The 72089-nt window shown below is 41.3% G+C and overlaps 1 protein-coding gene across 3 annotated transcripts; it reads right to left on the bottom strand.

Annotated features, from left to right (window-relative positions):
- Positions 1-16635: 16635 nt before the first annotated feature.
- Positions 16636-66102, bottom strand: RCHY1 (ring finger and CHY zinc finger domain containing 1). 3 transcript variants are annotated; one of them, XM_075860700.1, is made up of 9 exons: positions 65945-66102; positions 64064-64183; positions 54445-54560; positions 48886-48964; positions 37883-37927; positions 27169-27227; positions 18966-18992; positions 18003-18123; positions 16636-17743 (listed from the first exon to the last, which is right to left on the bottom strand). In XM_075860700.1, the coding sequence occupies exons 1-9, from the start codon at positions 66014-66016 to the stop codon at positions 17615-17617; spliced, it is 768 nt and encodes a 255-aa protein (XP_075716815.1). In that variant the 5' UTR covers positions 66017-66102; the 3' UTR covers positions 16636-17614. The 3 variants fall into 3 exon arrangements, with proteins under 3 accessions (XP_075716815.1, XP_075716817.1, XP_075716816.1); XM_075860702.1 differs by lacking the exon at positions 65945-66102 and adding an exon at positions 65809-65935; XM_075860701.1 differs by lacking the exon at positions 18966-18992.
- Between the last annotated feature and the right edge of the window lie 5987 nt (positions 66103-72089).

The raw sequence follows: 72089 nt of genomic DNA, 5'->3' as shown, positions 1-72089 counted from the left end.
GTGCTTGTATATTTGTGCCTTTTATGTATTTGTATATGTCCCTGTCTGTGTATTTATCTGCCGGTGTGTGTGTGTGTGTGTGTGTGTGTGTGTGTGTATATGTGTCTGTACGTCTATATATTTACCTGTATGTATATATTCCAGAATGTGTGTATGTATATTTGCCTGTATGTCTAAATATCTATCTTTATGTATGTACAGTATATATGTTCCAGCGTGTCCATATATGTGGTTAATTTTTGGTTTGTGTAGGGGGTGGCAATAGAGAGTCCCGCACAGGGCGCCATCCAAGCTAAGGCTGTCACCAACCCTAGTCAGAAGGAACTCTGCGCTGCTTGCGCCGAATGACCACCTCGGCTTCTCCGGTAAGTCACACCAGGCAGAGCGGAGAGTGGTAGCGGTAGGCTACCGCTCATCGGTCTGTTCACAGTATGGCGCTAAGTACAAGGGGGGAGTGTGGCGCTATTTACAAGGGGGGCAATGTGGCACTATTTACAAGGGGGGGAGTGTGGCGCTATTTACAAAGGGGCAGCGGGCTGTGTGTGGCACTATCTACAAGAGAGGGGCTGTGTGTGGCACTATCTACAGGGGGCTGTGTGTGGCCTCTTTAATTTATTTTCTTTTAATTTATTTTTAATGTTAATTACATTATAGAACTACATCGCTTGTAAAATGTAGAAATGCTTTTATACTCGAGATACATTAAGAAAAATTGTGAAAAAAAATGACACCTCATTGATTGGTAGGGAAAGAAAACATGGCGAGGGGGAAGGAGATGTTGGGAAATAAATGGGGGGGGGGGGGCAATCTGAATCTTTGCCCCGGGTGCAGGAGAACCTAGCTACGCCTCTGGGATCTGCCAGACACAGCTTCTGTGTCGACGCCCGTAGTTAATCAGTCTGCATCTGCTCCTAAGTCTGATAGAGTGACTGATCATCTACCACTCAGGCTGGGAGGCTGAGAAGTGGGAGAGCCTATCACAGCCTGGCCAGACGGAGCTAACTCCCGCCCTCTGTCTATTTATACCTTCATTTCCTGCTCCTCCTTTGCCTGTGATTCTGCCTGTTTCCTGGCTCTGCTGCTGCTGCTTGTACTATTGTCCTCTGCTTCATATTGAACCTGGCTTTACTGACTACTCTCCTGCTCTGCGTTTGGTACCTCGTACACTCCTGGTTTGACTCGGCTTGTTCACAACTCTTGTTGCTCACGGTGTTGCCGTGGGCAACTGCCCCATTTCCCTTAGCTTCTGTATACCCTTGTCTGTTTGTCTGTCGTGCACATATTGAGCGTAGGGACCGTCGCCCAGTTGTACGCCGTCGCCTAGGACGGGCCGTGCAAGTAGGCAGGGACTGAGTGGCGGGTAGATTAGGGCTCACCTGTCTGTCTTCCTCCCCGTCATTACAATAATTCCACTAAATTCAGCAAAATAATCTGTGGGGTCAAAATGCTCACTATACCACTCAATAAATTCCTTGAGTGCTTTAGTTTCCCAAATTAGGTCACTTTTGGGGGGTCTCCACTGATTTGGTCCTGCAGGGGCTTTGCAAATGTGACATGGAGCCGCAAACTGTTCCAGCAAAATTTGAGATCCAAATGCCAAATGGTGCTCCTTCCCTTCTAAGCCCTGCTGTGGGTCCAAACAGCAGTTTATCACCACATATGGGGTATTGCCCTGCTCAGAAGAGGTTGCGTTACAAATGTTGGAGTGTTTTTTTCTCCTTTATCTATTGTGAAAATGGAAAAATCTAAGCTACAATTACATTTTATTAGAAAATACTTATAATTTTAGTTTCATGGCCTAATTCCACTAAATTTAGCAAAAAAACTGAGGGGTCAAAATGCTCACTATACCCCTCGATAAATTCCTTCAGGGGTGTAGTTTCCCCAATGGGGTCAATTTTGGGTGGTTTCCACTGATTTGGTCCCACAGGGGCTTTGCAAATGTGACACGGCACCCGAAAACCATTCCAGGAAAAATTTAGCTCCAAAAGCCTAATGGTGATCCTTCTCTTCTGAGCCCTGCCGTGGGTCCAAACAGAAGTTTTTTTTTTACCACGTATGGGGTATTGCCGTAATCGGGAGAAATTGCTTTTCAAATGTTGGGGTGCTTTTTCTCCTTTATGCCTTGTAAATATTGAAGATTTCTACATTTTATTGGAAACATTTTATATTTTCAGTTTTACATCCTAATTCCACTAAAATACCTGTGGGGTTAAATGCTCATCCTGGATACATAGAAGCTATATCTTGCGCTGAAACCCGAAACTGTCAGGTCAGTGGGACTGACGGCTTCAGTGACAGTGGGTCCTGCGTGTCTCTGACACACAGGATCCATCTCTTATCTATCACATCTAAGTTCATTACCTAGATGTGATCGATAACAGCTGGATCCTGCATGTGACCCACTGTCACCGAAGCTGTCAGTCCCGCTGATTTGACTGATTCGAGTTTTAGCGCAAGATACAGTTTCTATGTAACCAGGATACATAGGCTCTGTATTTCAAAAAATAAAACATTTTTAATAAAAACAGATTACAAAGTTGTACTAAACACTATAATACATTGTTTTAGTAAAAAAAAAAAAGTCTTCAAAGGTTTCCATTGCCTTTAAATTGTTTGAAGTTCCTGGGCCCCCAACTACCACGTGCCATTTGTAACACTAGTGCCTCTTACCGGCCCCCTTAGGCACCAGGGATCGGGTGTGACTGCTACTTCTGCACCCCCTACAATAAAAAACATGCTCTAAGATAAGAGATGTCCAGACTTTTCTCTAGAATGAGAAAAATTCAATCCGTTAAAAACAGATCTACCAACTAATTGTAAATTTTAACTATTTTCTTGGGGGGAAAAGATAGTATCTGTTGCAATAGTGAGCCATGGACATTCATTCTTTGCTGAAAATCGTTGACAAAAGAATACTTGCTTGGTCAATTAGATAGCTAGGAGATTCTGAGCAAAGCTCCTGCCACGTTTATTGTAGTTAGGTGTAAAATCTTTATTTTTTTATAGTACAATGAAAATGTCCACATTTCTGGTAACAACAATATTATAACTCTGCATCACATAAATGAAATACATGATGGGCTCTGCAGGGGTAATTTTTCATGAGATTAGGGATCACTGTGTAATAACTAGGGGTCAGTGATTCATGACTATTCTCACAAAAGCCTTATCAGAATGTTGCATTGAAACGAAAGAAAAAATAAAAGGGATATTGTATATTTTTCCGTCAGCCCCATAGACATTGAATAGAGCGGCAGGGCGCATGAGTGACCACCGCTCCATTCAAGCTCCACCTCACTGAAGATGAGCAGTGAGGAGGAACAGGGGCTCAGAAACCCTGTTCTAAAGATCGGTGGGGGTCCCAGTGATCATCCATCCGGTAGATAGGTGATAAATGTTTTTCATGAGATAACACCTTTAACTTGGTAAACGTGACAAGTAGATTACAATGTTAAAATGAAGTGCATTGTACAACTTGGCAAATGGTTCAATATTATACAATTCTTATAAATCAAATCATAGTCAAGTGTTGCCGCTTTATATGACTTTTCTTGCAAAATGTATTAAGCCCATGATTTATTCAGCAATGGCTTTAAAAACATGGTCTGTTGGCATGACTCTGAGTCCACCGGTGTTTACTAACTGCAAATTATTTCACCTTTCGTAGGAAATTAAGTAACAGAGGAAAGTCAACACAATGAAAACAGAAAGAAATTCTAGAGTATTAAACAAGAAACATGTAAGTAACTATATAAGATGATACAACATAGGACATATATTTGGGGAAAAGGTAAAGTCATGTTGTAATTGTTGCCAGGGCAAATAGAAAGAATGCACAAGAATGTACCACAATCAATCATAAGCAGCGACCCCTGGCATTCCTTTTTTGTGTTGTTTTTAACACCAGGTTATTTTAAAGTCCAAAATTCTGTGCTGATATCATTATAGTGGTCTGAGCTCATCATTTCTGACAAAGAGCTCCGAATCCCCTACATAGACAAACATAACACACTAGCTGCCTATGGCCACCACAAGGGGGAGTTTACTCAATATTCATTATTGGGTCTATGTATAACAGTCCGAAATAAGCACCACCTAGTGGTAGGAGAATAAAAAGAACTGAACTTTAAACCGATTTATAAAAAAAAAAAAATGGTGTTTAAGGGTAAATGTTACTTTAAGAGCTAATTTCATATTTCAGAATTAAATCTTTAAGAACGCTTCCTTTATTTCTTTCAGGATCTGCAGCATTATGCATATTATATTGTATTACATGGTAAAGGGGCAGTCAGCAGGCGGTCCAGGACAAACTCTTACACCGGTACTGGGTCACTATTTTAATTTCACTACAGGTCCATCTCTCTACAGTGTACACAGCTCTATAATGCTCATCACATTTCTCAATATATATGTTCCAATTTCTACAATACTGGTCTGTCAATTAAAAAAGTTCTATAGACCGGTCTATTTATTATAGACGTACAGCACAAGTTCCTACAATTTTCCCCTGATTCTTAGTCACTGACAAGGTTTGCTGTGTTAGGTCCTAGCGGTGTTGTCTTGGTGAATGTGAGTTGGTCGTTTTACGGCATCCAGGTTTTATAGCAGGAACATGCTTCCATTGCTTTCAACAAAACCAATAAACTGTTAACTTCTCGTAACTCCACTAAATAAAACTCCAACACCATTTTTAAAGACTTCAATTATTACTATACACTAAATGAAGGTCTCTTGACTGCCCTCTAGTGGGTCAGTGATAAAAATGTCGATTAAAAAGAAAAAACTTTTTTTAAATTTTTTTAAAGGAAACTTGTCATCCGCTTTTTGCCGATCAACGTGCCGGCATGACGCGGTAGGACTTTTAAACAATATTCCAAATATGGAAATTGGAGGTATATGAACATACAGTATTGGCCCATAACTTCCTATAGGCTCTATTATGGATCCCTAATATCTCTGTTAACACTGACATCATGTCTTCCATTTCTACAGGATCTATGACGGATATGGCAGATCTGTTTTGATCCATTTTGAAATGGATCGTTATTAATGCAATTACTTCAGAATGGGTCGGTCAGGTTTACATATTTTTATTTTTTACTGGGCAGAATGGAACAGCAAAATATGCTATAAAGCGCCTCAGTTATTGTGCTTAAAATTTTTTTTTTTACAGAGGCCGTTAACCGGGCGAACGAGTGTTCTTACAGATATTTTTTTAGGATAGAACCAATTCTTGACTTCCTCATCTGTTTTGATGTTGGTAAGATAAAACCTTCTTATTTCCTATAATGGAGTTGTATTTTAGATATCTTTCAGATTTGCTTTACACACTACAATCACGGTTGCAATGGTGGTTGGCAGATAAAAAAATTTAACCACATCACATCAGCGTTCTGGAAGATTAGCCAGATTTCAATCAGATCAATTGACCATTTACACATAAGTTTAGATTGACATTGGTCGGATTGGATAGAAATTGAACAGAAATCTGTGCGTATAAAGTTACCCTTAGGCCCCTGTACACAGACAAAAATGCAGCAGAGTTTCCATGGGGTTAATCCCCAGTGGATTACAGTCCCCGGCCATGTAGATGAGATGTAAACAGATCTCACACACATTCTGCAGAACATTTTCTGCTTGGATAGCCTTTAATGACAATCATGTGATTCAAGGATCGTGTGATGCAAAGAGTCCATGAAAGGGAAAAAAAGGCACTAAATGCTGGAAAAACCACCAAAGCCAATATTGCGGCGATTTTGTAAAAACCCGGTGAACCCCAAAAAAAAAGACAAAAGAAAAGAAACGGGACCTAAAAAAAAAGCTGCTTGCGGGTTGCTTGACATAGACAACGTGAAAGATAGTCGTATACAAAGTGCTCTCCTGGACAGCCACCATACAGCTGATCGAGGGGGGCAGAATCTCAACGCTACACTCAGGCCTCGTTCACATCTGCGTTGGAGGCTCCGTTAGAAGCCTCCACCTCAGATCCGGACGAGATTACCGGGGACAATAGCGCAGCATGCTGCACTATTGTCTCTGGTAAAATCACGGACACCCCAACGGCAAGCTGACAGAACCCATTAAAGTCAATGGATTCCGCCGGCGGTGTCCGTCGTGCAACGGAACGGTTGCTTCCGTTATTCCCTTGTTCTGCTCCTCTAACGGAGCAGAACAACGGAACACACCGACACAGGTGTGAACGAAGACTTTCAAAATACTTTTTATTAATAATTATTTGTACTTTTTGAGATACAGCTGATCTGTATCCTGTATACAGGGCAGCTGTATTGTGCGCTAAGCCCTGAATCCGTCAGGTCAGCGGGACTGACGGGTCCAGTGAAAGCGGGTCCTTCATGTCTCTGACACGCAAGACCCACCTGTTATCGATCACATGTAAGTTTATAACTAGATGTGATCAATAATAGCTTGATCCTGCGTGTCAGAGACATGAAGGACCCGCTGACACAAAACCCATCAGTCAGGTCTTAGCGCACGATACAGCTGCCCTGTATACAGGATACAGATCAGCTGTATCTCAAAAAGTAAAAACAATTTTTAATAAAAAGTATTTTGAAAGTTGCACCAATCACACTGATACACATTTTTATTTATATTTAAAAGAAATAAAAAAAATATTTCAAATGTGTACATAGCCTTTAATCTGTAGAATGCACATGCTGGCTGTAGACTCAAGAATGATGGAGGTCACAAAGCTATAATATAATGGTTTCCGTATTTATAAATACAGACAGTAGTGTGCAAAAAATGGTTTAGCAAATAGTAGTGTGGTAAAGATGGGGACGCAGTTTTATATCAGACATCTCATAAGATGATCCACTGTTGTGCGGCCACGAACAATGCTCAGCAAACATGGATTAAATGTCAAAGTGCCCTCCCCTTGTTTATTGAGATTCAAAAGCGGATGAAGAGAATGATTTTTTTGTGTCGTTCTGGAATTCTGCTTGACAGTAGATAAAATGAAATGTCAAAAGCCATGGTTAAAGAGGCATTAATGTGTATACAAATCCAATATTTAAAGCAGATCTCCAGGCTCCCCCTTATTGAAGCTCATATACTTCAGGATATGTGTGTCAGTTGTCTGATAAACTTCTTGGTTTAGTTACTTGCGTAATTTAGAACTATTTCAGCCTTATTGTAGCGGCTATTCCTGCACGGACTTTCTGGCAACTTGTATAGATAAATACATGGCAGCAAATCTGAACTAGTCGAGTTGCAGTTTAAAGCATAGTGAAGGGACTGCCCTCCCTCTTCTTGTCCCATTGGCAGATACTTTATTGATCGGGCGCCCCTGGAGTAAGCAGTAACAGAGGTGGAGATAAAATGAAACAGGTTTTCCCACTATAGAAATTGATGCTATAACACAAGGATATGCCATCAGTTCCTGATAAAAAAAAAAGGGCCAACTGCCGGGACCCCCACTGTTCAGAATGAAGAAGGCACAGCACTAGTTAAGCGCTGCGGCTCCTTCACAATGTATCAGTGCACAAGGACATGCTACCCGGCCACCTGCCGTTAAGGCAACGGCCCATTCACTGCTAATCATCATGTTATAGTATATCCTAGCAATATGCCATAACATTACAAGATGGGAACACCCCTTTAACCCCTTTAGGACACAGCCTGTTTTGGCCTTGTGGACACAGATGATTTTTTCAGATCTGACATGTGTCACTTTATGTGGTAATAACTCCGGAACGCTTTTACCTATCCAAGCGATTCTGAGATTGTTTTCTCGTGACATATTGTACTTTAGGTTAGTGAAAAAATTTGGTCGATAAATTCAATATTTATTTGTGAAAAACTTCAAATTTTCAATAAAATTTCAATAGGCCATTTTTTCACGGACCAGTTCAGTTCTGAAGTGGTTTTGAGGGCCTTATATATTAGAAAGTCCCCATAAATCACCCCATTTTGAAAACTGCACCCCTCAAGGTATTCAAAACCACATTCAGAAAGTATTTTAACCCTTTAGACGTTTCACAGGAATTAAGGCAAAGAGGAGGTGAAATTTACAAATTTCATTTTTTTTGCCAAGTACAGTAAAAAATTGTGTAGTACCGTGTTAGCCAGAGACAATATGAAATGTTAAATACTTTTGTGTCAAAAAAGACAAAAGTATAATAGGTATGATACCTTTATTGGCTAACCATAAAAGTTCTATATGCAAGCTTTCAGAGCACAGAGGCCCCTTCTTCAGGCAGTTTACAAATGAATGACTTAGAAAAAAGCACAACATTTAGATGTTACACAAAGACAATTAGTACATGAGGTGATACATCATTAAGATAAGCCGGGGCAATAAAACGGAGGTTATGGGGGTTATGACTTAGGAGTTAAGGCATCTGGAGTCAGTCTGATGGGGGATGTGACGTGTGTCCATGTAGTGGCTCATAAATCCTGGTGTTAGATTGAGGCCTTGTGTCAATGACTGGAATTTTATCATCATCTTGAATTCCCAAATTTTTCTTTCTCTGTTGTTTTTAAAATGACCCTTCAGAATGAGTACCTTTAGATCTGCCAAACTGTGGTCTGGTCCAGAGAAGTGTTTTCCCACGGGTGTATCCACCTCCTGTTTTATTGTATGTCTGTGAAGATTCATCCTGGTTTGTAGTTTTTGTATTGTTTCTCCAATGTAGATTCCTTTATTGATGCACCTTGTACACTGGATCATGTACACTACATTGGAGGATGTACAGGAGAACGTGCCAGTGATTTTATAGTCCTGCTGCGTGTTTGGTATCTGGATGGTGTTTGATGACCAGATGTTGGTACAGGTCTTGCATTTTCTACTGTTGCAAGGAAAAGTGTCAGTCTCTGATGGTGATGAGAGGGCACTTCTGACCAGGAGATTCCTTAGGTTTGGTGGCTGTTTGTATGCAAGGAGTGGTAAATCTGGGAATATTTCCTTCAGTTTATTGTCTTTGTTAAATATAGGTTGGAGATCAGCAGCAATTTTCCTCAAGATGTTCATTTGGGGGTTGTATATGACCACTAGGGGCACCCTGCTGTTGTCTTCCTTCTTTTTGTACTCCAGAAGATTGCTCCTTGGAATTCTTGTTGCTCTGCAGATCTGATCATCTATAATCCTTGGATGGTATCCCTGTTGTAAGAATGTATTCCTCAGTGATAGCAGGTGTTGTTTTGTGTCTTCACAGTCTGAACAGATCCGTATGTATCGCAGAGCCTGGCTGTAGATGATGGATTTCTTTATGTGTCTCGGATGGAAGCTGTTCCATCTCAGATATGCTGGACGGCCTGTAGGTTTATGGTAGATTGTTGTTTGTATGGTATTGTCTCTCATGTATATGGTCATGTCCAGAAAATGTATTTGAGATGTAGAGTAGTTGAGAGTGAGTTTGATGGTAGGATGGAACTTGTTGAAGTTTTTATGGAAAGAAAGCAGTTCCTGTTCAGAGCCTGTCCAGATTATCAACAGGTCATCAATGTACCGGAAATATGCTAGAGGTTTAGTTGCGCAGGTTGATAAAAACTCTTCCTCTAGTTTGGCCATGAACAGGTTAGCATATTGTGGTGACATTTTGCTACCCATAGCGCTTCCCATACATTGCAGATATATGTCTTTGTCAAATAAAAAATAATTGTGATGGAGTACGAACCTGATGAGTTGTAGGGCTGGCTCTGTCGCTAGATTGTTCTTTTGAAGAAAGTGTTGGCATGCGGCTATGCCATCCTCATGGGGGATGTTAGAATATAAAGATTCCACATCCATAGTTGCCAATATTGTTCCCTCTGGTAGTGGACCTAGAGCTGAGAGTTTGCAGAGGACATCTGTGGTGTCCTTGACATAACTGGGTGTGCGCCTCACCAAGGGCTTTAGAAGATTTTCAACCTGCGCAACTAAACCTCTAGCATATTTCCGGTACATTGATGACCTGTTGATAATCTGGACAGGCTCTGAACATGAACTGCTTTCTTTCCATAAAAACTTCAACAAGTTCCATCCTACCATCAAACTCACTCTCAACTACTCTACATCTCAAATACATTTTCTGGACATGACCATATACATGAGAGACAATACCATACAAACAACAATCTACCATAAACCTACAGGCCGTCCAGCATATCTGAGATGGAACAGCTTCCATCCGAGACACATAAAGAAATCCATCATCTACAGCCAGGCTCTGCGATACATACGGATCTGTTCAGACTGTGAAGACACAAAACAACACCTGCTATCACTGAGGAATACATTCTTACAACAGGGATACCATCCAAGGATTATAGATGATCAGATCTACAGAGCAACAAGAATTCCAAGGAGCAATCTTCTGGAGTACAAAAAGAAGGAAGACAACAGCAGGGTTCCCCTAGTGGTCATATACAACCCCCAAATGAACATCTTGAGGAAAATTGCTGCTGATCTCCAACCTATATTTAACAAAGACAATAAACTGAAGGAAATATTCCCAGATTTACCACTCCTTGCATACAAACAGCCACCAAACCTAAGGAATCTCCTGGTCAGAAGTGCCCTCTCACCACCATCAGAGACTGGCACTTTTCCTTGCAACAGTAGAAAATGCAAGACCTGTACCAACATCTGGTCATCAAACACCATCCAGATACCAAACACGCACCAGGACTATAAAATCACTGGCACGTTCTCCTGTACATCCTCCAATGTAGTGTACATGATCCTGTGTACAAGGTGCATCAATAAAGGAATCTACATTGGAGAAACAATACAAAAACTACAAACCAGGATGAATCTTCACTGACATACAATAAAACAGGAGGTGGATACACCCGTGGGAAAACACTTCTCTGGACCAGACCACAGTTTGGCAGATTTAAAGGTACTCATTCTGAAGGGTCATTTTAAAAACAACAGAGAAAGAAAAATTTGGGAATTCAAGATGATGATAAAATTCCAGTCATTGACACAAGGCCTCAATCTAACACCAGGATTTATGAGCCACTACAAGGACACACGTCACGTCCCCCATCAGACTGACTCCAGATGCCTTAACTCCTAAGTCATCACCCCTATAACCTCCGTTTTATTGCCCCGGCTTATCTTAATGATGTATCACCTCATGTACTAATTGTCTTTGTGTAACATCTAAATGTTGTGCTTTTTTCTAAGTCATTCATTTGTAAACTGCCTGAAGAAGGGGCCTCTGTGCTCTGAAAGCTTCATATAGAACTTTTATGGTTAGCCAATAAAGGTATCATACCTATTATACTTTTGTCTTTTTTGACACAAAAGTATTTAACATTTCATTTTTTTTGCCAAAATTCATTTGTAATAAAAAAAAAATCTGTAACACAGAAGGTTTTACCAGAGAAACGCAACTCAATATTTATTGTCCAGATTCTGCAGATTTTAGAAATATCCCACATGTGGCCCTAGTGTCCTAATGGACTGAAACACCAGCCTCAGAAGCAAAGGAGCAGCTAGGGGATTTTGGGTCTCCTTTTTTTAGGAATATATTTTTGCCACCATGTCAGGTTTGAAGAGGTCTTGTGGTGCCTAAACAGTCGAAACCCCCAAAAAGTGACCCCATTTTGGAAACTACACCCCTCAAGGCATTTTTCTAGGGGTATAGTTAGCATTTTGACCACACGAGTTTTTTGCAGAATTTTGTGGAATTAGTCTGTGAAGATGAAAATCACCTTTTTTTTTGTGGAAACATAGAATTTTTTCATTTTTACAAGGAATAAAGGAGAGAAAGCACCCCAACATCTGTAAAGCAATTTCTCCCGATTACGGCAATACCCCATATGTGGTCGCAAACTGATGTTTGGACCCACAGCAGGGCTCAGGAGGGAACTAGGGCCTTTTGGATTTTGGAGCGCAGATTTTGCTGGATTGTTTTTCAGTGCCATGTCGGGTTTGCAACGACCCGGAGGGACCAAAACAGTGGAAACCCCCCAAAAATGACCCTATTTTGGAAACTACACCCCTCAAGGAATTTTTCTAGGGGTATCGTGAGCATTTTGGCCCCTCAGGATCTTTTTTTAGAGCTAAGGTGACCAAAAAACAGCGATTTTGGCGCTTTAAATTCTTTATTTCTTACAGCGTTCACCGTGCGCAATAAATTACGTTTTAATTTATTCTGCCGGTCGGTACGATTACGGCGATACCATATGTGTATAGTTTTTTTTACGTTTTGCAGCGTTTGCACAATAAAATTAAGTTTCTATAAAATTATTTATTTTCTGAGACACCCTATTCTGAGCCGTAACTTTTATTTTTTCGTCAAAAAAGCTGTGGGAGGTCTTGTTTTTTGCGGGACGGGTTGTAGTTTTTATTGGTACCATTTTGGGGTAAATGTGACTTTTTGATCACTTTTTATTCTATATCTTGGGAGGGGTGGTGACCAAAAAATAGCGATGCTGACAGTTTTCCGTTTATTTTGTTTGCGGCGTTCACCGTGCGGAAAAATTAACATTATAGTTTCATAGTTTGGGTCGTTACGAACGCGGCGATACCAAATATGTGTACTTTTTTTTAATGTTTTCATTTTTTCCCTATAATAAATGACTTATTATAGGAAAACAAAACCTTTTATCTTTACACTTTTATAAAACATTAACTTTTTTTTACACTTTATATTTTTGTTTATTAACTTTTCTTTTCTTTTTACACTTTCATTTTTTTACCTGCAGCTTTGATCGCTGCTAGAATACATTACACTAGCTAGGTAGTGTAATGTATTCCAACTGTCAGTGTGACGTCACAGTCACTCTGACAGTTGGTCTACGAGGATAAACAGAGACTGATCCTCATAGGCTGACATACATGGCAGACTTGGGGGCCGTTGTCTGGCCCCCGGGTGCCATCACAAGCATCAGAAGCCCCCACGATTGCATGGGGGCTGCTGATACGCTACAAACCCGCTACATGCGGAGATCGCAATCGAGCCCCGCATGTAACGGGTTAATTGCCGAAATCAGCGGCGATGAGCCGCTGATCGGCAACACTGGAGTGTCAGCTGTCGGGGACAGCTGATCTCCAAGTTCCCGATGCACACTGTCGCCGACAGTGTGCCATCGGGTACGATACAGTGACTTCCTGTCACTTTGACAGGAAGCCTATCAGGACCAGCCGAAGGTTGGTCCTGATGGGCTTCCGTCCATGGCAGACCCGGAAGCCATTGTTTGGCTTCCGTTTGCCATAGTAACTATCGGCAAACCCTGCGATTTCGGACCGGGGTCTGCCGATATGTTAGAAACCCCCAAAATTCGGCGATTCAGCGGCAAAGGACCGCTGGCCGGCAAGAGGGGAGTGTCAGCTGTCGGTGACAGCTGACCTCCCGGTTCCCGGTGCACACTGTCGCCGACAGTGTGCACCGGGAAAAACTCAGTAACTATACGTCCTCGTGCGGGAAGTAACCTCCCGCAACGACGGCCAGTTACGTCCTGGTGCGGGTAGGGGTTAATGCCACCTGAAATATACACAAGTTGACTATGTTTTTTACTTTATTACTCTTTGGATTGCAACTTGAATCAGAACAGGATGAATAAAAAGGAGGATATCATGGTTTGTATCTCCAGTTGTTTTTTTTGTCTTTATTTTTTGTAATGCTCCTTTAACTCCTTCAGGACACAGCCTGTTTTGGCCTTGTGGACGCAGGCGATTTTTTCAAATCGGACATGTGTTACTTTATGTGGTAATGACTCCGGATTGCTTTTACCTATCCAAGCGATTCTGAGATTGTTTTCTCGTGACATATTGTACTTTACGTCTGTAAAAAAATTTGGTCGATAAATTCAATATTTATTTGTGAAAAACACCAAAATTTATAGAAAATTTGCAAAAAATTGCATTTTTCTAAATTTGAATGTATCTGCTTGCAAAACAGATATTAATACCACACACAATAGTTACTAGTTAACATTTCCCATATGTCTACTTTAGTTTGGCATCGTTTTTTGAACATCCTTTTATTTTTCTAGGACGTTACAAGGCTTAGAACTTTAGCAGCAATTTCTCACATTTTCAAGTAATTTCCAAAACCTATTTTTTCAGGGACCAGTTCACTTCTGAAGTGGTTTTGAGGGCCTTATATATTAGAAACTCCCCATAATTCACCCCATTTTAAAAACTTCACCCCTCAAAGTATTCAAAACAGCATTCAGGAAGTTTCTTAACCCTTTAGACATTTCACAGGAACTAAAGCAAAGTAGAGGTGAAATTTACAAATGTAATTTTTTTTGCAGAAATTCATTTGTAATAGAAAAAATTCTGTAACACAGAAGGTTTTACATGAGAAACACAACTCAATACTTATTGCCCAGATTCTGCAGTTTTTAGAAATGTCCCACATGTGGCTCTAGTGTGTTTATGGACTGAAACACCGGCCTCAGAAGCAAAGTAGCACCTAGAGGATTTTGAGGCCTCCTTTTTATTCCAATATATTTTAGGCTCCATGTCCGGTTTGAAGAGGTCTTGTGGTGCCTAAACAGTGGAAACCCCCAAAAAGTGACCCCATTTTGGAAACTAGGCCCCTCAAGGAATTTATCTAGTTGTATAGTGAGCATTTTAACCCCACAGGTTTTTTGCTGAATTTATTGGCGTTAGTCTGTGAAAATGAAAATCTACATTTCTTCTGAAGAAACATAGACATTTTTTAATTTTTGCAAGGAATAAAGGAGAAAAAGCGCCCCAACATTTGTAAAGAAATTTATCCTGATTACGGCAATACCCCATATGTGGTCATAAACTTATATCTGAACACATTACAGCCCTCAGAAGGGAAGGAGCGCCATTTGGAGCTCAAATTTTGCTATAATGGTTTTCGGTGCCATGTCCCATTTGCAACGCCCTCGAGGGACCAAAACAGCAGAAACCCCCCAAAAGTGACCCCATTCGCTATCAGAATCCAAGAGAGCAAATGCCTCTTAAGTGGTATATAACTTGCGTGCCATTTTTTACGTATTTTTTTTTTTACTTATTTTTTGTAACAGTTTTAATAAAAGTAACAAAGAAAAAGTCCACTAATCCATTGATCAATAAATTTATGAACAACCCTAAGGCCCTGTTCACACAGAGTTTTTTTTACAAGTTTTTCGGCGCGGAAACCGCTCCGCAAAACTCGTCAAATACCGCCCGAATATGTCTCCCATTAAATTCAATGGGAGTTGGATGAGCTTTTTTACCGTGAGCAAAAAAAACGCATCGCGGTAAAAAGAAGCGACATGACCTATCTTGAGGCGGTTTCCGCCTCCAAAACCCCATTTCAATCAGTCAGAAGGGTAATAAAAACACCTCGACGAGTGTTTTGACGAGTTTTTAGCAAACCACTGTGCAAAAAACGTCCGGAGCAGTTTTTGCAGGAGGAATTTTCCTCCTGCAAAAAATTCCGTGTGAACACAGCCTAACAATGAATCAATGTATTTAGAATTTACAGACGTGTAAAATATATGAAGAGATTTATATAAGTATATGTGTGTATACGTATATATTACATGTACGTATATATCTATATGATGATATAGATATAACATCCCTAATTATTAATTTTTAGTATTAACAAATTTCAAATATATGTCTGTATATAATATATATTACGTGTGTGTGTGTGTGTATATATATATATATATATATACACACACACACACATACACACACAGTATATAAATATATATCTATATAATTTTATAGATGTAAATATATAGAGAGAGAGACAGATATATATCTGTCTCTCTCTCTCTCTCTATATATAAAATCATATAGATATATATATATTTATGTATATGTATATGTATATATATATATATATATATATATACACACACACACATTATAAGCCCTAATTGATTATTAACTAATTAATTGTCCTAGTCTGAGTACTATCTACCTAAACTATATCTAGCTGCCTACACTAAACTATGTGGAGGTGTTATTTGTGTATTTCACAGTCGGTGTGTCTTTTATATGAGACACACAGCAGCTGCTCGGCACAGCTTCTTCTCCCCCACTGTCTCAGAACGATCTGACAGGGAGGGAGGAGAAACATTGTAACAAACAGCAGGAAAGTTTGCTGCTGCAACAAACTTTGCTGTGATCATCATGATAGCTTTATCATGGTGATCACGTCATCAGGACCGACACCAATGCGGTCCTGATGTCTTCTCTCAGCACTTAGGCTGCTAGTAGCAGCGTGTGCTGAGAGATTCAGAGCACAGGGAGAGCGCTGTGCACTCTGTTCTGGCACCACGTGAATTAACGGGCTGCAGGAGAAAAGCCCAGCACGGCAGCCCGTTAATCTACGTGGGCTGGTCGTGAAGGGGTTAAATAGAAACTACATTGACAAGAAACCAGACAGCAGAGACATCTGTATGTCAAGAGCAGCAGAGATGATATTTCCTAAATAAATATTTATTAGAAATGAAGCTTTGCAAACAAAATAAAGCTTTACACTAAATGTTGGATTCCCTGCAGTAGGAAACGCCATAAAAGAACAATAAACATGAACATTGTGTTATTTCATCCTCCTAACATGAGTGACTGCATCTGTACTTCATCCCTGCAACAAATCCTGAGCTGCGTTTAAGCCTGGTTCGTAAAGTGAAGTTTTGATGTCACTTTTTTTTTACACAATTATTTTTATTCCTAGGAAAAATCATGACTGGATCTAAATAAAAGAAGACATAAGTCTTTTATTTATACTTGTACACACTTGACGATCCACTCCTGGTTTTGGTTAAACAAAATATAAAAAATGCCCCCAAATGCCGGGTGAACAAGGCCTAAGAGTATGCTCAGAGAGTAGAGGTACAATGCGCTCTAGTACTGGGTAAGAATTGTGCAGTCATTCGTCTCCTCACACTGGGAAGTTAGGCCCTGCTCACACACAGTTTTTTTCCGCGAAAACTGCGTTGGAAAAACGCGCCAAAAATGGCTACCATTTATTTGAATGGGAGGTGGACGCGTTTTTTTTAACCGCGAGCGGTAAAAAACGCTCACGGTAAAAAGCGACATGCCCTATCTTCGGGCGATTACGCCTCTGACCTCCCATTGACATGACAATGGGAGGCAGAGAAAGTTTATTTAGCTGCGTTTTTGCCCGTGGCTATCAATGGGCGCGAGTGAAAAATGCAGCGAAAAAAGCGGCAAACGGCGTGCAAGGCAGATCAAAATTCCAAATGGAATTTTGAGGCTGAATTTTCTGCCTGCAAAAAAACTCTGTGTGAACTCAGCCTTAGTGTGGTCTGGCCAAATTTACTTCTATTGCATCAGCTATAGTGCCTATGGAAAATTTTGGAAAAAGATGTGGCAAGCCCCATAGTATTTATTATTACATCTCCTGACATTCTACTTTATTAATACTTTGCATACTGTATATGAACTTCTGTCAAATTATTGTCACATTACTATTATCCTATCTATAACTGAAAAGAACAAATAAGCATAAGAAAGTAGAATAGTATTGTAGATGTTTCCCATTGTATCGGTCATTAATAAAAACACACGTTTTGCATAATTCTATCTATTTTAGCAATTTTTTACATTATTGTTCCTTCATTAAGTGTTTTCTCGTTGTTTCAAGAGGACCAGTGTTCTAATGCTTTAGCAACTTGTTCATCAAACTCAAACATGCAGGCCGCCTGCGGACTACTCAGTTCCTGTCTGTGATAGAGGTTTCCCTTCTTGCGTGGTATTGTAGGATTTACAACTATCGCATTTCATCCCCAAAATGTGGAAAGGTACAGTTGATCTTGCACTGCAGTCAATGCAGAGTATCTGTGTGAATTGGAAAAAAAAAAAAAAAACAAAGACAGAATTAAACAGAAGTAAAGGGTCCAAAATGACATTAGTTGTCCAATCTAAAAAAAAAATAAGGAATAAAAAAGTAAATCCTGACAAATGTGCCTGGATATACAATGAAAGGGTCTGACCCCCACCGATCAAACATTGATAGCCAGGCTATAAATGTTTTAGTTCTGATTTTTTTTTAAAATTAACACATTTAACTATCATATGCACAATTTGATCCACTCACATCAACATTCATATTCTGATATTCAGGTGGCATCGGCGTCTGGGCAACTTCTTCATCAAGCTGGTTCCAGTATCGGGACATATCCAGGGCAGACCGCATGCATAGAGGACACCGGTACCCTCTGTAATGAAAGGAGATGAAGCTTCATTGTCAAAATCTTCTGACCAAAAAGGTCAATTCATTTAATAGAAATTTGCATTTGAAATTCTTTCACTATTGACGGTAAAATGTTCCATTTATGACTTTCTAGGAATGGCGCAGCTCTTCTCTTTCCATGCAAACATTCTACATGTAAAAGGGGAAATGCAAAATTACCAACCTTATGTACCATCAGTAAAAAATATCTTTCCACATAAAATGTCTAAAGCACTATAGTGCACCAACAACTCCACACAAGCATCAGATTTTCTTGGCAGATATGTGGACTTCTGCAGCACGCACAACAATGAAACGTCCATGGCTGTAGTGGCCACCCATTTCCAGAACAAAATAGATATAGATATAGATATATATATACACACATATATATATATATATATACACATACATACATATAAACTAAATTAATATTCTGCAGTGCGTAACTTCATCTCAATGTAGGACACTGTTCCTGAGCGCACAGTACTCTGCATAATCTATATAAATAAACGCAAAACAGCAATACTACTGCAGCATCCTGATGTATTCTGTTCTTAAAAAATGTAATTCTGCAGACCAGACAGGCCAAATGAAGGTCAGACCCATATCAAAAGTGAGGTCAACAGAAATTAGTATCTTAAATCAGATTAGAAAAACGGTCTCATTGCTTTGGTATGCAGAAAAGGCCAGATTTAAAAGACAGACGTTACTGGCAGGGCAGATGTGCTCGGTTGCTGCGCAGCGTACAATGCCATGATTCAGTGTTAAACATTCTGCCAGGATGCACAAATGACATTTCGGCAATGAGTACTGTAATATACTTACTGTTTTAGCATATCCTCATAACATGTACTGGAGGGACACAACAAAACCACAAATTAGATTTCACATTACATAAATCTCCCAAATACACAGAATCTGATAAGACTACTGTACATTAAGGCCTCATGCACACGACCGTATTTTTTCCCACCCGTAAATACTGGCGTAAATACGGGTCCGTTGTCACACGTATTCGACCCGTTTTGCACCAGTATTTACGGACCCGTGCCCGTAAATATGGGTCCGGTGTCACCCGTATTTACGGGCACGTTTTTGGCGGCAAAATAGCACTGCACTAATCGGCAGCCCCTTCTCTCTATCAGTGCAGGATAGAGAGAAGGGACAGCCCTTTCTGTAATAAAAGTTAAAGAAATTCATACTTATCCGGCCGTTGTCTTGGTGACGCGTGCCTCTCTTCACATCCAGCCCGACATCCCTGGATGACGCGGCAGTCCATGTGACCGCTGCAGCCTGTGATTGACCTGTGATTGGCTGCAGCGGTCACATGGGCTGAAACGTAATCCAGGGACGGCCAGGACGTCGGGCCGGATGTCGAGAGGGACGCGTCACCAAGGCAACGGCCGGGAGACCGGACTGGAGGAAGCAGGAAGTTCTCGGTAAGTATAAACGTCTTTTATTTTTATTTTTTACAGGTTGCTCTTTATTCTGATCGGTAGTCACTGTCCAGGGTGCTGAAAGAGTTACTGCCGATCAGTTAACTCTTTCAGCTCCCTGGACAGTGACTATTTACTGACGTCGCTTAGCAACGCTGCCGTAATGATGGGTGCACACATGTAGCCACCCGTCATTACGGGAGCCCCATAGACTTCTATGGACTGTCCGTGCCGTTATTACGGCCTGAAATAGGACATGTTCTATCTTTTTTAACGGCACGGGCACCTTCCCGTAAGAAAACGGGAAGGTACCCGTGGCCAATAGAAGTCTATGAGCCCGTTATTACGGGTCGTAATTACGACCCGTAATAACGGGAGTTTTTACGGTCGTGTGCATGAGGCCTAAGATGAATCCATTTCTGGGATTGGACACAAATAACCAGTGTTAACCCCTTAAGGACGCAGCCTAGTTTTGGCCTTAAGGCTCAGAGCCCATTTTTCAAATCTGACATATTTCACTTTATGTGGTAATAACGTCGGAATGCTTAAACCTACCCAAGCGATTCTGAGATTGTTTTCTCGTGACACATTGGGCTTCATGTTCGTGGTAAAATTTGGTCGATATATTCAGTGTTTATTGGTGAAAAATTGCAAAATTTAGAGAAAATTTTGAAAAAATTGCATTTTTCAGAATTTAAATGCATCTGCTTGTAAAACAGACGGTTATACCACCCAAAATAGTTACTAGTTCACATTTCCCATATGTCTACTTTAGATTGCCATAGTTCTTTGAACATTCTTTTATTTTTCTTGGACGTTACAAGGCTTAGAACATAAACAGCAATTTCTCATATTTTTAAGAAAATTTCAAAAGCCTTTTTTTAAGGTACCTCTTGAGTTCTGAAGTGGCTTTGTGGGGCCTATGTATTAGAAACCCTGATAAAACACCCCATTTTAAAAACTAGACCCCTCAAAGTATTCAAAACAGCAGTTATAAAGTTTTTTAACCCTTCAGGCATTTCACAGGAATTAAAGCAAAGTGGAGGTGAAATTTGCAAATTTCATTTTTCTTGCTGAATTTCAATTTTATTCATTTTTTTTTCTGTAACACAGAAGGTTTTACCAGAGAAATACTACTAAATATGTATTGTCCAGATTCTGCAGTTTTTAGAAATGTCCCACATGTGGCCCTACTGCGCTCGTGGACTAAAAGACAAGCCCTAGAAGCAAAGAAGCACCTAGTGCATTTTGAGTCCTCTTTCTTATTAGAATATATTTTAGGCAGCATGCCAGGTTTGAAGAGGTGTTGAGGTGTCAAAACAGTAGGAATCCCCCAATAGTGACCCCATTTTGTAAACTACACCCCTCAAGGAATTCATTTAGGGTTGTTGTTACCATTTTGACCGCACATTTTTTTCACAGCACGTATTTGAATTGGGCTCTGAAATGAAAAAAATTTCATTTTTTCCAATAAAATGTCATTTGTGATCAAAATTTCTTATTTTCACAGGGAACAAAATACCCCATTTTGTTGCCCAATTTGTCCTTAGTGTGGCAGTACCCCATTTGTGGTGATAAACTGCCGTTTGGGCCCATGGGAGGGCTCAGAAGGAAAGGAGCGCTATATGTTTGTTGGAGTCCAGATTTTGTTGGATTGGTTTTCGGGTGCCATGTCGCATTTGCAGAGCCTCAGAGGTATCAAAGCAATAGAAACCCACCAAAAGTGACCCCATTTTGGAAACTACACCCCTCAAGGAATTCATTTATGGTTGTTGTTAGCATTTTGACCGCACAGTTTTTTCACAGCACCTATTTCAATTGGGCTGTGACATTAAAAAAATGTCATTTTTTCCAATAAGATGTAATTTTTTACCAAAATTTCTTATTTTCACAGGGAACAAAATACTCTATTTTGTTGCCCAATTTCTCCTGAGTGCATCAATACCCCATTTGTGGCAATAAACTGCCGTTTGGGCCCATGGGAGGCCTCAGAAGGGAAGGAGCGCTGTGTGTTCTTTGGAGTACAGATTTTGCTGGTTTGGTTTTCGTGTGCCATGTCGCATTTGCAGAGCCCCAGAGGTATCAAAGCAATGGAAACCCACCAGAAGTGACCCCATTTTGGAAACTACACCCCACAAGGAATTCATTTATGGGTAATGTGACCATTTAGACCCCATAGTTTCTTCACAGAACTTATTTGAATTGGGCTGGGAATGAAAACAAAATTATTTTTGTCAAATAATATGTAGTTTTGGCTGAAAATTTCTTATTTTCACAAGAAACAAAATACCCCATTCTGTTGCGCAATTTGTTCTGAGTGCCGCAATACCCCATTTGTTGTGATAAACTGCCGTTTGGGCCCATGGGAGGGCTCAGAAGGAAAGGACCACCATTTGGCCTACTCGGGATTTTCTAGTGCGAAGTCATGTATGCAGAAGCCCCTGAGGTACCAGTACAGTTGAAACCCGCAAGAAGTGACCCCGTTTTAAAAACTACACCCTTAAGGCATTCATCTAGAGGTGTAGTGACCATTTTGACCGGAGACCTACACCCCATAAACTGTAATGTGGGTTCTCCCGGGTATGGCAATACCCTACATGTGGCTGTTATCAGCTGCCTGGACACACAGCAGGGCCCAGAGGGGAAAGACGAGGGGGGATAAGCTGTGCGGAGTGCATCAGGGTAAGTAAAATTGGGGTAAATTATAAACCAAGGGATGTATGATAAATTTTAAAACACTTTCATACAGAGCTCTGGTTATTCGGGACACGTGTCACATTGATATATTGTGTCCTCCCTTATCCCCCTCTTATAGCAGACTTTGCACCTCTTTTGACTTTTTCCCTTCTTGCCAGTTTGGGGAACTTCCCCTGGAAAGTGTTGCCCTGGTACGATGCGTGTGGCCCCGCTTCCAGAAGTACTGGGTGCCCCCCCTTCTTGGTCCCTAAAGATTAGGTTCTTGATAATCACCTCTTGAAATTCCAGGAAAGTTCCCGTCTGGCCTGCACATCGACGTAGCACGTACGCATTGTACAAAGCCATCTATATGATGTTCCCGGCCAGCTTCTTATACCACACCGCATGGCGCTGTAGGGCTTCAGGGCTTGATCTTACAAGTCCATCACTCCCATGTACCTATTGTACTCCAGGATGCAGTCTGGTTTGGGGGTGGCCTTTCCTTCATATATCCTAAACCTGTAGGTATACCCTGATGCACTCTCGCAGCTTATACATCTTCACGCCATACCTTGCCCTCTTACCCGGCAGGTACTCGCGGAATTGAACCCTCCCTTTAAAATGTACCAGGGACTCATCAATAGAAATACACTTCTCGGGGTGTATGCTTGGGAAAACCGGCCACTGGAACGGTCTAATAGGGGTCTCCGTTTAGACAAACGGTCAAAACTGGGGTCATCTCGGGGTGGGCACGGCTCATTATCAGTATAATGTAAGAAGCGAAGTATTGCCTCATTTATTTATTTTTTTAGGTTCCAGTTCAGTTCTGAAGTTGCTTTGAGGGGCCCATATATTAAAAACCCCTATCAAATACCCCATTTTAGAAACTAGACCCCTCAAAGTATTCACAACAGCATGTAGAAAGTTTATGAACCCTTTAGGTGTTTCACAAAAATTTAGAGCAAAGTAGAGGTGAAATTTACATTTTTTTTTTGTCAGAAAATCCTCTTTATACCATTTTTTTTATAACACAAAAGGATTTATTAGAGAAACGCAACTTAATACGTATTGCCCAGATTCTGCAGTTTTGAGAAATAACCCACATATGGCCCTAGTGCGGTAATGGACTGAAGCACCGGCCTCCGAAGCAAAGGAGCACCCAGTGGATTTTGAGGCCTCTTTTTTATTAGGCACCATGTCCGGTTTGAAGAGGTCTTGTGGTGCCAAAACATTGGGAACCCCCCAAAAGTGACCCCAATTTGGAAACTAGACCCCTTGAGGAATCCATTGTAGTTTTCTTGGGGTGCATGCGGCTTTTTGATCAGTTTTTATTCTATTTTTAGGTGGCGTGGTGACTAAAAAACAGCAATTCTACTATTGTTTTTTTTTCGTTTTTTTTACAGCGTTCACCGTGCGCTATAAATGACATATTCACTTTATTCTGCGGGGCGATACGATTACGGCGATACCAGATGTTTATAGTTTTTTTTTATGTCTTATGGCGTTTGCACAATAAAATACGTTTTGTAAACAATCATTCACTTTTTCTGTTACCTTATTCTAAGAGCCATAACGTTTTTAGTTTTCAATCAATAAAGCCGTGCGAGGACTTATTTTTTGCGTAACGAACTGTAGTTTTGATCAGTACCATTTTTAGGTACATGCGACTTTTTGATCTCTTTTTATTCCATTTTTTGGGAGGTGAAGTGACCAAAGAATTGTGATTGTGGTTCGGTTTATTATTATTTTATTTTACGGCGTTCACCGTGCGGGATAAATAATGAATTAATTTTGTAGTTCAGGCCGTTACGGACGCGGCGATACCAATTATGTATAGTTTATTTGTTTGTTTATATATTTTTATTAATAATAAAGGACTGATAAGGGAAAAGGGGGGATTTTTACTTTTATTACTTTTAAATCTTTTATTTTCTAATTTTTACACATCTTTTGTTAACTTTTTTTTCACTTTATTACTTTGTCCCACTAGGGGACATGAGGGCAGGAGGCCCTGATCGCTATTCTAATACACTGCACTACATGCGTAGTGCAGTGTATTAGAACTGTCAGCTACTCACTGACAGCAAGCATAGTGGGTCCTGACGTTGTCAGGACCCACTAGGCTTCCGTCTATGGCATAGCCGGACGCCATTGTTTGGTGTCCGGTTGCCATAGTCACCATCGCCGGCCGCTATCGCGTAGCAGGCCGGCGATGGCAGCTTAACCCCTAAAAAGCCGCGATCTCTATAGAACGCGGCTTTTAAGGGGTTAATCAGCGGGGACACAGCGATCGGTCCCCGCTGTAGGAGCTGTGACAGCTGCTGAACAAGACAGCAGCTGTCACAGCTCCTGTATGTGTCGGGAGGACGGCCGAAACGGCCGTTACTCCCGAGACGTACTATTACGGCATGGAGCGCGAACGATACAGCTGCCATGACGTAATAGTACGTCAAGGAGCGGGAAGGGGTTAAAATACAAATATTCTGCCCTTTGTGTAAACCCCAGAATAAAAGATATGTCTAAAGAAAGCTGGATCAGTGCCTAGCACTGTGTCCGCCTGCACCAATTTAATATGTTTATGTGGGTTTCCTCCCAGACTTCAACACATACTGATTTAAAGAGGCTCTGTCACCAGATTATAAGTGCCCTATCGCCTACATAATGTGATCAGCGCTGTAATGTAGAGAACAGTGGTTTTTATTTTGAAAAACGATCATTTTTGAGCAATTTTAGCTTTATGCTAATTAGTTTAATAGACAACTGGTCGTTGTAAAGAGGAGTGTATGACGCTGACCAATCAGTGTCATACACTTCTCATTGTTCCAGCCCAGCTTCTTTCACTGCACAATCCCACTGTAACACTGGGCTGGAACAATGAGAAGTGTAGGACGCTGATTGGTCACTGATTGGTCAGCGTCATACACTCCTCATTACAACGCCCATTTGGTAAAAAGTAAAAACACGCCCAGTTGTCTATTAAGAAAGTCATTAGCATAAATCTAAAATGGTCTATAACTTGGTCAAAAATGAACATTTTTCAAAATAAAAACCACTGTTATCTACATTACAGCGCCAATCAGATTATTTATAAACATATGTCTCAACAGGAAAATGGTTATGAGGGCTAGGTCACCAGCATGTGCGGATTTAAACCTCCCTTTGTCAGAATAGAAACTCCAAAATAATTATGAAAAACACTAGAAACAGGAGTCATGCACTATTGTGATACAATTTGCCAATGGCATAGAAAAATAATTTTTATTGGACAATACAAAATACATAGAGTTAAAAAAGACTACAAATCTGAAGACTGTACACCTCCCAAGTGATGAGGATGAACCTAAAGGAACCGCTCCTTGTATGGCAGTTGCAGGAGGGAAGAGCTTAACTAACAGATAGCAAATACTAACTAGGACTAAGGCAGAGAATACAAAATAAGTAGTACTCGGTATATAAGTTAGGGTATGCAAATGTAAGTAAGTACCAGCATACATACAGCCAGAGTCACAAAAGTAAACGAAGGTAAATATTGTGAATGGATTCCAAACTGAGCAAAACAGTATGTGCTCTCAAAGAATCCTCACAAAAATAGACAAAGTCTTCCCAGAATATTATCGCCACAAGAAAGGAGCAGGTAAATATGTACAGCACAGCATAGAGTGTTACTAACCCATATGGTTCCTGTAGTTCAGTATCTTCCAGAGTACAGGGTCTCTCTGTACTCTGGAAGATACTGAACTACAGGAACCATATGGGTTAGTAACACTCTATGCTGTGCTGTACATATTTACCTGCTCCTTTCTTGTGGCGATAATATTCTGGGAAGACTTTGTCTATTTTTGTGAGGATTCTTTGAGAGCACATACTGTTTTGCTCAGTTTGGAATCCATTCACAATATTTACCTTCGTTTACTTTTGTGACTCTGGCTGTATGTATGCTGGTACTTACTTACATTTGCATACCCTAACTTATATACCGAGTACTACTTATTTTGTATTCTCTGCCTTAGTCCTAGTTAGTATTTGCTATCTGTTAGTTAAGCTCTTCCCTCCTGCAACTGCCATACAAGGAGCGGTTCCTTTAGGTTCATCCTCATCACTTGGGAGGTGTACAGTCTTTAGATTTGTAGTCTTTTTTAACTCTATGTATTTTGTATTGTCCAATAAAAATTATTTTTCTATGCCATTGGCAAATTGTATCACAATAGTGCATGACTCCTGTTTCTAGTGTTTTTCATGCCAATCAGATTATGTAGGAGATAGGGCACTTATAATCTGGTGACAGAGCCTCTTTAAATGGCTTCCTCTGAAATTCTCCCTGTGTATGCGTTTGATATAGGAAAATTAAATAGTGAGCCCCAACTGGGATGGGGACTGGTGTGAGTGATGACAATAACTGTGCAGCGCATTACAGGTTGGAGCTCTATAAGCAACATTTAATAATACAAAAAAAAGTTCAGCAACCAAATTCTAACGTCCATTACAGTTAATAATAGTAAAGACCTAGAGTTCAAATTGTCCAAGATTGGGGGGAAAAAAAGGTCTGCTTTTTCATCAGAAACAGCGCCACTTGTGTGTGTAGGTTGTTTCTGGTATTGCTGCCCAATCCATTTAAACTCCCCATGCACAATGCTGCTATAGTAGTCACTGCCAGGAGTAAGTTCCTGCACAATGCTAAACTATTATGGCACGGACGTCGCGGGAGTGTGAGAGGTTTGCCCTCACGGCAGAGATCAGATTTTTTTTTTCTGCAGCTTACATCTATTTCATTCATTTGTTTCAACCCATCAATCATTCAACGAATCACCTCTATGATAAAAAACGGATGCACTTTGCATCTTTTTCAGTCTCATAGAAATAAATAGGATCCGACACACTTCAAGTGTGAACCCAGCCTTAATCAGGTACATTCTCACCTGTGCAGGAGATGTCCACAAGGGAGGACACGAGCACCGACTCTGGAGGTATGTATATCCTGTAAGAAAAGGCATTTTATTTGCTTAGAAATCAAACAACAAATCCTTAAAGGGACACTCCGGCCAAAACTAAACTTTCCCATGTACCATTATCATTTCCCATCTCAGTCTCTCACCTGTTATTTTTCTTGCTGCTTCTATCTCTAGATAACAGACTGGGTTAGTTGCTTAGCAGCAGTGTGAATCAGGCTTTGTGACACGCTTTCTCTACGTCTATAAGAGGTCTTTGTGTCACCCATCACAAGCTTCAGTAGTTCCTGTACCCCACTAGTTTTGCACAGGGGGCACAGGAACTTTTATCATCAGCTACCACTGATACTTAGACAGGTTCCTGTCACACCGGTATAATGTAGAAAAATACAGTGCAGCCTCCCTGTCTGTATACTTATGGTTTCTCAGCTTACTTAGAAAAATATGGAGAGAATGATAATCAGTGTCCCCCAGCATGAATAAATGGTATGGTCTTTAGCTGGTCATGTGATGCTGTGCTGAAGCATCATGGCATTGATAGCAAAGCAGAGAGGAAGAGAAAGCTGGGGAAATCTAAGAGTCAACATGGAGTCTTTTTGTTAACCCGTTAGTGACCGGCCCATCGTGTTTCTACGTCGGTCACTAACGGGCCTTATTCCGATGCCATAGACTTTTTACGTCGCGGCATCGGAATAAGTTTACATAGCAGGGAGCTGTCAGATCTCCCTGCTCTCAGCTGCTAGAGGCAGCTGAGGGCTGGGAGCGTCCCTGCTCTGCCGTGTGAAATCGATATTAGTATCGATCTCACACGTTTAACCCCTCAGATGCGGTGCTCAATAGCGAGCACCGCATCTGAGTGGTTTTGGAGAGAGGGAGGGAGCTCCCTCTCTCTCCCACCGACACCCGGCGATACAATCGCCGAGTGTCTGTGTCTCTAATGGCAGCCGGGGGTCTAATAAAGGCCCCCAGGCTGCCTGGAGTGAATGCCTGCTAGATCATGCCGCAGGCATGACCTAGCAGATGCCTGTCCGTTTTAAACGGACAGGCAGTAATACACTGCAATACAAAAGTATTGCAGTGTATTATAAATGCGATCGCAGAATCGCATATTATAGTCCCCTAATGGTATTAGTAAAAAAGTGAAAAAAAAGTTTAATAAAGTTAATTTGAAAAAAATGAAAAACCCAGCTTTTCCCCTTACAAACTGCTTTACTATTAAAAAAACAAAATAAAGTTAAAAAGTTACACATATTTGGTATCGCCGCGTCCGTAACGACCCCGACTATAAATCTATTACATTATTTAACCCGCACGGTGAACGCCGTAAAAAAATAATAAAAAACTATGGAAAAATTGCTGTTTTCTGTGAATACTGACTTTAAAAAAATGTAATAAAAAGTGATCAAAAAGTCGCATCTACTCCAAAATGGTACCAATAAAAACTACAAGTCGTCCCGCAAAAAAAAAAGCCCTCATACAACCGCATCGGCGGAAAAATAAAAACGTTACGGCTCTTCAAATATGGAGACACAAAAACAAATCATTTAGAAAAAAAAGCGTTTTTACTGTGTAAAAGTAGTAAAACATACAAAAACTATACAAATTTGGTATCGTTGCAATCGTAACAACCCGCTGAATAAAGTTATTGTGTTATTTATACCACACGGTAAACGGCGTAGATTTAGGACGCAAAAAAGAGTGGCGAAATTTCAGATTTTTTTCTATTCCCCCCCAAAAAAAAGTTAATAAAAGTTAATCAATAAATAATATGTCCCCCAAAATGGTGGTAATAAAAAATACAACTTGTCCCGAAAAAAACAAGACCTTATACAGCTATGTCGACGCAAAAATAAGAAGGTTATAGCTCTTGGAATGCGACAATTGAAAAATGTAAAAAATAGCCTGGTCATTAAGGTCCAAAATAGGCTGGTCATTAAGGGGTTAAAGCACAGAAAAGGTAGCTGTGGAAAAAGTATATACAGAATAGATAAAAAACATGTAGAGTATGGTATATAGTCAGGAGGGGGGTGCAGACATGGAAAGTTGTGTTACCACTGGAGGTCTTCTTTAAATAAAAGATAGTCGTCACTAGCAGTAACATTTTGACAATAGGTGCAAGAGTCAACATATATGACAACATAATAGTTGTCCTTGAGAATTACTTCATTTAATGTAAAATAAATAGAGTAAGTTTAGGTGTCGCAGAATTTTTGCAGATTTTTGCTGCAGATTGCGCACCGAAAATCCATGACAATTTACAGAACGATACATGTAGATGTGGTTTTCAAAACCAAACATAGCGGTAAAAGTTAATTTTCGGGTCTGCAGCATGCCCATTATGTTGCGGAAATTTAAGTGAATAGGAGCAGAGCTGCAGTACGGCCGCTATACAGTGGTGGGAGCCATCTGCTTCCGACACCGACCACTAACAAACATAAATCATGTGATGCAGCCTGTCACTTCTGTTTCTCAGGAGTCGTGTCCTTTATATGTCAAGATCCTTTTCATAACTGCTATCTAGCTGAGAGGGATCATGTGATATACGATGTGACTCCACCTTGGTTTAACACTTTGTTTTTTGTTTTGTGGTTGCAATCACACTTACCAGTATAGTTCTACTAGGTCATCATGCTGATGTAGAAAACTCTCACAGGGTCAGGTTCCCTTTGAATAGAGTCATTTACCATTACCGTATTTTGGATTAGGAGTAATTTTATATCTTTGGTAAAACCCCTTTTCAGTATTGAAAAGAAAAATAATGTATTTTCCTGTCCAATTTCCCCATGGAGCTTTATAAAGCCAGAGGTGCCCCGGCACCTGTTAATTTCTTTGCTCTATAGAAATACCATATCCACGTGAATGCGAGTCAGGATTAATACATGTCAGTCTTGTAGAAATGTGTAAATAATAATTGACAGATTGGAAGTGATGCTGTCAGACTTTATAGTGGAATATATAAATTTATCAAACAAAGGATCTCCATGTCATCAAGCTCACACGGGGGTTATAAAATCTACATTTTATGATGACTCTATAAGAAGACAGCACGCTTTCTAAAAAGAAGTAAAGCACTGACATAAAAGAGGATATTACTTGTGTGCCTAGGTACAGCTTCATCGGTTTATCACTTGTCTTACTAATATACATGACGTGGAACGGAAAGGGTATTAGCAATGTTTTATGTTGAGGACCTTATCAGTTTAAACTCAAGAGACTAACACTTATGGAATAAATTCATCCAAACTGCTGAGAACTTTTGCCTTTCCAGATGGTTTGTAAAACCTTGACCTTTTTTCCTCTCTCAAACGTATGCTTCCCATAGCAATGTTAGGAATAGTTACAACTATGTGAAAGTCCATTCCCTAAAATAAAAGCTATAAAGGATGTAAAAAAACCATATCCAGGACCAGGTGATATTAGATGAAACACAATTAAAACAACAACTACTGTAAGTAGAGACAATCAATGATATGCAGTTTTGTTGATGTAAGGAAACTTTAGGTTATATATTTTAATACTTTTAGTATTGTCTGCTTTTGGTAGATTAGATTTATTATTAATGGGACCACATAAATAATATTAATTTACAACCTCTAATTCTGTAATGTAGGCTGTGTTTTTATGGTGGACATTAACCCTTTAATGACCAGCCTATTTAAACCTTAACCCCTAGGCGCACGAGAACGCAACTGTACGTCCCTGTGGCCAGTGTCTTAAGGTACAGGCATGTACAGTTACTGCGAAGTTCCCGGTGCACACTGTCGGCGACAGTGTGCACCGGGAGGCCAGCTGTCCCTGACAGCTGTCACTCCACTGTATGCCGATCAGCGGCTTATTTCCGCTGATATCGGCAATTAACCCCTTGATTGCGGTGATTGATTGAAATCACCGCATTCAGGGGTTTCCAGCTCATCGGCAGACCTCACGATGAAATCGTGAGTTTTGCAGACGGCTAGCATGGCGATCGGAGGCCAAGTAATGGCCTCCGTGTCTGCCATGTACGGAAGCCTATCAGGATCAGCCTCCTGATAGACTTCCTGTCAGAGTGACAGGACGTCACTGCCGGGGACCGGGAGGTCAGCTGTCCCTTCACCGTTCAGCGGCTCATTGCCGCTGATTTCGGCAATTAACCCATTACATGCGGGGCTCGATTGTGATCTCCGCATGTAGGGGGTTTGTAGCACATGAGCAGCCCCCATGCAATTGTGGGGGCTGCTGATGCTTGTGATGGCACCCGGGGGCCAGACAAGGGCCCCCGGGTCTGCCATGTATGGAAGCCTAGGAGGACCAGTCTCTGGCTGGTCCTTGTAGACTAACTGTCAGAGTGACTGACGTCACACTGACAGTTGGAAAACGTTACACTACCTAGGTAGTGGAATGTATTCTAGCAGCGATCAGACCTGCAGGTAAAAAAAGAAAGTGTAAAAAGTAAATAAAAAAAATAAAAAGTTAATAAAAATGTTTTACAAAAGCGTAAAAACAAGAGAGTTTTTTTTCCTATAAGAAGTCTCTTATTATAGGAAAAAAATGAAACCGTTAAAAAACAGTACACATATTTGGTATCACCGCGTTCGTAACGACCCAATCTATAACACTATATTGTTATTTTTACCGCACGGTGAACGCCACAAAAAAAACAAACTAAAAACAATGCCAGAATCACTATTTTGTTGTCACCACCCCTCTCAAAATATAGAATAAAAAGTGATCAAAAAGTCGCATGTTTTCGAAAATAGAACCAATAAAAACTACAACCCGTCCCGCAAAAAACGAGCCCTTACACCGCTTTTTTGACTGAAAAATAAAAAAGTTACGGCTCTCAGAATATGGTGACACAAAAAATAAATTATTTTATAAAGAAGTGATTTTATTGTGCAAACGCTGCAAAACATAAAAAAAACTATATACATATGGCATCGCCGTAATCGTACCGACCCGCAAAATAAAGCAAAATTGGCATTTATAGCGCATTACGAACGCCGTAAGAAATAAAGAATTTAAAACGCCAAAATCACTGTTTTTGGCCACCAAAGCTCTAAATAAAAGTAATAAAAAGTGATAAAATATTTGCATCTACCAAAAAATGGTACCAATAAAAACGACAGCTCGTCCTGCCAAAAATAAGCCCTCACACCGCTCAATTCATGGAAAAATAAAAAAGTTATGGCGTTTGGAAGGCGGGGAGTGAAAAACTAAAATGGAAAAGCAAAAAAGGATCAGTCCTGCAAAGGTTAATTAATTTCTATTAAAAAAATAAATTATGACCACATGTGGGGTATTGTCATACTCGGGAGAGATTGCGTTACAAATTTAGGGCGACTTTTTCTCCTTTATCCCTTGTGAAAATGAAAAAATTCAACATTTTAGTGGACAAAAATGTTTATATTCATTTTCACGGCCTAATTCTACTAAATTCTTTAAAAGACCTGTGTGGTATAAATGCTTACAATGCCCCTAGAAAAATTCCTTGAGGGGTCTAGTTTCCAAAATGGGGTCACTTTTGGGGGGTTTCCACTATTTAGTTCCCTCCAGGGGGATGCAATCGCGACATGGCACTGAAAATCAATCCAGCAAAATCTGTGCTCCAAAACCAAATGGCGCTCCCTCCCTTCTGAGCGCTGCCGTGGGTCCAAACAGCAGTTTATTACCACATATGGGGTATTTCCGTAATCGGGAGAAGATGCTTTACAAATGTTGGGGTGAATTTTCTTCTTTATTCCTTGTAAATATTAAAAATTTCTATGTTATTTCAGAAAAAAAGTAGATTTTCTTTTTCACAGACTAAGGGTATGTTCACACGAGGTCATTACGTCCGTAATTGACGGACGTATTTCGGCCGCAAGTACCGGACCGAACACAGTGCAGGGAGCCGGGCTCCTAGCATCATACTTATGTACGATGCTAGGAGTCCCTGCCTCACAACTGTCACGTACTGTAATCACGTTTTCAGTACGAGACAGTTGTCCGGCAGCCAGGCAGGGACTCCTAGCGTCGTACATAACTATGATGCTATGTTTCCAGCTCCCTGCACTGTGTTCGGTCCGGTACTTGTGGCCGAAATACATCCGTCAATTACGGACGTAATGACCTCGTGTGAACATACCCTAACTCCAATAAATATAGCAAAATACCTGTGGGGTCAAAGTGCTAACTATACCCCTAGATAAATTCCTTGAGGGGTCTAGTTTCCAAAATGGGGTCACTTTTGGGGAGTTTCCACTGTTTAGGTACCACAAGACCTCTTCAAACTCGACATGGTGCCTAAAATATATTCTAAAAATAAGCATGCCCCAAAATCCTCTAGGTGCTCCTTTGCTTCTGAGGCCGGTGTTTCGGTCCATTACCGCACTAGGGCCACATGTGGGATATTTCTAGAAACTGCAGGACCTGGGCAATAAATATTGAGTTGTATTTCTCTGGTAAAACCTTCTGTGTTACACAATTTTTTTTTATTGCAAATGAATTTCAGCAAAAAAAAGGAGGAATTTGTACATTTCCCCTCTACTTTGCTTTATTTCCTGTGAAACGCCTAAAGGGTTAAAATACTTTCTGAATGTGGATTTGAATACTTTGAGGGGTGCAGTTTTTAAAATGGGGTATTCTAATATATAAGGCCCTCAAAATCACTTCAGAACTGAACTGGCCCCTGTAAAAATAGCCTTTTGAAATTTTCTTGAAAATGTGAGAAATTGCTGCTAAAGTATTTGCAAAGTATTCAAAACCACATTCAGAAAGTATTTGAACCCTTTAGGCGTTTCACAGGAAATAAAGCAAAGTAGAGGGGAAATGTACAAATTCCTCCTTTTTTTTGCTGAAATTCATTTGCAATAAAAAAAAATTGTGGTAATAAACTGCTGTTTGGACCCACGGCAGCGCTCAGAAGGTAGGGAGCGCCATTTGGTTTTGGAGCACAGATTTTGCTGGATTGATTTTCAGTGCCATGTCGCGATTGCAAGTCCCTGGAGGGAACAAAATAGTGGAAACCCCCCAAAAGCCTTGTAACGTCCTAGAAAAATAAAAGGATGTTCAAAAAAATAATGCAAATATAAAGTACACATATGGGAAATGGTAACTAGTGACTATTTTGTGTGGTATTACTATCGGTTTTACAAGCAGATACATTTAAATTTAGAAAAATGCAAATTTTCTCAAAATTTTGGTGTTTTCCACGAATAAATATTGAATTTATCGACCAAATTTTTCCACTATCATGAAGTACAATATGTCACGAGAAAACAATCTCAGAATCGCTTGGATAGGTAAAAGCATTCCGGAGTTATTACCACATAAAGTGACACGTTAGATTTGAAAAAATCGTCTGTGCCACAAGGCCAAAACAGGCTCAGTCCTGAAGGGGTTAATGACCAAGGTATTTTTTATGTTTTTCCATCGTGTCATTCCAAGAGCTATAACTTTTTTATTTTTGCGTCGACATAGCTGTATAAGGCCTTGTTTTTTGCGGGACAAGTTGTATTTTTTTAATAAGACCATTTTGAGGTACATATAATTTATTGATTAACTTTTATTAACTTTTTTTGGGGGGGGGGGGGAGATAGAAAAAAAACAGAAATTTCTCCACGCTTTTTCGTGTCCTAAATCTACGCCGTTTACCGTGTGGTATGAATAACACAATAACTTTATTCAGCGGGTTGTTACGATTGCAACGATACCAAATTTGTATAGTTTTTGTATGTTTTACTACTGTTAGGGGGGATTCACACGAACGTGTATTCGGTCCGTGCGGGCCGCGTGATTTTCACGCGCCACGCAAAGACCAATACAAGTCTATGGGGCAGTACAGACAGTCCGTGCTTTTTGCGCAGCGTTTGTCTGCTGCGCAAAAAACGCGACAGGTTCAATATCTCCGCGTATTTCGCGCATCACGCACCCATTGAAGTCAATGGGTGCGTGAAACCCACGCAGGTCGCACTTCTGTGCGAACCGACTGAAACAGCGCACCAGCTGTCAAAAGGATGAATGTAAACAGAAAAGCACCACGTGCTTTTCTGTTTCCAAACATCCAATTGGAGTGTCTTTGAGATGAGCGAACCCGGACAATCGAACCGAACTTCACCGGGTTCGGCCAAACTCGTTTTGGCCGAACCCGGCAAAAAAATTTCCGGTACGCGACGTCAGGAGATAGTCACTGTCCAAGGTGCTGAAAGAGTTAAACTGTTTCAGCACCATGGACAGTGACTACCGATCCCAATAAACATGAACCTGTAAAAAAAACGATAACTCCCGGCTTCTTCCTCCAGTCTGACCTCCCGGGATGACAATTCAGTCCAAGTGACAGCTCCAGCCAATCACAGGCCAAGCACAGGCTGCAGCGGTCACATGGACTGCCGCGTCATCCAGGGAGGTGGGGCCCGATGTCAAGAGAGGCGCGTCACCAAGGACGCGTCACCAAGGCAACGGCCAGGAAGTTCTCGGTAAGTACGAACTTTTTCTTTTTTTTCTACAGGTTGCTGTATATTGTGTTCGGCATTCACTGTCGAGGGTGCTGAAAGAGTTACTGCCGATCAGTTAGCTCTTTCAGCACCTTGGACAGTGACGGGCGTCGACTAGCCTCATCTCTATGATGGCGGCTGCGCGAAAATCACGCAGCCGCGCATCATACACGGATGACACACGCAGCTGTCAAATGTTTTTTGCGCGCGCAAAAACGCAACGTCCATCTGTATCTGCCCTTACACAGTAAAAACACTTTTTTTTCCAAATGTATTTGTTTTTGTGTCTCCATATTTGAAGAGAAATAACTTTTTTATTGTTCCGCCGATGCAGTTGTATGAGGGCTTTTTTTTTTTTGCGGGAAGACTTGTAGTTTTTATTGGTACCATTTTGGGGTAGATTCGACTTTTTGATCACTTTTTTTTAAAGTCAGGATTTACAGAAAACGGCAATTTTTCCGTAGTTTTTTACGACGTTCACCGTGCGGGTTAAATAATGTAATAGCTTTATAGTCGGGGTGGTTACGGACGTAGCGATACCAAATATGCGTAACTTTTTTTTACTTTATTTTGTTTTTTTAATAGTAAAGCTTTTTGTAAGGGGAAAAAGTGGGTTTTTCATTTTTTTTTTCACATTTTTTTTTATTAACTTTATTAAACTTTTTTTTTAAACTTTTTTACTAGTCCCACTAGGGGACTTTAATATGTGATCGTCCGATTGCTATTATAATACACTGCAATACTTTTGCCTCTGGCATGACCTAGCAGGCATTCACTACAGGCAGACCTGGGGGCCTTTATTAGGCCCCTGGCTGCCATTGGAGACACAGACAATCGGTGATCTTATCGCCGGGTGTCGGTGGGAGAGGGAGCTACCTACCGCTCTCCAAAACAACTCAGATGCGGCGCACGCTATTGAGCGCCGCATCTGAGGGGTTAAACGGGTGAGATCGATACTTATATCGATCTCACACGTTCGAGCAGGGACGCCCCCAGCTCTCAGCTACATCTGGTAGCTGAGAGCAGGGAGATTTAACGACTCCCTGCTCTGTTCATTTATTCTGATGCAGCGCCGTGAAAAGGCTTATGCATCAGAATAAAGCTCGTTAGTGGCCGCCATGAAAAGTCGTATTGGCTGTCACTAACGGGTAAGGAGCTTTATTCTGAAACAGCTACACAAAAAAAATCACCCAGTAGAGAGGAAGAAATGATTTTTCCCCCTTCTGCCCTCTCAATCTCTGTAAACACAGCGCTCAATGAGAATTGTGTATACAATAGAGGCAGTGGCAGAACATCTGATGGCCGGGAAAACTGTTGAATCTAATTAGACCCAACACAACCCATTGTGACAACCATTGTTTATTAAGGAAGACACAACGCGGTGCCGAATCCGTCTCTTGACTTCATAGACTTACAATGAGGTCCGTCGAGGTGTCGGTCATTTTGACAGGAAAAATAGCACTGCATGCAACCCTTTGTTTCCTGTCAAACTTGAAGGAATTGGCAACTGAGGCTCAGAATGAAGCCTCCAACATAGATGTGAATATGGCCTAACTATGGCTATTATGACAGCCGATTACAATAGATATAGGTATTGTAAAATAAATAATGTCCTCCAAAGACAAGGTGGGACAACGTGAAGGACAAAAAAAATTAAGTAAAAATAGAACATAACACTAAAATAATTATATAAAAGGAAGTAAACTATTAAAAAATAATAATAATAACACCCTGCCCTGTTGCAATTTAATTAACCGAGCCATGCTATATGTCAAAACTAACGTTAGATAATAGCAGACACAAATAGACATTTTATTTTAAGGTTATGTGATTAAAAAAAAAAAAAAAAAAAAAAAAACGTTTCAACTTGAAAAACGAAACACACTAAAAACCCAATAATTGTAAAAACAGCTAATTATCTGTATATAAATGATAAAAATAATAAAGCGCTCTCTGTCAAGAAAAAAAATTACTTTAATTGCTGCAGACAAGTAATAAAATAGTTCTACCTACTTAACCAGCACGAGGTTAATTTTAGGGGTTCATTTGTCTTGTGAAGCTGCTGTTCTAGCTTACATACAGAATGCTCATGACAAGAAAAGTGTACATAGACTGCTGCCTTGCTACTCTACAGCACATACATCTATTCTACATGTCCTGTGTCAACTAAACTTTATGGAGAATCCCTTTAATGGTCTGAAAAATAGTAGAACAGTAATACATTATTGACTCACCTCCAAACATATAGGGCAGTCTTGCCTTGACACATTTTCTATGCACTAAAACAAAAAAAAGAAAAGAAAAATAAGCTGGAGTTAATACAAATATAAAACAAAATACCCACAAGAGAGAAAAGAAAACCTGGACTGCACATCCTCTTGCTATACTTGATCTATTGCGTCTCAGCAAATGAAAATAAAACAGAACACTTTATAACTTTGTATTTGCCTCAACACAGTCATGAGGAAGAAATACAGAGACACTAAACCTTAAAAGAATTATAAAAGAAACATGCAAAATGCACACATTTATTGGTCAATCTACACGATTTTAAGCAAGGTCTTCAAACATAGAGCCCGCCATATATCTAGCAAAAACAGGGGTCCATGTTTTTGGTTTCCTAAATTTTTTGGGCTGTAAAGGGCTTACTTTGCCAGCCTGAGGAGAGTATTTATTGCAGCAAGCTTCCTACCAGACAGAGGCAAACCAGTCAAATGCCGAATTCAGACAACCACAGTATAGGTCGGTGTGACGGCCGTTAAAACAACGGCCATCACACGGACGCATGTATTTCAGTGGGGCCGTTCACCCAGCCGTGGTTTTAACTGGCAATGTGAAGGGTCCGTTGAAAAATAGAACATGTTTCAAGGATCCCTCGATAGACTCAAGTCTATGAGGGATCCATGAAAATGGGACCCGCACGGGTGCAACCGAGACGTGAAAAACCGCAGTTTTTCACTCGTTCGTGTGAATCTGGCCTAAGGTGTTTCTTCAAAGCACACTACTTCACAAGTAACTAACTAGTGCAGATGGGACAGTTCCTTTTGTTTTCCTTAACCCCTTAGTGACCAGCCCATTTTAGGCCTTAATGACCAAGCTATTTTATTCGTTTTTCTATAGTCGCCTTCAAAGAGCTATAACGTTTTTATTTTTTCGTCTACATAGCTGTATGAGGACTTGTTTTTTGCGGGATTAGTTGTACTTTTTAATGGCACCATTTTTGGGTACATATAATTTTTATATTAACTTTTATTAACCTTTTTGGGGGGATTATTAAAAAAAACTGAAATTCCACCATTGTTCTATGCGTTTTTAAATTGACGCCGTTCACTGTGCGACGTAAATAACATGTTACCTTTATTCTATGGGTCGGTACGATTACGGCGATACCACATATGTGGAGGTTTTTTTATGTTTTACGACTTTTGCATAATAAAAACACTTTTGAACTAAAATTATTTGTTTTTGCATCGTCGCTTTCCAAGAGCCGTAATTTTTTTATTTTTCCATCAATGTAGTGATTTTTTGGGCTTGTTTTCTGCGGGACAAGACGTAGTTTTGAATGGTACTGTTTTGGGGTACATGGGACTTATTGATTCATTTTTATTATGACTTTTTTGGGGGTCAATGGAAAAAAATTGCAATTTCGCCATAGTTTTTGGCGTTTTTTTTTTACGGTGTTCACTTTGCGGTTTAAATTACATATTAACTTTATTAATGGAGTCATTACGGTCGCGGCGATACCACATATGTGTCCTTTTTTTTTTTTTTTACACTTTTACTAAATAAAACCACTTTTTATGGAAAAAAATGATTTTATTTATTTTTTTACTGTACTTTTTATTAATAATCTTTATTTCACTTTGATGACTGATTTTATTAGTCCCACTAGGGGACTTTACTGTGCGATGTTCCGATCGCTGCTATAATGCTCTGGTATACTTTGTATACCAGAGCATTATTGCCTGTCAGTGTAAATCTGACAGGCAATCTGTTAGGACGTGCCTCCGGCGCGTCCTAACAGGCATATGTCCAGGGCAGACCTGGGGGCTTTTATCAGTCCCCCGGCTGCCATGACACCCCATCGGAGACCCGCGATTGCATTCGCGGGCCGCCGATGGGTGAGAGAGGGAGCGCACTCCCTCTGTAAACAAAGTTAAATGCCGCGGTCGCTATTGACGGCGGCATTTAACGGGTTAAACGGCCGCGATCGAAGTAAACTTCGATCGCGGGCGTTGGAGCAGGAGCTCAGCTGTCATCAGACAGCAGAGCCCCGGCTCCTGCCTGCACGGGAGACCCGTGCAGGACTTAGACTAGGCTGACGTGAAAAGGCGTCAGCCTAGCCTAAAGCCCAGTAGTGAATCACGTTAAAAGGTGTATTAGTGGTCACTAAGGGGTTAAAGGGGTTGTTTCATCATAGACACCGGTGGCATATCGCTAGGATATGCCACCAGAGGAGTAACTTAACCCCTTAAGGACGCAGCCTAGTTTTGGCCTTAAAGGGGTTGTCCGAGATCCCAACATTTTTTCAAAAACTGTGTCATACATTACCCCTTATACAGACAACCTAAATAAAGCATTATTTTTAAAAAAAATTCTACTTAGCACATTTCTTCTTTGAATTTAGCACAGTTTGTTTACATGCAGTTCAGCTCTGGTTTGTTGATCTTTCCTTGTTATGAAACTTTTTCCCCGTGCACACTCATTGCAGGCTGCAATGAGCGTGCACGTACCTTCCAAGAGTTCATGTGAGCTGTCCTTGCTCCTCCCGCTGACCTCCTTCACTGGACTTGTCTCCTTGCTGACATTCTTGAAGGATGATGAGCAAATGTTCTCCCCCCATTATGTTTTTCACATTTATGTTTTCTTTCTCTTTTCAGGTCTATAAACCTCTTCGTGTCTCCCTCACCCTCGTCCACCCTCCTCTATCTCATGTCTCTCTCCACTAAGGCCATGTTCACACAGTTTTTTTGCAGGAAGAATATCTGCCTCAAAATTCCGTCTTGAAGTTTGCGGCAGATTTACCTCTCCCTGCACGTTGATTTTTGCGTCGCTTTTCCCGGTGTTTTTTGTGCGCTGTTTGCGTATTTGTTTGCCACTTTGTTCGGGGCGTTTTTCGCTTCGTTTATCTTGGCGTTTTTTGCTTGTTTGTTTGCGTCTTTTTTTGCGATGTTTTTTGCTGTGTTTTCCATTGCGTTTATCGTAGCCTTTTTCACGTCGTTTATCATTTCTTTTTTTGCGTCGTTGTTTGCGCCTATTTTTGCTGCGTTTTTCGTTGCGTCTTTCGTGGCGTTTTCCCAGTTGATTTTCGCTGCGTTCTTTGCCTGTTTGCGGCGTTTCTCGCGTCTTTTTCCGCGATGTTTTTCGCAGCTTTTTCCGTGGCGTTTATCGTAGCCTTTTTTGCGTCTTTTTTTTGCGTTTTTTTTTTCTGCGTTTTTCATTGCGTCTTTCGTGTCGTTTTCCCTGTCGTTTTTCGTGGCGTTCTTTGCCTCTTTGTTTGGGGCTTTTTTCGCGGCTTTATTTGTGATGTTTTTTGCTGCATTTATCGTAGCCTTTTCGGCGTTTTTTTTTGCGTCTGTTTTTTGTGGCGTTGTTTGTGGCTTTTTTTGCTGCGTTTTTTGCGTCGTTTTCCGTGGCGTTTTTCGCCCGCGGCAATTGAGCGCCGCAGGCATAAAACAACGCGAAATACGCTTTCTCTGCCTTCCATTGAAGTCAATGGGAGGTCAGAGGCGTAAACGCCCGAAGATGGAGCATGTTGCTTCTTTTTCCCCCAAGGCAGTTTTAATGCTCGATTTTAATGCTTGTTACAACAAATTGCAGCATAAATCACGCACCAAACACGCTTGTTTGGTGCATGGTTTTCACGCATGCATCTACTTGAGTGTAGGTGCATGATAACGCACCAATAGAGGACATGCAGTATGTTTCACGCAGCGGACTCTCGCTGCCTGAAAACGGCCCCATTGAAATAAATGGGTCGCGTGTGCTGTGCGTGGTTTCGACGTGGTGTGAATGGGGCCTTAGGCACGATTCACGATTCAGGAGAAAACAGCCCTGTCGTTTCAGCCGTAACGGCATGTGCAGGCGCTTGAACGCCGCGCCCATTACGGACGTAACTGTAGCTGGTTTTCCATGTAGTCCATGGAAAACGGCTCCATTTACGTCTGAAGAAGTGACATGACACTTCTTTGGCGCGGGCGTCTATTTACGCGTCGCCTCGTGTGAACAGACAAACGTCTGCCCATTGCTTTCAATGGGCAGATGTTTGCCAACAATTTCAAGCCGTAATTTCGGACGTAATTCGGGGGTTAATACGCCCGAATTACGTCCGTAAATAGGCCGTGTGAACATACCCTTATACAGGAATAAAAAGAATGTCATCAAGCCTACATTATGTTAGGCTTAGATACAGGCTCCATGTGTGACACTGTTTGTTAGACCCTGTATCTAAGCCTAACAATGTAGGCTTAGATACAGGACCCCAGAAGATCTTATCTAGTTCAGGACGGGGCACCGTTTAGCCATTTTTAGCACGTTAGTTAAATGGCTATAACTTTTTTATTTGTTGGGCTAACGACGTTATTTTTGCGACGTTTTTTCCGTAGACAATGCAGGTTTATTTTTTTATCGTTTTTATACGCACTTTTTTTGCCATTTTAGAATTTTCATTCATAAAGTTTGAAAATAGTAAAAAAATAAGCTTTTTTACGTTTCAGCTATTTTTTTGGGGTAATAACATAGTTTTACCCTAAAATAGACCTTTTATTTGTGATCGTCATTGTCTACCGTAAATTTCTATATATTATATGTCTATATTAGGGTAATTGGGTCAGCGCTAGCGTTACAACAATGATTGACAGGGGGAACAGTATTTTTTGGGGTGGGTATTTTATGTGTATTTATGATTTAATTTTTTTTTGTACTTTACTATTTTTTTATTATTATTGTCTGTCCCTCAAAGGTCAAAAAAGACCTTTGGGGAACATTATATTTTTTTTTATTTTTTTTTTTACACCATCTTTTCCACTGTAAGCGGAGCTGCACAGCAGCCCCAGTTACAGGGGAAATCAGCCCTCTCATAGTGACGATTGTCACTAATAGGGCTGTGCTGGGTCTAGTAAGACCCAGCAGCAGTCTGTCACTAACGGCACCCGGTGATCATGTGACCAGTCACATGATCACCGGGAGGAATAGAGACAGCGCCGCTGCTGCTGTCTCTATTCCTATACACAGCGTTCATTGAACGCTGTGTAAGAAGACATCGGAGAAGACAGAAGCAGCGAAAGCTGCTTCTATCTTCTCCTCCGGGTCCCCGGCAGTCACTGACAGCCGGAGACCCGACATTCCCGCAGGTGCCGTCCCTCTTCACTTTTTTCACTGTGAACACGCATAGGCGCGCTCACAGTGAAAAAAAGCTGCATAGGCTGGGCGGGAACCCGCAGAAACGACACGTCTCCAGTGACGTGTCGTGTCCCATCCGAGTTCTCGCTGGGGCGAGACCATGTGATCGGGACACGACACGACAGTGGAGGAGGAAGAAAACGTGATGTCAGAAGACAGGTGATCGGAAGAAAAGAGCTGCCAGAACGGAGAACAGAAGCAAGATTGCACAGGTAAGTATATTAGGGAATATTTAATGTGTGCATTGTGTGTTTAACTTTTAAATAAAAATTTATCTCGGACAACCCCTTTAAGGCTCAGAGCCCATTTTTCAAATCGGACATATTTAACTTTATGTGGTAATAACGTCGGAATGCTTAAACCTATCCAAGCGATTCTGAGATTGTTTTCTCGTGACACATTGGGCTTCATGTTCGTGGTAAAATTTGGTCGATATATTCAGTGTTTATTGGTGAAACATTGCAAAATTTAGAGAAAATTTTGAAAAAATAGCATTTTTCAGAATTTAAATGCATCTGCTTGTAAAACAGACGGTTATACCACCCAAAATAGTTACTAGTTCACATTTCCCATATGTCTACTTTAGATTGGCATCGTTTTTTGAACATTCTTTTATTTTTCTTGGACGTTACAAGGCTTAGAACATAAACAGCAATTTCTCATATTTTTAAGAAAAATTCAAAAGCCTTTTTTTTAAGGTACCTCTTGAGTTCTGAAGTGGCTTTGTGGGGCCTATGTATTAGAAACCCTGATAAAACACCCCATTTTAAAAACTAGACCCCTCAAAGAATTCAAAACAGCATTTAGAAAGTTGTTTAACCCTTCAGGCATTTCACAGGAATTAAAGCGAAGTGGAGGTGAAATTTGCAAATTTAATTTTTCTTGCCGAATTTCAATTTTATTCCATTTTTTTTCTGTAACACAGAAGGTTTTTACCAGAGAAACACTACTAAATATGTATTGTCCAGATTCTGCAGTTTTTAGAAATGTCCCACATGTGGCTCTACTGCGCTCGTGGACTAAAACACAAGCCCTAGAAGCAAAGAAGCACCTAGTACATTTTGGGGCCTCTTTTTTATTAGAATATATTTTAGGCAGCATGCCAGGTTTGAAGAGGTGTTGAGGTGCCAAAACAGTAGGAATCCCCCAATAGTGACCCCATTTTGGAAACTACACCCCTCAAGGAATTCATTTATGGTTGTTGTTACCATTTTGACCGCACCGTTTTTTCACAGCACGTATTTGAATTGGGCTGTGAAATGAAAAAGTCATTTTTTCCAATAAAATGTCATTTGTGATCAAAATGTCTTATTTTCACAGGGGACAAAATACCCTATTTTGTTGCCCAATTTGTCCTTAGTGCGGCAATACCCCATTTGTGGCGATAAACTGCCGTTTGGGCCCATGGGAGGGCTCAGAAGGAAAGGAGCGCTATGTGTTTGTTGGAGTCCAGATTTTGCTGGATTGGTTTTTGGGTGCCATGTCGCATTTGCAGAGCCTCAGAGGTATCAAAGCAATGGAAACCCACCAGAAGTGACCCCATTTTGGAAACTACACCCCTCAAGGAATTCATTTATGGGTAATGTGACCATTTAGACCCCATAGTTTCTTCACAGAACTTATTTGAATTGGGCTGGGAATTAAAACAAAATTAATTTTTTTCCAATAATATGTAGTTTTGGCTGAAAATTTCTTATTTTCCCAAGAAACAAAATACCCCATTCTGTTGCGCAATTTGTTCTGAATGCCGCAATACCACATTTGTGGTGATAAACTGCCGTTTGGGCCCATGGGAGGGCTCAGAAGGAAAGGACCACCATTTGGCCTACTGGGGATTTTCTAGTGCGAAGTCATGTATGTAGAAGCCCCTGAGGTACCAGTACAGTTGAAACCTGCAAGAAGTGACCCCGTTTTAAAAACTACACCCTTAAAGAGGCTCTGTCACCAGATTTTGCAACCCCTATCTGCTATTGCAGCAGATAGGCGCTGCAATGTAGATTACAGTAACGTTTTTATTTTTAAAAAACGAGCATTTTTGGCCAAGTTATGACCATTTTTGTAGTTATGCAAATGAGGCTTGCACAAGTCCAAGTGGGTGTGTTTAAAAGTAAAAGTCCAAGTGGGCGTGTATTATGTGCGTACATCGGGGCGTTTTTAATACTTTTACTAGCTGGGCGCTCTGATGAGAAGTAACATCCTCTTCTCTTCAGAACGCCCAGCTTGTGACAGTGCAGATCTGTGACGTCACTCACAGGTCCTGCATCGTGACGGCCACATCGGCACCAGAGGCTACAGTTGATTCTGCAGCAGCAACAGCGTTTGCAGGTAAGTCGATCTTACCTGCAAACGCTGATGCTGCTGCAGAATCAACTGTAGCCTCTGGTGCCGATGTGGCCGTCACGATGCAGGACCTGTGAGTGACATCACAGATCTGCACTGTCACAAGCTGGGCGTTCTGAAGAGAAGAGGATGTTACTTCTCATCAGAGCGCCCAGCTAGTAAAAGTATTAAAAACGCCCCGATGTACGCACATAATACACGCCCACTTGGACTTTTACTTTTAAACACACCCACTTGGACTTTTGCAAGCCTCATTTGCATAACTACAAAAATGGTCATAACTTGGCCAAAAATGCTCGTTTTTTTTAAATAAAAACGTTACTGTAATCTACATTGCAGCGCCGATCTGCTGCAATAGCAGATAGGGGTTGCAAAATCTGGTGACAGAGCCTCTTTAAGGCATTCATCTAGAGGTGTAGTGAGCATTTTGACCCGAGACCTACACCCCATAAACTGTAATGTGGGTTCTCCCGGGTATGGCAATACCCTACGTGTGGCTGTTATCAGCTGCCTGGGCACACAGCAAGGCCCAGAGGGGAAAGACGAGGGGGGATAAGCATCAGGGTAAGTAAAATTGGGGTAAATTATAAACCAAGGGATGTATGATAAATTTTAAAACTGACTTTCATACAGAGCTCTGCTTATTCGGGACACGTGTCACATTGATTTATTGTGTCATCCCTTATCGCCCTCTTATAGCAGACTTTGCACCTCTTGACTTTTTCCCTTCTTGCCAGTTTGGGGAACTTCTCCTGGAAAGTCTTGCCGCCCTGGTACGATGCGTGTGGCCCCGCTTCCAGAAGTACTGGGTGCCCCCCCTTCTTGGTCCCTAAAGATTAGGTCCTTGATAATCACCTCTTGAAATTCCAGGAAAGTTCCCCTCTGGCCTGCACATCGATGTAGCACGTACGCATTGTACAAAGCCATCTGTATGATGTGCACGGCCAGCTTCTTATACCACACCGCATGGCGCTGTAGGGCTTCAGGACTTGATCTTACAAGTCCATCCCTCCCATGTACCTATTGTAGTCCAGGATGCAGTCTGGTTTGGGGGTGGCCTTTCCTTCATATATCCTAAACCTGTAGGTATACCCTGATGCACTCTCGCACAGCTTATACATCTTCACGCCATACCTTGCCCTCTTACCCGGCAGGTACTCGCGGAATTGAACCCTCCCTTTAAAATGTACCAAGGACTCATCAATAGAAATACACTTCTCGGGGGTGTATGCTTGGGAAAACCGGGCACTAAAACGGTCTAATAGGGGTCTCCGTTTATACAAACGGTCAAAACTGGGGTCATCTCGGAGTGGGCACGGCTCATTATCAGTATAATGTAAGAAGCGAAGTATTGCCTCATTTATTTATTTTTTTAGGTTCCAGTTCAGTTCTGAAGTTGCTTTGAGGAGCCCATATATTAGAAACCCCCATCTAACACCCCATTTTAGAAACTAGACCCCTCAAAGTATTCACAACAGCATTTAGAAAGTTTATGAACCCTTTAGGTGTTTCACAGAAATTTAGAGCAAAGTAGAGGTGAAATTTACATATATTTTTTTTGGCAGAAAATACTCGTAAAACCTTTTGTGTTATAAAAAAAATGGTATAATCAGAGAAACGCAGCTTAATACTTATTGCTCAGATTCTGCAGTTTTGAGAAATATCCCACATGTGGCCCTCGGGCGGTAATGGACTGAAGCACCGGCCTCCGAAGCAAAGGAGCACCTAGTGGATTTTGAGGCCTCCTTTTTATTAGGCACCATGTCCGGTTTGAAGAGGTCTTGTGGTGCCAAAACATTGGAAACCCCCCAAAAGTGACCCCAATTTGGAAACTAGACCTCTTGAGGAATCCATTGTAGTTTTCTTGGGGTGCATGCGGCTTTTTGATCAGTTTTTATTCTATTTTTAGGTGGCGTGGTGACTAAAAAACAGCAATTTTACTATTGTTTTTTTATAGCGTTCACCGTGCGCTATAAATGACATATTCACTTTATTCTGCGGGGCGATACGATTACGGCGATACCAGATGTTTATAGTTTTTTTTATGTCTTATGGCGTTTGCACAATAAAATACGTTTTGTAAACAATCATTCACTTTTTGTGTTACATTATTCTAAGCTCCAGAACGTATTTATTTTTCCATCAATAAAGCCGTGCGAGGACTTATTTTTTGCGTAACGAACAGCAGTTTCGATCAGTACCATTTTTCGGTACATGCGACTTTTTGATCTCTTTTTATTCCATTTTTTGGGAAGTGAAGTGACCAAAGAATTGTGATTGTGGTACGGTTTATTATTATTTTCTTTTACGGCGTTCACCGTGCGGGATAAATAACAAAATAATTTTGTAGATCAGGCCGTTACGGACGCGGCGATACCAATTATGTATAGTTTATTTGTTTATATATTTTTATTAATAATAAAGGACTGATAAGGGAAAAAGGGGGATTTTGACTTTTATTACTTTTATTTTTACACATCTTTTTTTTTACTTTATTACTTTGTCCCACTAGGGGACTTGAGGGCAGGAGGCCCTGATCGCTATTCTAATACACTGCACTACATGCGTAGTGCAGTGTATTAGAACCGTCAGCTACTCACTGACAGCAAGCATAGTGGGTCCTGACGTTGTCAGGACCCACTAGGCTTCAGTCTATGGTATAGCCGGACGCCATTGTTTGGTGTCCGGTTGCCATAGTCACCATCGCCGGCCGCTATCGTGTAGCAGGCCGGCGATGGCAGCTTAACCCCTAAAAAGCCGCAATCTCTATAGAACGCGGCTTTTAAGGGGTTATCAGCGGGGATACAGCGATCGGTCCCCGCTGTAGGAGCTGTGACAGCTGCTGTACGAGACAGCAGCTGTCACAGCTCCTGTATGTGTCGGGAGGACGGCCGAAACGGCCGTTACTCCTGAGACGTACTATTAGGTCATGGAGCGCGAACGATACAGCTGCCATGACCTAATAGTACGTCCAGGAGCGGGAAGGGGTTAAAGCTCCTGGGACCCAGATTGTCATATTTCCCACATCGATTTTCCTTTCTGAAAACAGACAGAGGATATTACAGCTTTTTGTAGTCACAAAGCCATTCGTTAACCACGGCCCACAGTAATATATACCTATCCATCTGTAGTTTGATGTGGAAAGGGGACAGGCTAATTCTTCTTTGATGTGAGTGAAGGCATGCGGTTTTAGTTCATTATGGTATATTAAGGAATAACTAAAGAAAAGTGTTGCCCTAATGTAGAGCGACACTTTAAAACAAGTCTCAAAACGTATGTGTTTAATATATGGATTGAAAGGTTAAATAAAGATGATACCTTCTGCGCTACAACGACTTTTACAAAACTAATCTAGTAAGCTTCATCACTTGTGTTAACTTTACGAGTGCTGTATCCAGTGTTGTAGAGATCCATAACTCCGTGGCATTATTCTGTCACATCAATCAAACATATTTATTACACACTAAACACATAGAAGTAGATATTGATCTCTTGCCTTATGGTTTCCTCTGCAGCTTAACGGCAGACATAAATTACACTTTGCACAATGTTCAAACTGTTCCTTTGGTCCAATCCTAAAAACAAAAACATTTAGAAATATTAGAAAACAATATATGAAATGAACATCACACAAGGCATTTACACTAAAGATATAGGATATATGTAAAGACAACCGGTTGTGAAAGCCGAAAATTACGTAGGAGAGACTCACGGCATTCCAGAAAAAATATATTTTTAGAGAAACAAGTTGACGTTCCCTGCCGGTAGTTTAAAAGAGATGTTCCACTTTGTCCTTCCATTGCATCAAAATGAAAAAGAAGCGACATTTTATGTGTATATAGCTCCTATGCAACTCCATGGGTTTTTACCATTGTTCCCCACATATAGGATTTGCTATTTTTTTAGTGTGTGAAAAATAGTAAAACAAAAATAAATCAATGTTGAATTAATTAATTCAATTGAATTAATGAACTTGAATAAAGTTCAAGTTAATTATTATTTTTAACCACTAGAGAAACTCTAAAGTAGAATTTATAGTTGTGTTTGCTATTTTCTCCGGTTTATTTTAATATATAATATAGCTTAGTTAGGGAAATTGTGTCAGGGATTTGGATTTTTTAGTTTTTCACTTGTCACTGGAGGCATTATAAGACCTAGCTCACACGGAGGTATTTGAAGGCAGAAAAAATCTGCCTCAAAATTCTTTATTTTGACCTGCCTGCACTTTCTTGCAATGGTTTTCGCCTACGGCCATTGAAGGCTGCAGGGAAAATACGCAGTGAAAAACGCTTTTTCTGCCTAACATTGAATTCAAAGGGAGGTCGAAGGCGGAACCGCGACAAGAAAGAACATGCCGCTTTTTCCCACGAGCGGCTAAAAGCCGCCGCGGGAAAAAAACAACTCTTCCGCCTCCCATTAAAATCAATGGGAGGCGGATTTGCCCGATTTTCTGGCGATGATTCCGACACAGTTTCCGTATCAAAATCAGCGCTAAAAAACTGTGTGGCCTATTTCCATAGTTACAGACGAAGACATTTCTGATAATTTGCACCTAGAGACCTTACTGAAAAGAGCAGCCAAGTGGCAAAAACTATTCAACCCGTTAGTGACTGCCAATATGCCTTTTGACAGCGGCCACTAACGGGCTTTACTCTGATGCATACGCCTTTTCACAGCGCTGTATCAGAATAAAGAATCAGAGGTAGCTGAGAACTTGGGGCAGCGCGGATCAAAATTTGCCGGTTTAACCCCTTAGATGCGGCTCAATAGCGAGCGCCGCATCTAAGTGGTTTTGGAGGGAGTGGGCTCCCTCTCTCACCCCACTGAAACTGCATTCGCAGGTTACATAGTACGGTGGAAAAAAGACATGTCCATCAAATTCAACCAAGGGATGAGAAAAGGGAAGGAAACAATTTCTACACATAGGAGCTAATACATTTTTGTTCTAGGAAATTATCTAACCCTTTTTTAAAGCCATCTACTGTCCCTGCTGTGACCAGCTCCTGCGGTGACTATTCCATAGATTCACAGTTCTTACTGTAAAGTAGGCTTGTCGCCTCTGCAGCTTGAACCTTTTTTTCTCCAGACGGAGGGAGTGCCCTCTTGTTTTTTGAGGGGGTTTTACATGGAACAGGATTTCACCATATTTTTTGTATGTGCCATTAATATATTTATATAAGTTAATCATGTCCCCCCTTAGTCGTCTCTTTTCAACGCTAAATGGGTTTAATTATTTGAATCTTCCTCATAACTTAGATTCTCCATGCCCCTAATTAGCTTCGTTGCTCTTCTTTGCATTCCAACTCCAGGGCATCCTTTCTATGAACTGGAGCCCAGAACTGAACTGTATATTCTAGATGAGGCCTCACTAATGCTTTGTAAAGTGGTAATATTACATCTCTGTCCCGCGAGTCCATGCCTCTTTTGATACACGACAATATCCTGCTGGCCTTTGAAGCAGCTGATTGACACTGCATGCTGTTATTGAGTTTATGATTTACAAGTACACCCAGATCCTTCTCATCAAGTGACTCCCCTAGTGTAGCTCCCCCTAGGACATATGATGCATGCAGGTTGTTGGTACCCAGATGCATAACTTTACATTTATCTACATTAAACTTCATCTGCCAAGTGGACGCCCAAACACTTAGTTTGTTTAAATCTGCCTGCAATTCATGAACATCTTCCATAGACTGAACTATATTACATAGCTTGGTGTCATCTGCAAAAATAGAAATCGTGCTATTAATCCCATCCTCTATATCATTAATAAATAAGTTGAATAATAGTGGTCCCAGCACTGAACCCTGGGGTACACCACTTATTACCGGGGACCATTCAGAGTAGGAATCATTGACCACAACTCTCTGGATACGGTCCTTGAGCCAATTCTCAATCCAATTACAAACCATACTATCTAAACCTATAGTCCTTAATTTACCCATTAGACGTCTATGAGGGACAGTGGCAAATGCCTTTGCAAAGTCCAAAAACACTATATCCAAAGCGGCCCCTCTGTCTAGGTTTCTGCTCACCTCTTCATAAAAACAGATCAGGTTAGTTTGACAACTTCTGTTGTCGGTGGCTTCTATGGCAGCCGGGGGCCTAACTAAGGCCCCCATGTCTGCCTGTAGTGGATGCCTGCTAGACCATGCCAGAGGTATGGCCTAACAGGTGCCTGTCAGTTTTACACTGACAGGCAATAATACACTGTACAGAAGTATTGCAGTGTAATATAAAAGCGATCAACTAATCACACAACAAAATACGCCTGTGATTGTCCGAGATTAAATGACTTTGTATTAATGCTTGTAATTTATAAATGTAAATACATTTGTAATATACTTACATTTTCCAAAGTGGCCCCGTTTCCAGATCCTGCCGTGGGGTACTTGACGGGCGATGTCACTCTCTGCACTGGCTCTGGCCGCTGTGTTGATCATCAGTTCTTTGCCAGGTATACGACACGTCACTTGTGACGTGCCGTGTATGGGCTGTTCTGCTGCACAGCCCGTAACGCGCATGCGCGGTCACTGCTGTTTTTGCGGTCCCTGCTGTTCTTGAGATAACAGCAGGGACCGCGCATGCGCGTTGCAACAGAACAGCCCATACATGGCACGTCACAAATGACGTGTCGTATACCCGGAAAATAATTGAAAATCAACACAGCGGCCAGAGAGTGACGTCACCCGTCAGTACCCCACGGCAGGATCTGGAAACGGGGCCATTTTGTGTTAAAGCTTGTAATTTATAAATGTAAATACATTTGTAATATACTTACATTTTCCAAAGTCATTTTATCTCGGACAACCCCTTTAAGGGAATAGGTAGATTGCAGTACCAAGAAAGGTCATGAAACTTGGGGCTATTCAGTTTAGAAAAAAAAAGACGGCTTAGGGTTGATCTCATTACAATGTATATAATTGGACAATACAGAGATCTTTCTAATTATCTTTTTACTCTAGGCCTATAACAAGGACAAGGGGGAATCCTCTATGTCTAGAATAGAAAAGGTTTCACCATAATCACAGTCTGGGATTCTTTACTGTGAGAGCAGTGAGACTATAGAACTCTCTGCCACAGGATGTTGTGATGGTTGATTCCAAGTTCAAGAAGGGCCTTGATGCCTTTCTTGAAAAATATAATATTACAGGTTATGAGTACTAGATTCTGGAGATGGGATGTTGTTCCAGGTATTTATTCCGATTTCCATATTTGGAGTCAGGGAGAAATTTTTACCTTAATGAGGCAATTGCCATCAACCTCATGGGAGTTTTGCCTTACTCTGGATTAACACTGTAGGATTATAGGTTGGACTTGATGGACCTGTGTCTATTTTCAACCTTATCAACTATGTAACTATGTATTATGTAACTATAATGTGACCTAGCAGCTCTGTCTCATATATGCTGTGACAGCCCTGCCGCGCTCATTGAGCATTGTGTATACAGATTTTAAAAAAAGCAAAAGATACCAAGCTGCCTCTTTTTATTACGCGGCAGATTGAAGCCCATTACCTGCGGTCGTAATAAAATGTTGTGTGGTTGTCAAGGGGTTAAGTTAAAAAATGCATCCAGTAGTATGCATCGGGGTTAAAGGCAAAATATATAAAACACATATGGCTCTGTTCACATCTGTTCACATCTGTGTCGTAGCGTCCGTTAACAGAATCCATGACGCAGTGCTGTATCTTTGACACGACAGATACCAGAAGCGCCCGCCGGGCCCAATTGACTTATAAAAGAGTACGTCGGGTCCCCCCAAAGAGTCCATTGTTTTGATGTGAAAAATAGTGCCGCATACGTTCGATTTAACGGAATCCTCAGCAAAGGCTCCACCACAGATGTGAGTCTAAAAACATCACCAGTAAATAAAATGAATGGGGTTTTCCTACATAGTACATTTATCACCTATCCACAGGATACACCACTGGGACCCCTACCAATCACTAGAACGGGGTCCTGACCACATTCCTCTTTACTGTACGATCGGAGTGAGGCCGATTTTGAATGAAGTGGCAGTCGCGAATGTTTATGGGGCCGATGGAAACTACCGAGCACTGTACTCGTCTGCTCCATAGACATTGAATAGAGCGGCAGCGGACATGTGCCGCTCCATTTAAACTCCTTCTCAATGAGATCATGCAATTAGGAGGAACGAGGTTGCGACTCCTACTTTAGTGATCGGTGGGGTTTCTAGTGTTAAAACCCCCAGGGATCATAGATATATCACCTATCCTGCGACTAACGCCTTGGCCTCTTCAATGTTTACCAGTCACACCGCTGTACGCATCTGTAGCAAGTGTGCCAAGGATTGCAGCTCAGTCCCACTCAATTAAACGGGATCGGAACTGCAATCCCAGGCACAGCCGCATACGGATGTAGCAATGAAGAGGCTGCAACGTTTATTGCCGCAGCCCCCTTAGTCAGCCGTTTGTCAGAGGTGCCCGGGATTTGGCCCCTTTCCGATCTAATATTGATGACCTATCCTAAGCATAGCCCATTAATATAAAATGCCAGGAGAACCCCTTTTAATGCAAAAAAAACTATTTTGCGTGGAAATGCTCTTTAAAATGGTTGTCTCAGTCAGACAGTCCCTCTCCATATGCCTTATCAGGGCAGATATTTATATCACAGAGGGTCCCCCACCTAGGACCCCCCTCCTCCCACTCTTGTGGATCCGGCCCGTCCATGTTACATGGTCGACAATCATTTGAATTGCCTGCATACATTACTACATTGCTCCTGCAGCGCCAACTGACAGAGAAATGTGTGACCAAATGTGTGACTCCTGTTGATGACAACAGACTGCTTGGGGTTAGAAAAGCCAGACCTGGTGCAATTGCTGAGCCATTTTCTGTTTTAAAAGGGGTTGTCCTCATGAGACAACCCATTTTAGGGTGTCCAAGTTAACAGAAAAACCCTCTAAATGAGGTTTCCATGTGCCGGCGAAAAACTAATTATCAAATAGTCCAGAAACTCTCATAATGTGACATCTCTCTGGGAGATTACTCAGTTTTTAATTTTAGGTGCACCATACTTTATAAAGATCATACCTGCATATACCACAGCCATCACAGTGATACTGCTCCTTGTCTTTATCATAGAGGTGACATATACCGCAGTAATAGTCCCCAAAAATACTGTTACAGTGTTCACAAGTCTGCTGGGCCTAAAAAGAAGCACATAAAAAAAAGAATGAATATGTGCATTAGAAGTGGGGTATTTTCATATGCTACCTAAATAGCCCTAGATGAATAGGTCTCCTTTGACTAAAGCTATCAAGTCCTCCATTATCAAATCATAAAACCAAATTTTGTACTTTGTGACAATTTCAGGTCATGTACTGGGTGGGTCCACTACTTAAGCTGCTCATACCGTCTTCAATTAAGATTAGGAAATAGCCTACATATTTTTGTTACCGTTAGCGTGTATATATTCTGTAAACTAAACCATCTATCTATCTATCTATATATATATATATATATATATATACACACAGTATATAAGCTAAATATATGAAAAAAATGTTTTTGGGAATAGTTAGTGATATTCTGGGGAGGAGGTTATTTAGCGCTGAGGAGACATACGCCATGCTGTGGTCAGAATCTGAGACAGCATCAGAGATGGAACCCTTTTAGGCAGCGGCAATATAAGTGTCACTTCAGGCTCGTTTTAAGGGGACATTATCCCTGACAAAGGTACATAGAATGGAAGCTCAGGACCAAGTTGCGCTATAGCACAGGAAAGCATGGTCCCTCCAGTTCAGGCGCTCCTATGGGCATCTGCTCCATCTTTTGCCCCAAGCATTCACAATGCATGATTAAAATTTTGTCTAAATGGACTACTTTAATTTATTCATTAGTGTAGACTTCCTCAATATAATCTGGAAAGGAACAGGATGGTTGGTATCAGCACTAAACCGTCACTCCACCGATGTAACAGGCGTTCTACTGGGTCAGCTCTCACCCACCATTGCGTATATCTAAAAGAAGTGAACGAACATCAGCTAATTGTTCCATAAAATACACCATGCGACGTTACGACCTCAAAGAGGCCTTTCTCAAGCAATGAAAATAGTGTGTGATACAAACTTTAAATACCCCAAAGTGGGTGTACACATAGTGACATTATTATAAAAAAAACAGCAATAGTTGGTAAATATATCAATATAAAAGTGGCTTCCCTTCAATTTACTGCACTTCTATATCACTGTGCATATCCGGAACACATTTTTGCTGTGTTAGGCCAGGGAGCATTCACGCATGCCCCACCGCGTCGTTACCTCACAGAATGCCTACCGCCATCCAGCGTCTATGGTAACCGCTCCTTTCAGCACTATTTACAGGACAAAGGCAGTGATTTGTTATCATGCAAATACTGTACAAACTTCAGTACAAAGTCATAGAAGTATTAATGCTGTGGATCCAACATGACATGTAATATGTATAAACAACCCTCTACAAAGATATAGCATTATCGATTCTACAACATTCCTCTCTATCAGTAATTCCCAGCACTCCCACAAAGGTAATTACATATAAATAATTGTGAGACAACAATTATACGGTTATACGAAACCAAAGGGTCAAGATAGAGAAGATCCATCATCTACCCAAGAATATCTCCCCCCAATTCAAACTATCACCAACAAGGACTATCCATGCCAGTATTTTAAAGAGACTCTGTCACCAGATTATAAGTGCAATATCTCCTACATAAGGAGATCGGCGCTGTAATGTAGGTAACAGCAGTGGTTTTTATTTAGAAAAACAATCTATTTTTACCACGTTATTAGCGATTTTAGCTTTATGCTAATTACTTTCTTAATGCCCAACTGGGCGTGTTTTTACTTTAGACCAAGTGGGCGTTGTGGAGAGTGACCAATCAGCATCATGCACTTCTCTCCATTCATTTAGTCAGCGCATAGTGACACTGCGTTATTCACCATGTGCTGTCTTATACTGACACATTAAAATTACTGCAGTGTTTAGACAGTGTGTAGACATTCCTTCCAGCCAGGACGGGATGTTTATTCACAAACCTGACACTTCGGTAACGTTTCTGTGGGATTTACAGCAGAGCAAAGCGTAATCTCGCTGTAACCTGTCATTTACAGCGAGATCTCGCGAGATTACGCTTGCTCTGCTGTAAGTACCACAGAAACGTTACCGAAGTTTCGGGTTTGTGAATAGACATCCCGTCCTGGCTGGAAGAAACATCTATTCACTCAGAACATAGTGACCTAGCAGTGTCACTATGTGCTGTGTAAATGAATGGAGAGAAGTGTATGACACTGATTGGTCAGCGTCATACACTCCCCTGTACAACGCCCACTTGGTCTAAAGTAAAAACATGCCCAGTTGGGCATTAACCCCTTAGTGACCACTAATACGTGTTTTAACGTGATTCACTACTGGGCTTTAGGCTAGGCTGACGCCTTTTCACGTCAGCCTAGTCTAAGTCCTGCACGGGTCTCCCGTGCAGGCAGGAGCCGGGGCTCTGCTGTCTGATGACAGCTGAGCTCCTGCTCCAACGCCCGCGATCGAAGTTTACTTCGATCGCGGCCGTTTAACCCGTTAAATGCCGCCGTCAATAGCGACCGCGGCATTTAACTTTGTTTACAGAGGGAGTGCGCTCCCTCTCTCACCCATCGGCGGCCCGCGAATGCAATCGCGGGTCTCCGATGGGGTGTCATGGCAGCCGGGGGACTGATAAAAGCCCCCAGGTCTGCCCTGGACATATGCCTGTTAGGACGCGCCGGAGGCACGTCCTAACAGATTGCCTGTCAGATTTACACTGACAGGCAATAATGCTCTGGTATACGAAGTATACCCGAGCATTATAGCAGCGATCGGAATATCGCACAGTAAAGTCCCCTAGTGGGACTAATAAAATCAGTCATCAAAGTGAAATAAAGATTATTAATAAAAAGTACAGTAAAAAAATAAATAAAACCATTTTTTTCCATAAAAAGTGGTTTTATTTAGTAAAAGTGTAAAAAAAAAAAAAAAGTACACATATATGGTATCGCCGCGACCGTAATGACTCCATTAATAAAGTTAATATGTAATTTAAACCGCAAAGTGAACACCGTAAAAAAAAAACGCCAAAAACTATGGCGAAATTGCAATTTTTTTCCATTGCCCCCCAAAAAAGTCATAATAAAAATGAATCAATAAGTCCCATGTACCCCAAAACAGTACCATTCAAAACTACGTCTTGTCCCGCAGAAAACAAGCCCAAAAAATCACTACATTGATGGAAAAATAAAAAAATTACGGCTCTTGGAAAGCGACGATGCAAAAACAAATAATTTTAGTTCAAAAGTGTTTTTATTGTGCAAAAGTCGTAAAACATAAAAAAACCTCCACATATGTGGTATCGCCGTAATCGTACCGACCCATAGAATAAAGGTCACATGTTAATTACGTCGCATAGTGAACGGCGTCAATTTAAAAACGCATAGAACAATGGCGGAATTTCAGTTTTTTTTTATAATCCCCCCCAAAAAGGTTAATAAAAGTTAATATAAAAATTATATGTACCCAAAAATGGTGCCATTAAAAAGCACAACTAATCCCGCAAAAAACAAGTCCTCATACAGCTATGTAGATGAAAAAATAAAAACGTTATAGCTCTTTGAATGCGACTATAGAAAAACGAATAAAATAGCTTGGTCATTAAGGCCTAAAATGGGCTGGTCACTAAGGGGTTAAGAAACTCATTAACATAAAGCTAAAATCGATCCTAAAGTGGTAAAAATAGATAGTTTTTCTAAATAAAAAGCATTACTGTCATCTACATTATAGCGCCCATCTCCTTATGTAAGAGATAGGCCACTTATAATGTGGTGACAGAGCCTCTTTAAGAGATAGACTATTTTACCACAACAGAGTAGTGTAAGGCCCAGTTCACACAGAGTTCTTTGCTGCTGATTTTGATGCGGAAGCCGCTTCGGAATCAGTGCCAAAAAACTGCAGAAATCGCCTCTCATTGATTTCAATAGGAGGCGTTTTTCTTTCCGGGCAGCTTTTAGCCACTCGCAGGGAAAAAAAGCGGAATGTTCTTTCTTGCCACGGTTTCACCTCTGACCTCCCATTCAAATCAATATGAGGAAAAAAAGAGCATTTTTCGCCCGTGGTCCTCAATGGCCGTGGGCAAAAAAACGCAGTGAAAAACGCCACGAAAGATGCGGCAAAAAATCTACTGCAAAATACTCTGTGTAAACTATGGCCTAGGAGTTTTTATAATGATAATGATGTCACTATGTGTACACCCACTTTGGGGTATTTGTTTGCTTGTGTAATGCACTATTTTCATTGCTTAAGAAAAGCCTCTTTGAGGTCGAAACGTTGCATGGTGTATTTTATGGAACAATAAACCGTTTTCATGTTTGAAGATGATGCTGACGTTCATTCACTTTTTTTTAGATTCTCACCATAATCGTTCACCTAATTAAAGTATATGCCATGCAGCACATAATGTAGAAAACGGCATCCACCCATGCCAATGATTGGACGCCCACAAAATGTAAAAAAAAATTGGGGCTCACCGGAATATGGGTATTGTAACAAAGCCCTCCATCAGTTCATACTAGTCAACAAGTCCTGACCATGACACCCCAGTGTATTCTACAGTAATGTCCAGGTCTTGTTATGAACGGTTAATGAGGTACCTTCACTTGAGTGATAACTCACAGGCCCTCCCAAGTACCGATGCAAACCGTGATCGGTTATTCAAACTAGGGCCACTAATACACTTCTGTAAATAATGAATTTTTGAAATTTTACACCCTAGAGCAGAATGTAAGTGTGGACAAATCGCTCCAGAGCTTCAATAGAAAGCTTAGCTTTCACCAATATCTGCCTTCAAAAAGGGCAAGATATATTGTTAATCTATATAAACTATGTAAAAGTGGGTTAAAATATACGATCACCTTCAGAATTTTTGAAGGACGGGACCGATCAATTGATCCTTCAGCATGCCCCCCTGATCTTTCCACCACAATTGGTACCACCTGCACTCCAAAAATTGTTATTCTAGTGGGCCCCTGTTTAGACATTTGCATACTGCGACTACAGGGGAGTGCGTAACCATGCGCAAAAAGCTAATTGGGGGGCATCCGGTGCTTGTGCAGAGATGCTGACGGAAGTAGAGAGACTAATGTATATGTATTAAGCATATCTCATTCCGCAGCAACAGTGGCAGTGAGGGAAAGAGGGGCATCATGGGACAAATATTCAGTCCGAATATAATAAGTATATGGGGGTGGATTTAAGCGACCAGGTCTTTCAGTCCGGTCTAGTCAAGAGGAAAACAAAAACATGGTACACAAAGGTGGCCATATATCATTTACAGGTGACAATCCACAATGTCACATATTCACATAATGTACACATATTCAGATTTTCAGATGGAAATAATTGAAAGATTCATATTTAAACTTCAGGACAGCAGACAATGCCCCCAGTCTAAAGATGTCAAACCATTAACCTGGAAGGCATTTTATCAATCCTATTCCCCAACATCAACAAGGTGTAACCCCCATAAAAGGTGCCGCATCTGCAGAAAACATGGGCCATGCAAAGATTCCCAATACTTTGTCCCTCACAACCAGGCCTGTGGAATCATCCATGTTTAAAAAAATTCCAAACTGTTCCCAATTATTACAATTTTTTTCCATAGCCAAATGTATATTTGCCATTTATTACATTTAAATTCTTCCCCTGATTTTATTCCAGGGTGAAGGGAATGAGTGGGGGGGGGGGGGGGGGGAGAATGTCATGTTTGCATATATTCTAATGTTGGACTGCTGGAAAGCCAATTGCATTGCATAAACCAGCAATTTCTTATTTTTAAGAAACAAAAATAAAATAAATTCCCATTATACCCCTAGATTAATAATTTGGGGATCTACATTTTAAAGGGTTATAGAAACTCAGCTTTGAAGTGAGGTGATGTGTAAAATAAGCTTCTTCTATTGTAAGCCCTTCTAGAAGTAGGAGAACATGAAATGAGATCAATTTTACTCGTGGTCCATACTGTGTGTGTAAAATTGATAACATTTTATTTTGTTGGTTTGATTCAAGACAGTTTCAGAAGTAAACTGGATTTTCAAAAAAAAAAAAAAAAAAAGTGCTAAACCCCTTGAAGAAAACCTTAAAAGGCTTGTCCGGTTTCAGCAAATTAATGTTATTTTTTATATAATTAACAGTTATACAACTTTCTAATATACTTTCTGTATAAATTCCTCATGGTTTTCAAGATCTCTGCTTGTTGTTATTCAGTAGGAACATTCATTGTTTACTTCCAGTGGATAAAATTCTGTCCGCGGTCACGTGATGAACACACAGGTGCGCGGTTCATTACACTATGTGTATCAGAGCGGTGTCTTCTAATGATCCTAGCACCTGTGTGTCCATCACATGACCATGGACAGAATTGTATCTACTGGAAGTAAACAATAAATGTTCCTACTGAATAACAAGAAGAGATATTCAAAACCGTGAGGAAATTAAGACAGAAAGTATATTGGAAAATTGTATAGCTTTTAACCGTACAAAAGAGGTTTTATTAATTTTCGGAAAGTGGACAACCCCTTTAAGGAGGTCTACTTTTGTCAATGAAGTCATTTATGGGGTCTATGTAATGTTTCAGGGATCTTGTTGACCCTGCCAGAAAAACAGGGTGGATTTGCTGTACCTCATATGTTTCTTTATTTTCTTGCAGCTCCGTTGTCCCACATGGTGAAGTGGAAGCTAAACGATTTTCTTGGGGATAGGTTACTAAAAAACAGGGAGTAGTGGGAAATATATTTGAGCTTTTAGAAGTATTGATGTGGGATAAAATAAAGAAAGTACCTTTGATGGGATTAATAATTGTGGTTTGAAAGGAGGTTAGGAAGCTATGGGGGGAGCGAGCGTCTTTTGACTTTGCCCTCATGTTTTCTTACCCTTATCTGGGGTAAATGTGGAAAATCTCAGACTTCAGATACTGGGAAGGGAAAACGTTAACTAAGCATTCGCACTTATTTGGGGAAGGCTCAAACAATATGAAGATTTAGTTAAAGGCACTTCATCACGGATATGTCCTGTGAGATAATTATAGATTAAAAGTACTGTGGATGCCACAGAGGACAAAAGGAAGTTTATAGTTAATAAAACAAGCCCGATAGCACCGATTACTAACAAGTCGGGCAACAGAAAAATAAAAATAAAGAAATTAAAGCAAAATCAAGATGGGAAAAAATTATTGGGAGAAACAATAAATAATTTATAGCAAAGATTTCGGATTTTAGTTTTAAATGCCTCACTGCTAGGTCGCACAAAGTGACACCATTTTTCGGATTACATAGGATATATTTCCCTGCGTTAGGTTTTTACAAGATGGGGAGAAGAGATTCCCCTACATGTTGTAGGTGTTATTAGGAGAGAGTAGATTTGCGACATGAATGGTAGTTTTAGATATATATGATATAGTTACAAATATACAGTACATGGGGTGGAGGTTAAGGATAACTTTAAAGGTGGGATAAGTGAGATTGTGCTGAATACAGCGATATCACCAATCCTTTATAAACTGGTTTTTATGGCCCACCTGGCTAGAGCTAGAGTTTGGTTGACTGGAAGACTTCATCTGTATGTGAATAAAAACTATTGGTGAATAATATTATGACTTGTATAAAAACCCATTATTAAAAACAGCAGGAAAGGGGCAAAGCGTATTGTATGTTGAAATAAATGCCCATACGGCTAACAGCTATTCCTATTTACAGTCATACATAATTATAAATTACGAAAATAAAGATTTTTAGACCAAATAGAGCATCTTGTTATTGCTTAAAAGATAGACCCAATTACCAGATGAGTGCCCATACATATTATATAACAGTTGGCAGATATCGGGGAAAACCAGCATTGGGCGGGTTGGATTTGAACATACCCTATCCTTTGCTCTCGCGGGAAATGAGCCCCTGCCATACACCTACAGCGGCTTCTTACCATCTCCCCATTGAAAACACATGATCGGCTTGAGCGTGCACATGTATGGTGGAATAAAGAGAAGTAGCTGTCCCCCCTCCAGCTATCTAAAGTGTTTGGCCACCTTAAGAAGGACTAAAGATAAAATGGCCTGTAAATATTACCTATGTAAATGCTGGGTTCACATTTCATGCTTCCGGATTTGCTCATGCATTATTTACAGCAGGTTATACTTATGTAAATGTCACTTGTGTATTACGGAAAGGATCAATCTCCACTTCTAAAGAACTTTGGCCAATTCCTGGAAAATTCCTCCTGCAAAAACTGCTCCAGACGTTTTTTGCACAGTGGTTTGAAAAAAACGCGTCAAAACACTCGTCGAGGCGTTTTTTTCCCGTTTCTGACTGATTGAAATGGGGTTTTGGAGGCGGAAACCGCCTCCAGATAGGTCATTTCGCTTCTTTTTACCGCAACGCGGTTTTTCCGCTCGCTGTAAAAAAAACTTGTCCGCCTCCCATTGAAATCAATGGGAGGCATTTTCGGGCGGTTTTTGACTAGTTTTGCGGAGCGGATTCCGAACCAAAAAACTTGTCAAGAAACTCAGTGTAAACAGGGCCTTAGCCATCCATTTAACACATACGTCCCTTATAAGCCATTATGGCATCTGTTTAACAAGTACATCATGAAAAACTCATGACATTTAACTTATGCCTGTAAGGGATGCCATACAGTGGCATCTGTCACTCAAAGGATAACATTTTTTTTTTTTTTTATTGGACCCAAGGGATGGAATAGCGAAGTCTACTACCACTATATTTTACTGCGGTATACTGGCCAGATGGAGGCCAAAAAGGACGTTCTTTGGCATCCATCTGAAATTGGAGCCCTATGGACAGGTTTAGCGTGTTGGGATTTGCATTATTTCTGACAACAATAATAACGTAGTCTGCATTGCCATCAATACAGGAACCTTGACGGAATTCAATTGGACCGGTCAGGATATGCTGGGATTTGTTTAAAATCACATTCAACATAGCTCCTTTGAGAATGGAAGCTGTGACCCTAGTGTGAACAGAGCCTAAAGGTGGCCAAACACATTAGACTAACGTTTGTATGGCAAATGTCAGGGGGGGGGGGAATCGGGGATGTTACATTTCAACAGGTCCAATCTTTGTTCCCATGGCAGAGAGGTATCTGGCAGCTGCTTAACCCCTGCTACCCATTGAGAGCACATACGTATGGGGAGGTTGGAAAGGAATAGATGTCGACTGCTATTGATGGTTTATTGCCACCTTAAGGCCCCATGATCACAATCGTAGATTTCGTCCGTAATGACGGACCCATTCATTTCTATGGCCGACGGACATCTTCCAGCATATTTACGGGAAGGTGTCCGTGCCGTAGAAACCTTCTGTAAAAAATAGGACATGTCCTATTTTTTCATTTTACAGACCGTGCTCCCATACTTTATAATCGGTGCACGGTCCGCAAATGTGGAGGACTGTCCGCAGCCGGCCGTGCCGTGATTACAGGAAGAGTCGTGTGCATGGAGCATAAGAGTCACTTTTGAGGATCAATGAAGCACAGTCCTGTCCAGTAAATTTGGCTGTATATAGTTGATATATAGGCTTTGCTCATATGATATATGCAGAGCCGTGCTTTTCAAGGACAAGGTGTAGAAACAGTAGTGTACCTTTTGAACGCACTTGCACTTTAGACACTGGACTTGCGTGACCTTGAAGCGATCCATCGTATGTGTTTCCTGGTTGTCATGGCAAAGGCGACAAATGTAAAATTTACCACAGCAAGGAGCCTGAAGGACAAAAGTGTCAGGATAATGCTTAATAAAATGCAACATTCAATGAAATCGAAATCTACGGTACGGTCAAGGAACACGACTTCATAGAGCAGCCCCAACGGTCCCTGTTCAGTTTTCATTTCAGACATTCTACAGATGGTAAATAGTTTTATCGCTCAGAATAAAACTAACAACAAACTAAAGAAATAATATCAATTATGATTATTAACGGAAAATGAGATCATCAAGTAGTGACGACAACCACTCCACCTTTCGATGAGCTGTGCAGGAAAGAAACTTGTATGTAAATTGTATCTACCAATTTTAGACAAATCCCCGGAGCCACGTCACTAACGCACCAAGAAATTTGCCACCGGCACTTAAAAATTTTTACGATGTTTTCTAAATGACATTAGGGACCTACGTTCCGCTAGTTTGGGTCATCCGACCTGCGGTAAGGCTGGGATTTGTGGCCATAAGGCCAGCGTTACATTGCGTTTTTGTCCTCCGTTATACGTTCCCGACGTATACGTTAAATAGAGGCTGTGACCGAGGCCTGACAGTGACATCCGTCACCCATAGACCAATACGGGATCCGTTAAATGGAAACATTGTGAGCTTTTTCACGATGTATCCGTTAAATGAATGCGTTTGAACAGATGATTGGAAAGCCGAAGGGAAACTTTCACTTGCGTTTGAATTTACGATTGATTTCAATGGGAATACTTCTGTTTGTTTGTTTTTGTTGTGAAATTTCCCTTTTTTTTTTTCACGGAAACAATAGCGTCGACTACGCTATTGGTTCTGTGAAAAAATGGAAACTTTACAGAATGGAAACAAACTGATACATTACCTTTGAAATCAATGATAATGAAAATGGAAGCGATGGCTTCCGTTTGGCTTTCCGTTCATCTGTCCCTGACGGAAAGGTTGAACGGAACGCGAACGCTGATGTAAACAGGCCCTTAACTGGCTGTTCTGATAAGAGGTTTATAGCATATACGTAAGGCTTTGTGCATACTTTGCGATAATTACACGCCAAATTGCGCTACTTTTTAAGCCACCCACGCTATCCAGGAACACCTTTTTATGAACAATTTACATCCCGGTTTGTTTTTTTTGTGCCCGTAGTCTTATCCCGGCTCCATATATTCAGTCCGGAGGACAGCACCAATGAAGCAGTCTTTGGGAACGACTTTCTTTTCAATCCCGTCTTTGCTTTGATACAACTCAAGCGCCGACTCATAATTACAGCCGTGTCCATAAGCACGAAGATATGATATAAATGTCTGATGCCACCTGCCCGGAGAATGTGGGTCCCAGGACCCCTTTGGCTCTCAAGGCTGGTCGAGGGGAGGTGGGCTGACAACACATACATGGCTCTCCGCATTGAAGTACTAAATGCTGCATTTTGGGAAGATAAGCAGCTCCAGAAGCGTCTGTTTGCCGCTAATCATCTTCCGGAGACAATAAACACTCACACTCAGCATATCTGAACATACATGTTTATTGGGGAGTCAGGGGAGATGCCGGTGTTTTTCAAATGCCCATTGAGGGTCCCCACTCCTGAAGGTGTGAGAAATGTAATAAGTGAGGGGTAGATGAATGACAAGGCTGCAGCTATTGTATAATGTAATAACCTGTATCTGCACCACCATGATAAGAACACTGAGGTAGATGACAGACACGGCGGTGCCGGAGCACTGGACTAGAGGACGCTCCCGCGTTTATGCGCTGTCCTGCCCCCACCCCAGTATTGACCCTCGTGCCCCTCACCCTCAGCTCACAGCCTCTCGTGTAGTGCTCACAGCCGACTGGCACCTCCATATCTCCAGAGTCTGCAGCCATGTGTGACCGCAGGAAGCGGAAGCACCGGGGAGGAGACTAGTGATGGCTGTCAGCTGGAGGGGCCGCCGGCCGTCACTATAGCTACACGGTGCTCGCGTAACGTGGCCGCTGCTCCTGGCTGCATGTCCGTACTTTCCGTTGCGATGTGCTGCCGGAGTTGGCGGGAACTTTACACACGTATAGAAAAGGGAATCAACGTCTTCTGTGTATCATTCTCCGTAGTAGAGCTCGGTGTCCACGGCTCAGTGTTAGGGACTGCTGATATACAATGAGCTATTCCAGACACTACCTCCGTACACTATTAAATATTATCGTGTGTGGGGCGTTCATGCATTAGTAGGGTCATGTATTGGAGCATCTAGAACCGGAAGTGATGCTGTACTTGTGTTTTTTTCCTGTGGCTGATCCACCATCACAATTGGATTTCTTGCGACTGTCGCAACGCGGCCACATTTACGTTTCTTACTATGATACAGTTGGCACGACACTGCAATCACACACAGCGCCAATGTTTGGCCGTGCGACCCGTGTCGAGGTAGCCTTATCAACGCTATAGAAAAGAAAAACTGGCCATGTTGCCCATGGCAACCAATCACAGGTAATCTTTAACCCCTTAATGACCAAGCCATTTTTTACGTTTTTCCATCGTCGCATTCCAAGAGCTATAACCTTTTTATTTTTGCGTCGACATAGCTGTATAATGTCTTGTTTTTTGCGGGACAAGTTGTATTTTTTAATAGCACCATTTTGGGGGACATATTATTTATTGATTAACTTTTATTAACTTTTGCGGGGGGAATAGAAAAAAACCTGAAATTTCGCCACTCTTTTTCGCGTCTTAAATCAATGCCGTTTACCGTGTGATATAAATAACACAATAAATTTATTCAGCGGGTTGTTACGATTGCAACGATACCAAATTTGTATAGTTTTTGTATGTTTTACTACTTTTACACAGTAAAAACACTTTTTTTTCAAAATTATTTGTTTTTGTGTCTCCATATTTTAAGAGCCGTAACGTTTTTATTTTTTCGCCGATGCGGTTGTATGAGGGCTTTTTTTTTTGCGACTTTTTGATCACTTTTTATCACATTTTTTTGAAGTCAGGATTCACAGAAAACAGCAATTTTTCCATAGTTTTTTATTAAGTTCTTTACGGCGTTCACCGTGCGGGTTAAATATTGTAATAGATTTATAGTCGGGGTCATTACGGACGCGGCGATACCAAATATGTGTAACTTTTTTACTTTATTTAGTTTTTTTAATAGTAAAGCATTTTGTAAGGGAAAAAGGTGGGTTTTTCAATTTTTCACTTTTTTTTTATTAACTTTATTAAACTTTTTTTCCACTTTTTTACTAGTCCCACTAGGGGACTATAATATGCGATTCTGCGATCGCTATTCTAATACACTGCAATACTTTTGTATTGCAGTGTATTACTGCCTGTCGGGTTAACACGGACAGGCATCTGCTAGGTCTTGCCTCCGGCATGATCTAGTAGGCATTCGCACCATGCAGACCTGGGGGCCTTTATTAGGCCCCCGGCTGCCATCGGAGACACAGACACTCGGCGATTTTATCGCCGGGTGTCAGTGGGATGAGAGGGAGCTCCCTCTCTCCAAAACCACTCAGATTCGGTGCTATTGTGCACCGCATCGGAGGGGTTAAACGGGTGAGATCGATAATAATATCGATCTAACCTGACAGAGCAGGGACGCCCCCAGCCCTCAGCTGCCTCTAGCAGCTGAGAGCAGGGAGATTTGACGGCTCCCTGCTCTGTTTACTTTATCCTGACACAGCGCCGTAAAAAGGCATATGCATCAGAATAAAGCCCGTTAGTGGCCGCTGTGAAAAGGCGTATTGGCGGCCACTAACGGGTTAAATGAATGCGGAGCTCTGATTGGTAGCTATGGGTAACAGATAATTTTCCTATAAGACAATTTTGACCTATATTTATTAACCCTTTAGTGACAAGCTCATTTTAGACCTTCATGTCCAAGCCATTTTTTAAGTTTTTCCATCGGCTCATTCAAAGAGCTATAACTTTTTTTTATTTCTCCTGAAAACAGCTCCGTAATTTCAGACATAAATGCAGTTATCGTGTGCACATACCCTAAGGGTATGTGCACACGATAATGTCAATTACGGCTGAAATTACGGAGCTGTTTTCAGGAGAAAACAGCTCCTGCATTTCAGACGTAATTGCTCGTACTCGCGTTTTGCGGGGCGTCCATTATGGACGTAATTTGGAGCTGTTCATTGAAGTCAATGAAAAACAGCTCAAATTACGTCCCAAGAGGTGTCCTGCACTTCTTTGACGAGGCTGTTATTTTACGCGCCATCTTTTGACAGCGACGCATGAAATGACAGGTCGTCTGCACAGTACGTCGGCAAACCCATTGAAATGAATGGGCAGATGTTTGCCAACGTATTTGAGCCGTGTTTTCAGCCGTAATTCGAGGCGTAAAACGCCTCCATTATGCCTGAAAATAGGTCGTGTGAATCCAGCCTTAGGGGGGATTCACACGAGCGTGTATTCGGTCCGTGCGGGCCGCGTGGTTTTCACGCGGCACGCATGGACCAATACAAGTCTATGGGGCAGTATAGACAGTCCTTGCTTTTTGCGCAGCGTTTGTCTGCTGCGCAAAAAGCGCGGCAGGTTCAATAACTCTGCGTATTTCGCGCATCACGCACCCATTGAAGTCAATGGGTGCGTGAAAATCACGCGCACCACACGGAAGCACTTCCGTGGGACGAGCGTGATTCGCGCAACAGCAGTGAAAAGGATGAATGAAAACAGAAAAGCACCACGTGCTTTTCTGTTTCCGAACATCCAAACGGAGTGTCTTTGCGATGAGCGAAGCCGGACAAGCGTACCGAACTTCACCGGGTTCGGCCAAACTCGTTTTGGCAGAACCCGTCAAAAAAATTATCGGTACGCGACGTCAGGAGATAGTCACTGTCCATGGTGCTGAAAGAGTTAAACTGTTTCAGCACCATGGACCGTGACTTCCGATCCCAATATACATGAACCTGTAAAAAAAAAACGAAGTTCTGACTTACCGCTAACTCCTGGCTTCTTCCTCCAGTCTGACCTCCCGGGATGACAATTAAGTCCAAGTGACAGCTCCAGCCAATCACAGGCCAAGCACAGGCTGCAGCGATCACATGGACTGCCGCATCATCCAGGGAGGTGGGGCCCGATGTCAAGAGAGGCGCGTCACCAAGGCAACGGCCGGGAAGTTCTCGGTAAGTACAAACTTTTTCTTTTTTTTCTACAGGTTTTGCGATATTGTGTTTGGCATTCACTGTCGAGGGTGCTGAAAGAGTTAGCTCTTTCAGCACCTTGGACAGTGACGGCCGTCGACTAGCCTCATCTCTATGATGGCGGCTGCGCGAAAATCATGCAGCCGCGCATCAGACACGGATGACACACGCAGCTGTCAAATGGTTTTTGCGCGCGCAAAACGCTGCGTTGTTTGCACGTGCAAAAACGCAACGCTCGTGTGAATCTGCCCTTACTGTAACATGCCGTGCACCTGTGTGTTCATCACATGACCATGGACAGAATTTTATCCAAGTAAACAATGAATGTTCCTACTGGATAACAACAAGCAGAGATCTTGAAAACCGTGAGGAATTTATACAGAAAGTGTATTGGAAAATAATACAGTAAAACATTTAATTATGCAAAAAATAACATTAGTTTGCTGAAACGCTGCGAACGTTGTAGAACTCCTTAGGCTGGGTTCACACGACCTATTTTCAGACATAAACGAGGCGTATTATGCCTCGTTTTACGTCTGAAAATAGGGCTACAATACGTCGGCAAACATCTGCCCATTCATTTGAATGGGTTTGCCGACGTACTGTGCGGACGACCTGTCATTTACGCGTCGTCGTTTGACAGCTGTCAAACGACGACGCGTAAAATGATTGCCTCGGCAAAGAAGTGCAGGGCACTTCTTTCAGACGTAATTTGAGCCGTTCTTCATTGAAGTCAATGAAGAGCAGCTCAAGATTACGGGCGTCAAAGACGCCTCGCAAAATGCGAGGAGGAGCATTTACGTCTGAAACGAGGCCACTGTTTTCTCCTGAAAACAGTCGGTCTTTTCAGACGTAAAAGCCACTTCTCGTGTGCACATACCCTTAGGCCCTGTTCACACAGAGTTTTTTGCAGGAGGAAAATTCCTCCTGTAAAAACTGACCCTGGAGGTTTTCATGTTTGACGTGGTTTTTGACGTGGTTTTTGACGTGGTTTTTGAGGCGGTTTTCCAGGCGGTTTTTGCCGAGGTTTTCACACGCATGAGGCTAGGTTCACACAACCATGTTACGTACATAATGTACGGAACGTATTTCGGCCGGAAGACCCGGACCGAAGACAGTGCAGGGAGCCGGGCTCCTAGCATCATAGTGATGTACGACGCTAGGAGTCCCTGCCTCTGCGTGGAACTACTGTCCCGTACTGTAATCATGATTACAGTACGGGACAGTCGTCCTGCAGCGAGGCAGGGACTCCTAGCGTCGTACATCACTATGATGCGAGGAGCCCGGCTCCCTGCACTGTCTTCGGTCCGGGTCTTCCGGCTGAAATACGTTCCGTACATTACGGACGTAACATGGTCGTGTGAACCCAGCCTGACATCCTTCTGTCAACGGATCTGTCACCATTGAAATGAATGGTGATGCAAACGGAACTTACTTCACACTTGCCTTTCCGTTGAGGGGTTCCCCTGACTGAAAGCACCGACGGAACCCCTCAGCAGAAACCACGCTGATGTGAACAGGCCCACATTAAAAAAAACATTGTTTTCTGTTTGCATCATCATTGACTTCAATGCTGATGGATCCGTTGCTAATGGGATTCCCTACACTGCGGTATTGGTTCAGTCGAAACGACAGAACCCTTTGCACAACGGGGACAAACAGAAACCATTAGCAACGGATCTGTCACCACTTCACACTTGCCTTTCCGTTGAGGGGTTCCCCTGACTGAAAGCACCGACGGAACCCCTCAGCGGAAACCACGCTGATGTGAACAGGCCCACATAAAAAAAAAAAAGTATACTTACTTCTTGAATCAATTTCCCAACATCAATGTCCATTCGGTGGTACACCTCTGCTGTCGTCATTTCTGTTCCTGAAATGTTAAAAAAAAATAAAAAAGAGATGACATATATGAACAACTGCATAACAAAATTAAAAAATTAAAAATAAAAAAATTGAAAAAAAAAATCTAAAAAAAAAATTAAAAAAATCTAAAAAAAAAAATGCACAGCTCCATACATGTATAGCATGTATGGAACATAGGAGCAATTGCACTTACTTGTATTCGATTTGGATGCAGGACTTCGGTTTTCTGTATCCCTGAGTTCTGTCCACGATGTTTTTCAGGCTCCACGAGCAGACAGGAAATGACAGCCCCTTGCTGGGCTGGACTAGCAGCAGGAGACGACTCCTGCAAAACACTCGGCAATATACTCGTCAGAAAACACCTCACTAGTTCGAGGTGTTTTTTGACGTGTCCCCATTGCTTTCAATGCGGTTTTGGACGCGGAAACCGCATCAAGAAGGGTCATGTCCCTTCTTTTTGCCGCGAGGCGTTTTTTTTACTCGCGGTAAAAAAACGCCTCCGTCTCCCATTGAAATCAATGGGAGTCATTTTGGGTCGTTTTTTGTTGCGTTTTCCGACGCGTTTTCCGCGTCAAAAAACGTGTCAAAAAACTCCGTGTGAACAGGGCCTTAGGCCTTCACACAGAGTTTTTTGGTGCTGATTTTGAAGCTGAAACCTTGTTGGAATCAGCGCCAAAAAACGTCTGAAACCGCCTCCCCTTGAAATAAGCTGAGAAACCATAAGGGTATGTTCACAAGATTAACAAAATAGGTCTGAAAATACAGAGCTGTTTTCAAGGGAAAACAGCTCCTGATTTTCAGACATTTTATGAGCAACTCGCGTTTTCGCTGCATTTTTTACGGCCGTTTTTGGAGCTGTTTTCAATAGAGTCTATGAGAAAACGGCTCTAATAACGTCCCAAGAAGTGTCCTGCACTTCTTTTGACGAGCCGTCATTTTA

The sequence above is a fragment of the Rhinoderma darwinii genome, chromosome 1, assembly GCF_050947455.1.
Source record: "Rhinoderma darwinii isolate aRhiDar2 chromosome 1, aRhiDar2.hap1, whole genome shotgun sequence".
NCBI classification, from domain to species: domain Eukaryota; kingdom Metazoa; phylum Chordata; class Amphibia; order Anura; family Rhinodermatidae; genus Rhinoderma; species Rhinoderma darwinii.
This window is presented reverse-complemented; position numbering and strand designations above follow the sequence as displayed.

Coding starts and splice junctions, on each gene's coding strand:
- RCHY1 (XM_075860700.1), bottom strand. CDS start 66,016: ATGGCTGCAGACTCTGGAGATATGGAGGTGCCAGTCGGCTGTGAGCAC. Junction 64,184..65,944: donor CGAGAGGCTGTGAGCTGAGG/GTGAGGGGCACG, acceptor TTTGTCCTTCAG/GCTCCTTGCTGTGGTAAATT. Junction 54,561..64,063: donor AGTGCAAGTGCGTTCAAAAG/GTACACTACTGT, acceptor GCTTCTTTTTAG/GCCCAGCAGACTTGTGAACA.